This window comes from Ostrinia furnacalis, unplaced genomic scaffold, assembly GCF_004193835.3.
Source record: "Ostrinia furnacalis isolate ACB-3 unplaced genomic scaffold, ASM419383v2 OfSCF4239, whole genome shotgun sequence".
Classification (NCBI taxonomy): domain Eukaryota; kingdom Metazoa; phylum Arthropoda; class Insecta; order Lepidoptera; family Crambidae; genus Ostrinia; species Ostrinia furnacalis.
The window spans coordinates 289,848-361,936 of NW_021134478.1; the positions used below are offsets into that span (position 1 = coordinate 289,848).

The following is a 72,089-nucleotide window of genomic DNA, read 5'->3' on the forward strand; positions in this document are numbered from 1 at the left end:
AACTTAATCCCAAACCGGGACGCGCGCGTTTAAGTTTTTCTGTGACAGACAAAATTTCACGTGAGTGAAGCCGCGGGCAAAGGCTAGTGAATAATAAATAGTCATAGTCAAAAGGGTAATTATCCACGCGGGAACCCTTTGACGAAGGATGCGGCTTTTTGCATCCGTAGGGAGGTGAAAATATTAATATAGGCCGACCAAATCGCGCTTATGTAAACTTTTCATCTTAATTTTCAATATTAATATTTCCCTGACTTGAAATAGACACATATTATTATGTACACGTATGTAGATGTCAACGTGAAATTATTGTGAACTCTGTCAATTTATAAATAACGCGTTAGATTGTAAACTAACAGTGGGTTAGGTTAGGTTAGATTGTAATTTAACTACGTCAGATTGTAATCTGACGGAATTCACAATTTTACGGTGACATAGACACAACGTGCAAATCAATGTGTCTTCTTTTTAAAACTAATTCAAAAACGTTTCAATGTAAACTTGTGTAGGTAATAAAATATACAAACTTTCTAGATTTCATATATTCAGCTGAATGTTGATACGATTTTGTAAGTGAAGGTAAGTCTATTACATAACGAATACTTCATTCTCTGGCATTTTTATTACAATAAACGTCATAGTATTTCACAAAAGATAGTCGCCATTATCTTATAAATAATCTTTTAATAATATACTTATGTTGATAAGTTTATATTTTTAAAGAGCACTTCAGCTAGGCCGTTGAACTATTTTATCTATCTATGCTAGCTTCATGAATGTGTCATTTCACACTGGACGCCCTTCAATGGAGGGTATTTTCACATTTTTTTAGCATCGCCATTGTGATTCGCGTCGCGCGCGTGACGAAGGTATTGCCCGTGTAATAACTAATATAATAAGCTGTATAATATCGTTATATGGCAACTTTACGACACTATTTATGACTAGTTTTGTTATTTTTCGATTTAAAGATTCAACTAAAAAAATATGAAACCTTTTCTCGAGGAATATTTATTTATCACATCCCGAAAATGTGTCTATCATACTTGATATGGGTTCCTTAAAATATTTTAAGCCGTGAGTTGAGCGTTAGTTGTAACTGGCATGTGTCATAGCTAGCCTATAACCTAAGACCCAGACCGTTTACAAACCCTTTTAATTTTACGAAGCTCTTTCAAAAGTATTCAGGTATTATAAATTACTCTGAGCCTTAAATTTTTTATGCTATAAATTACGCAGTCTCACCCCCTCCCAGCTATTATTTCGTCGTAATAAAACCAAAACAGGGCCCATTAAAATTCCTACCGGCGTGACGGAACAGCGCAAACCGCTCAACGATTTGTAGTTATTCCTCGGGCATCGGGCATCGGGCATCGGGCATCGGGCATCAGCCGCTTGTTTCCACCCGTCGCGCGGTCAATATAAATATGAGACGGAGTACAGACGTGCCTGGAATCGAACAGCCCGGGGCTGGCCGGGGTGGCCATCAAGGCAGCGGACAAACACTAGACTTTTAGACTTTCAGTGACCATCAATCAATGCCAGGCCTTGGGTAGGCTCAATGGGTACATGTCAAGACGGGCCTCTATTGCCTCTATGCTAGCCATTGCATTGGGAGCAACGGCCAAAAAAATCATGCCTCTGGTAAATTAGAGAGGCTCGTACTTCAGCAGTGGAGACTAAATGACGTTATGGTGATGTATGGTAGATTCAATTTCACTTCAATCTAAACTATTGCTGGTACTTATCTGTAACAACACATAAATCACTCGTTTGAACCTACGTGTACATATCTACTATTTGTGCTTACTACCTTGAAATAAAAGAACCTTGCTTCCTTCATAATTTCAACTTACGCATGTGACATGCAAAAAGCAAAAACTAAAAAACAACACTTTCACTTTGTTTACGCTACACTAGTAAACTATCATAAACAACGTCATAAGATAAGTCGCTCGTTCTGTGGCCCCACCAAAAGGTCTGTTCCATTAGTCGCAGATTCGTCCACCGGACTTACTTCATTTCTTTAGATTTATGTAGCCTTATTTCTTCAGAGACAAACATAAGACTGTTAACGTTAAAGTCTCTCGTTTGAGGGCTTTAATGCTCTTTGGCAATTTAAGAACATTTCGCGTATTCGCCATTTGTGTGGTCGGAAATGTGTTTAGGTGATGTTTGTCGACTTACAGGAAACCAGAATGAATGTTTACGAAAGCATTTATCGTAAAGAAATTATTTGAAAAAGACTTTTGGGAAGTCTATTCATTGCTTTATATTGGTTTTGTCTTTGATATGAGTTTGGATTTGGGCCAATAAATAGTAAGAATCAAAATCATTTTCATGAAAAGTACCAAATTACGCTACCATAGAACTGTCGCACTCCAACGCCTACAGCAACCTACAGCGTGAGGCTGGGCGCACACGGGTCACACGGGCGTCTCGTCGGCAAAGGGCGATCATCCGTGTCCAATGTCCATGCCTCCTCATTAAAAGCTTGACCAAATGAGTAAAGATACGGAATCTTGACTCATGGTCATGTGTCTTGGCTCTTATGGCACATAGCTAAGTACGTGTGTGTAGGTATTTCAACAAAATTGTTGAGAAAGTAGATGCGTGTGTTTTATGATCATGCGACCGGAACTTTAGAGATTTGTCATAGGATTTTTTAGGTACCTACTGAAAAAACGATGTTTTCGATAACTCACAGAAAGCCCATTTTAAAATATAAAGTTAGTTTATAAATAACGATTCTTGTTAGAAAACGTTGAAAAATATCAAGTATCGAAGGACTCGCTAGCTGAAGAAGCTTACAAGTAAGTTTTTTCATTTCCCCCGCGTCGCGACCAAACGAAGAGATATGGCGCGCGCCCAATTACGGTGACGGACGGCACTCGCGGGACTCGTCGAGGTTCTTTTTACACTTAACGTCTACTACTTAGACTACTAGATGTTTGAAATTGCTGTAGGTAGGTATTTTATTGAATCATTTTTCAGCCACCATGAATATCATCATCATTTCAGCCACAAGACGTCTACTGCAGAACATAGGTGGTCAGGTGAGATACAGGTTAAGAACTTCTTCGTTGTGGATAAAAAAAATAGGCCCTAATGATCTCCACATCGTCTGGTTGGTAGCGGCCTGCATCCACGCCTCCCTGCTACCTTTATGAGGTTGTCGTAGCGTACACCCTTTGTATTTTATGTACAGAGGCAACCATCAATGTTGGTGTCAGACAACCGATTCGAAATCTGAGAGACGATAGTCCGATCACCGCCAACGTTGAACTATTGTAGTGAAGCTGGGTTTAAAGAACTAAAGAAAACTAATAGTAGTACATTAACAGCATTTTATGGGTCTTAGGCTGAGTTGCACCACCTTATTTTAACAGTACCTATAACATTAACCGGTGCTATTTGTATGGAGTTAGACAGATTTTTGACGTTTGTCAAAGTTAAAGTAAGATGGTGACACTCAAGTCAGCCTTACAATCGGTTATTCCCAGTCGTCGCCACTGGTGTGGTTCTCACTTCGGTTGCTTTATTAATTTACCTATTAAAGTAGAACACCGATGCGAGTCCGGATCGAATTTTATAAATTACCCAAATTAATTTATCATTATTTAGCTAACATGTTTTGAAAAGGTTACGACCTTTTCCCAGGCCCATAGATACAGACAGCCCGCATTATTTAGTGGCACTAAATCACTCGGAGCCTGACTGACTAGATGTCACAGTTTGTTTCTAGGAGCCGGTGTTGCCAGCCGTCGGCTTACTTCGCAAACCATTTAATGGCGGTTGGAGTGGACGGCTTTTTGAGAAATTACAATATTGTAGAATAACGTAAATTTTATCTTTTTTTAATTCTCATATGGAAAAAAGCAATATTTAATACTAGTTTTCATGTAAAAAAATATTGTATAAATGATATTTTTTATGATGAACTAAAAAATCTGAGCCATGAGACACGATTCCACAAGCTAGCTGCTGCATAATATAAGTTGTAACCAGCACAATTTCCAACTTAGGTGAATTTTTGCTCTGTTAGAGCTTTTATCTTAAAAAAATTTGTATTTCAATAAAATATTACACGTATGTTTTAAAATACCTAATTAAAAACAAATTTAACTGGTTAGTGCTTTATGTGACAAAGACTGCCGTCCGTCTACAAAGCCAAAGCTCTCCGATTGTATCTTGAATCTTGATAAAGCTCACTAACGTGTATTTTTCTTGTTTTAAAAGTTCAGTCCAGGTTTTTCAGCTCTTTTGTTTTGACATCTCCTTACATTTTACTTTATTACATTACGGGTAGACAGACCAAAGGATTTAAATCCACTCGAGATGAATAAATGTTTGTCCAGCGAATTTCCCTTTGTTTAATAAAACGTTTGAGTTCGTTCATTTTTAAGATCCCGCGGAGATGACAGAGCTTTGGAGTAAGACCCATTTGCAAAAATGTCCGCCGTACTTTAAATGCGGTGATTGTTTTTGCTTATTGAGGAAATACTTCGCGCAGATGAAGCCTTTCAATATATTGCCAAAATATTTTGGACCTCCCTAAAATATCTTTGATATAAATTTTTTTATCTAAATAAATATAATATTTTAAAACTTGTAAGATACGTCGTAGTGCCACCATTATTTTAATGAAATTACAAAAAATCTATTACCTTACTTACTAATATTATAAAGCTGAAAAGTTTGTTTGTTTGTTTACTTGAACGCGCTAATCTCAGGAACTACTGGTCCGATTTTAAATATTCTTTCAGTGTTAGATAGCCCATAACGATGTAGACATAACTATCATCACTAGCCCAAAGCATCACTATGCCGCGGGCCCGCGGACGAAGTCGCGGGCAAAAACTAGTTAGAAAATAATTCCCGTATTCACAACATTACTATGAGGTCTCACAGTGCGCGTGGACGCACAGGGTGACACACGAACCAATCACAGGGCTCTACTCAACGCTGTGCGTTCGATTTGCTACTTCACCTAAGCAAGCATCGTTTGTGAATACGAGCAGGCCTGTTCATCTCCGCGAGTTTACATCGAAAACAAAACACGCACGATGGCCCACCTACAGGATACTATTCGACAAGGCCTCACATACGAGCGAACATTGACTCACGCACGCGTATTCTTGTGTATGATGGAAGAAAATAAAGAAAATGGTGTACTAAATACTGTGCAGTATTTAACTGCCTAAATAATAATAAAAACACAGAATGTACTTTTTTAAGTTGCCTCAAGACACTGAGAGGTAAATAAGTAGTTAATATTATTCATGATAATTCATGCTAAATCATGTATTTCTTCCGCCATTTTCCGCAGTTTGGCACCTCACGTCACATCATTTTACCGAAGTCAGCCCTATAGCTTCGGCGCAGTGCCGATCACTGACGTTTGCCAACAAAATGGTGCTTGACTCTTGAGACAGCCTAAAGTAGGTACACCATATTGTTAATGACATTGAGCATACATTATTTTAAATACCTTCGCGAAGTAAAACTTCTGTACGTAGTAGGTACTTATTATTATTCTGTGATACGAGCGTAAATGTTTTTGCATAGGTAGATACTTTTATCAACATGGCAAGAGTGTTACATACTCTGTGTGTTTATCTCAACTGTGGTTTTGTGGTCGTAGGTCACTCTCTTTAATTACATACAGAGTTCCAATCCGGATTAATGGGATGTGATATGGGATGGCCGGCGAGTAACAATAGTCCATGTCCTGTGTCACGGCGTGATAGATGAAGCCCGTTTTTGCGTTAAAGGCACATTTTGATAAGTGATGGAAGATTAAAAGCGGCTTTTAGCTATGGCTGCCCAGATATTACGTCCTCAACAAAAACTAATCGAAATTCTGTGACTCGGTTGTTAAAATTTCTGAAGAATCAAGGGAATAATGTTCTGTCATACAGGTTTCATTCATCATCATCATCATCATCATCATTTCAGCCATAGGACGTCTACTGCTGAACATAGGCCTCCCCCAATGACTTTCACATCGCACGGTTGGTAGCAGCCTGCATCCAGTGCCTTTCCGCTACCTTTATCAGGACGTCGGTTCACCTTGTGGGTGGACCTTACTTCATTACTTCACCAGGTTTCATTACTTACAGTCATAATCTTGATTCTTTCTCTAGCTTGATTAATCATGGATGAAATGGATGCTTGTTGTGCGCTTTTAAAACAACTTTCTTGCGCAACGCATTTCCCATTTTCTTCCTAATTTTTCCATTTCTTTTGCCATTAATTACAGTGGTATCTTTTAACATACTTTACTACAATAAATATTCAAGATTTAGTTTTAAAATATAATAACCCATTCAGTGTTACACATTAATTTTCGAAGATCAATCCCTCAAGGCCATCCCACCCTATTTGTCAATAAATGTTATCAAACCAAAAGAGGTTCCCATCAAACACTATTTCGACTGACTTGTTTTACGAAGGATCTATAAAGTGGCGGCCATTGCTATTGAAATCTCATGTTAAATTCTTGCCCGTTTATTGGGGGAGCAAACAGTTTGGAGACGCGAATTCTTCGGCACACAATGTATGACAGAGACTTTATTATTACAGGAGTGTGGGGTCAGTTATAGCGATACTTAGTTTCATTTGTTTTTCTTACATAAACTGATATTTTAGATGCCTTTACTGGTAATAATTCGTCCTACAGTCAGTTCTGTGCTCAAAATTTTTACACGCAGACAACAGTTTTTAACAATAGAAAAGTGTATTAATTAGTATAACAAACACATTACTATGACGTCTCACAGTGCGCGTGGACGCACAGGGTGACAAATGAACCAATCACAGAACTCTATTCAACGCTGTGCTGCTTCACTTATGCAAGTATCGTTTGTGAATACGGGCGTTAGTTATATATTTAACATAATACAATAAGAAACCATAAATTAAGGCACATTTGATACTTCAAACTAAACGTCTAGTCTGTAGTCTGCCACACTGAGTGGGATAATTAAATTAATTTTGAAGAATAGCAGAGTTGATTCCTAGAAGAGGGTAAGCTATTATGAGTAGCCTAGAGTCTGTGGTGAAACATCAGAGAATCGCGAACATCACGAGTTTGTAAGGAAATTAATTTTAATACAATGTTTCTTTGTTTCAGGTCTTGTCTTCCAAGATGCTCCAGTCTGGGTGAGTAAAATTTTATTATTGAAATTTGCAGAACGATGTTTACGTTGAAGCACGCATTCCATCGTTCGACACGTTGCTAATTGGAAGATTTTCAGCAAGAACTCAGCGCATATTGATTTTTATGTAAAGAAATGCTAGGAAACGCTTAATTCTGTTTGCTGTTGCCTCTTTTGCTGACTAAAAGAAATGTTTGCTTCACCCTTACGCTACACTGTTTTTTGGACTTCACACCACATTGTGGTGTGGATCTCTGAACCAGCTTAGCTTAGCGCTTGCATCGCTCTCGCTACCACTGCGACCGCGCCTCGCCCAAGCAAAGTGGACGGCAGCACATAACGAGGGTCGTGTCCCCGCGTCCGATAAACCTTTTTTGATTAAACGACCATGTTGCGCCGTAACGCGTTTACGGCGCCATCTCGCGGCTTCTTTACCGCCGCCGGTTGACGAGCTTTCGAACGGTGCTGGGATGAACCCTGCCTGGCGGTCGTGTGTTGAAATATTTTAACAATAAAAAATATTATTTAAATAATTTATAAGGCCGTTTGTCTCTTAAAAACAAAGATCAGTTCACTAAAATAAGAAACATACCGTATTTACCTGGTCTCAGATAACTGGCATCAGTAATCAAATATCACCATTGCCTTATGCTACAATAAATACTTGCTAATTTATTTATTTATATTAGGGAAACAAACAATTTTGATATACAGACAAATAATCACACAAAAAATAGGACAGAAATCATGTAATTTAAAATGAATTGTTGTGCTATCATAAATGTTGTACATGTGTAAATATTGAGTGTATTCCCAAGCTGACTGACATAGAAGGTTGAAGATGAGCGAGTAGCATTGATGACTTTTTTGATGAGTTACCTAGAATTCTCACCAGTACTGAGCACCAGTAATAAAACAGTGCAATCAAAAAGCAGTAGGAATCAGAATAATTATAAGAATTGCCAGAAGAATTGTGCTCTTTTAATTCATTTTAGTGTGACGTATGCATTATAACGATTCGTGCAAAGAAAGAGGTTTCCTTCATTCTTTTCCTCTCCGCTCCGCTTCGCAGAAAAGCCCTTACCTCTTACCACTCACTTTAGATTTTCTCAGCGTGTCTCCGCTTTAATGGAAACGCACCCTAAAGGTAAAACTACCTTTTCCTCGCAAATATACCCGCGTTTGCTTATGTGGAAAGCCGATGCCACGCATCCCTTGGGAATTGTGTATTTTCCTAAATAAACATAATGCTATCCTCTTTGGCCGTCTCCTACATTACTGAAGTGAACTGTGATGTGCCATAAAAGCTGGTGATTGTGGTTTGGCACCCCATAAGAGACACAAAAGGCATGTGTGATAAGGTGATAGATAAGCAATAAGACAATGGAAAACTATCATGATGATTAAATCACAATAGCATTTATTTAATGCTGAACAAGGCAGGTATTTGACCGCAATCGCACCAATGTTGTCTAGGATGTACCTGCCCTGTAAGTGCCTATAATATTCACTTTCGCCTTGATTAGGCCCGGATATTATGTCACGTCAACCAAACATGTCTCTACCATTGGCTATTGAATATGATTCGTTGAACTTGCTCACAATTTACAAGGAACTACTAATCCAGGAATATGAAAATCGATATTGAATTACCTGCCTCATGATAATATCATGAGGCAGGTAATTCATATTATATCGTATTGTGCCTTCGGTATACCGTACCTACCTCAATCGATGTTCGTTGCGTCCCGGCGCGGTTTTAGCGCGCTTCGCCGGGCGCGCTCCATCCGGATCATTGCGGCGAGTGCAGCGAAAGACTTGTGTGGATTTCCAATTTGATTTATTACTTACTAGATTTTCTGAGAGCATTTGCTTTCTAGAAAGCAAAGAATTATAGCAAAGATAAACTATGGATAAGATTTTACTGCTGAAGTACTCGTAAGTTTCTATCACGCACGATGTGAATTGCTATAATATAACATTATGGACGACGGTTCATGGTAAGCATGGTGGCATTTTATGTAGTGTTAATAGATGAAATCATGCGACAAAGTGTATAGGTCTGTTATGCTGCCAAATACACATGCTTGTTTGATAGCGCTTGTAATGCTGCATACTAAATGCGTCGCGTCTCTCTCTCGAGAGAGATTTTTTGAGAAAAATCCCACTTCACAACGCCAGAAACGTTCTAATTGAGTACAATATTCGAGAAATCCACCGGATAATTGCATCTAATATCCGATTTCCAATCCGCAACTTCTACATCTAGCCTCATTACACAGTTACAATGCTATCCGACTGCATTGTTCAAGTTAATTTCCGCGACAGATGCACGCATCCAGCGTCGCCTCAAGTGCATTCGCTCGAGGCAATCTCGATTATCGGCTTCGATATTAACCCTTAACTGGTATCGTGGGGGCCGCGCGGCCCCCACGCATGACGTTTTCTTTGATTTCTAAGAAGCTACGCATCGTGGGGAGCCAAAATTTTTGGTATTCTCATTTCGGCGCTACTCGCGTCTGGTGCAGGCGTTTCAGCACTGTATCATTCACCAGGACGAAGATATGCACGTGTTGGGGTCCGCGCGGCCCCCACAATACCAGTTACGTTAGTTTTTTTTTCATGGAAATTTTTATTTGTTTTTTGTTTTTTTGCAGTATTGATGGCTTATTAGTGATAGAACAATAGAAGATACCTAAAACGAAGTTTTTGATTCCAAATTAGTGATTAGTAGCATGTCAGAAGAAGGATATAGTGATAATAAAATTATAGGTCATTGTGAAGATCCAATAACCAATATTCGGTCGATAATGAGGATATTGATTCTGATTTTCATGTTTTTTCTTCAGAGAGTGAAAATGAAGATGTTGTAGGACCTAGTCAATCCAGCTACTATGAAAAAATAAATACAAGTGGTCTGAAAATCCACCAGCACCTGCTAATGTTTGTCAACATAATATTTATGTTTTTATTTTTATAAAATGCTTATTATTTTTATTAAACATTACATTAAAACTTTATTTATTATTAAGTTCACATTATTATGGATTAATTAAAATAATAATATTTTTGATTATAACTTTCTAAACGTAGGTTTCATAGATATTTGTCACGTTAAAAAAATATTACGAAAAAAGTTGTTACTATTATGTAATGTCTTGAAGTATATAAGTAAGAAGATTAATTACAATAAAAACTAAATGATTACATAGAAAAAGCCTGATATATATCATTTATGAGCATTTATTCAAGTATTATAGGTAAAACATGCTTGCTAGAAGCAAACACAGTATGGGGGCCGCGCGGCCCCCACGATACCAGTTACGTATGTCCAATTTACGATACCAGTTAAGGGTTAACTCAGACAATCGGTGCTAGTGGTTCTATTGTAAGTATTTGCTTGTAACTTTCTGGTCTACCATCTTGATTAGGTAACATCATTTGAGTCTACACATTATTCTTCCGAGACTTCTTCTTCTTTAGAAAAGGCAATCAAACCTTGAGGTTTATTTGAGCCACTGTCAAGTTGAATATTGATGTATAACACGAACAAAAGTTTTATTTCTATTTTTGTCATAGATTCCGTAAAAACAAGTATCCTTGTAAGTTGGTTTCAAGACGCCATTGGGTCGAAAGCGGGTTGTTCACACGACCACTCGCTTGACACTTGATTCGCGCTCAAATTCGAAGTGTTTCAAACTTTCAATGTTTTTATTGTGTCTCTATCTGCTTAGGGCTGATTTTTCAATCGTCAGATGATTTTTAACTGAAGAATAAGTTTGGCACATTGACAGTTTTAGTATGGGAAGTATGTCAAAATGACAAGGTTATTCTTCAGTTAAAAGTTATCTGACGATTGAAAAATCAGCCCTTAAAGCAATAAACAGATTCCTTTTTAAAAGTGACATCTCAAATTGCCAATTTCATCCTCCACTAGTGGACTTGCTGTACAGTCCAGTGATTTCTATTGCAATGGGGACAGTCCTTGCAAAATTCAGAGAATGAAAATAATGCAGATTTTCCTTATAAATATACAGATTTGTATGTTTCTAGTCCCGAGTGCCCTGACTCGAGGCAATCTTATATTGTAGGCGATCCCTTCTCCTGCGTCCGTACCTGAATATTCGAGTGATTTTGTATTTGCTTCAGCTGTTCGTCATATTCGGATTTGCGATATAAAGTTTCCATGACAAAATATGAGTGAATTCAATTTGAGTTCATCGTTCGTTCAGATTATCTTAATATTCTTATATTTTTTTACTTAAAAAATCTAATGTAGGTCACAGGACTCACAGGGTACCACCTACGGCTAAAAAAGTTCTTCAACTCAGAGGATGTACAACACAGTAAGTTTAGATTGTTAACTGTTTCATTGTCATCTGATTAAGCTGTAAAACAAATGATTTTGTATTTTTATTGAATTCCAACAACAGAAAATGTGCACAGACCCTTTATCTGTAAAATTACAGTAACTAATCCAAGACTCCTGTAACTAACTAATCTACGTGACTGCAGCTAATTCGCTTGAAGATGCTAATTGATTCTTGTGAGTGAGATTTGTAACTCAATACGCTCGTATTCCCGCTAATTAGCTGGTGAAACCGCCTTTACAACCGCCACGCTTCGCGCTAAGGCTGCCTCTTCACTAAACCACTAAACTGAGCGATTTAGTTAGCTGCAACCTTTACAGCCGCCTGTCTTCGCGCTAAGGCTGCCTTTCCACTAAGCCACAAACTAAACTAAGCGAGGTAGTTAGCTGGTGAAACCGCCTTTACAACCGCCTGGCTTCGCGCTAAGGCTGCCTTTCCACTAAACCATAAACTAAACTGAGTGCGGTTAGCTGGTGAAACCGCCTTTACAGCCGCTTGGCACACTTGTACTTTTGTCACTTAACATTAGGTGCGATTGCGGTCCAATACCTGCCTTGTTCTGCATAAAAAAGCACAAACTAAACTGAGCGAGGTAGTTAGCTAGTGAAACCGCCTTTATAACCGCCTGGCTTCGCGCTAAGGCTGCCTTTCCACTGAACCACTAAACTGAGCGATTTAGTTAGCTGGTGAAACCTTTACAGCCGCATGACTTCGCGTTAAGCCGCCTTTCCACTAAACCACAAAATGAACTGGGCGAGGTTAGCTGGTGAAACTGCCCTTACAACCGCCTGGCTTCGTGCTAAGGCCGTCTTTCCACTAAACCACTAACTAAACTGAGCGAGGTTAGTTGGTGAAACTGCCTTTACAGCCGCCTGTCTTCGCACTAAGGCCGCCTTTCCACTAAACCACAAAATGAACTGGGCGAGGTAGTTAGCTGGTGAAACCGCCTTTACAACCACCTGGCACACTTGCACTTTTCTCACTTAACATTAGGTGCGATTGCGGTCCAATACCTGCCTTGTTCTGCATAAAAAACACAAACTAAACTGAGTGAGGTAGTTAGCTAGTGAACTCTATTACAAGCGTCTGGCTTTGCGCTAGTAAAGCTGCTTTTCCACTAAAATGAACGAGGTAGCGTATTGGTATGAAGATGAAGATGAAGTGAAAAAAAAAACAGTCGTACCTACACATGACCTCAATAATGTGAAGAATACCACAGATTGCCACAGCGCTTACCATCTTTTAAAACTATGGGTATAGGATATTTTTTGTAACTTTTATAAACTACCCACTTATTGCTTGCTGTGTGCGATCTCTTGTGATAAAAAGCTTCTGTTAAAATCGGGTTATTTTACGTTCTCGGTACAAGATAAAGCTTCGATTTCTTACATTAAGGCTCTATATTTCCATCCCCACATGAAGGCAGGACGACCCTGTTCAACATAAAGCTCGATTCGCACATATCAGTGAAGCCACAGTTCCGTCACAGTGTCCGCTCAGTTCAGTATCAGTGCTACAGTGTTGCGTCAGTGAAATATTTTGAATATTTTAAAATGTCAGAGAGCTGTTTCAATATTCTTGTTCAGAAACTATGAAGTAAGTTATTTTGTTTTTGATGCCGCGGCGGCGTCCGTGATCCGACAAAAAATATCGTCGTCAACGAATACGTCCGTGATTTCCGGTGTCGGCACTGACACTGAGAGCACTGTACGTCACTGACACTGACAAGTGGGGATGCGTTCATAGAAACTGTATGAAAGAATATTTCGCACTGTGCCGGTACTGAGCCTGAACTGTGACTTCACTGATATGTGTGAATTGGCCTTAAAGTTTGCTCCACTGTGACCTGATTCTGCCGCCATTTTCTGTTGCCACGGAGATTGGTTGTTAAAGGTAAAATAATATTTTCCCTAAGGATTCCAAGAAATCGAGGTGATACAAATTACTCAACAATAACGTTGAATGTTTTGTGACAAACCTTATCTTTACTAGGAATAGGTACTTATTGCCTTTCATAGGGCTCGTACGAAGTAACTAATAAATGTAATCTGTGATTATGTACACATAATGTTACAAATTATAATAAAAGAATACAAGGACGACATTTTTTGAAGAGAAATAAATTGGAAGAACACTTGGTTACCCAATCTAGGTCTACTATGCCTTTTACTTCACTAAAAATTCAAAAGTGTCGCAATCGCAGACAAAGTGAGCTAAAAAATAATGTTTAATCGCACAACAGGTTTCGTACTCGTACATTTTTGTTTTACCTTACTGCTTTAAAATGCGGCATTAAAACGCTGAATATTCGCGTGCCTCATTTGTATAGCATTATAAGAGCATTACAATAAATTATGCCTGTACAATTCGTGTAGTCCTTTAAAATTTGTTTAAAAGTTTCCTTTACGCCATTAATTAAATTCTGCCAAAAAGGCTTGTCGTAATCTCTTTGTGTCGCAGTGTACAAAGGTACGCAAATACACTCGTTACGCTTCATTATAAATTAGTGGGACATTTTAGTCCGTTTCCAGGGGCCATATCGATTTTCTGTCTCTTATTAATGCCAGCGATTCCTGGGTGAGTGAGGGAGATAAAGCGAAATTTATGTTTTGTGATGGTAAAAGATTTGTCATTTGAATTTTCAAATAACCAACCAAAGCTGTCACCTTTTTTATTGTCGACTCACAGGACTCCCAAGTACAAAAATAAGTATCATATCTTCCTACAAATAAGTATATAAAACTACAGCCATGCTGATACAACTGCAATATGTATGATGCAAAATTATAGTAATAACGATTACTTACCTAGTTTCTTGAAACTGAATTTGTAAAATTATACCAACCGATTTGAAAACCTCCTTCTTTTGTTGAAGTCGGTTAAAAAACGAGAACTGAACTGACATTTCATTTTGGGATTAGAGTCTCTAAAGCATCTTTAAATCAAATAAAAATCCCTTCAAGGTTCCATTTGATAAATAATGTTTTCCGCAACAAGTTGGTCCAGGACGAACAAACCGACCGCGGAATTCGATTGGGTCGTCCCCGACAATTACAGCCCCTGTTCATTGGAAAACCACGATTCAAAATGTTTGTTTCTCTAATGTTTGTTTTGGGAAACTTCCTCGTGAGATTTTCTACGTCTCGCTCTCACTCAGCCATTTTTGAAGTTGATTTCATTGGCCATTTTGATTCTAAGCTAAGGTTTTACAATGCATACAAAGCTTATCAAGTAGGACTCAAATTGGTTTGGTTAAGACATGCTCAGAACGAGTAACATTTATACATGAAGTCATATAGCCTTCCACGAGCATTCTTTTTGTTAACTGGACCAAAAAACCCCACTAAACTTACTGAAGCAAAATTCGATTTATCCTATCCATTCTACACACTGTATCTCAGCAATAAAGTAAAATCTGCTTCAGAAGCACTGAAGGTAGAAATCTTATTTTTTCTGATTTTAATACTCTCCTTTTGTCAAGACAAAAGTAAAAGGTGCAATATTGCTTTGTACAATTTGGCTTTAAAGTTTTTAATATACTTTTTAAGCCCGAGCTAACAACAGTCGAATACAAGATTTGTCTTATAAAATGTTTTGTACAATATTTAAGCTTCTAACAAACTTCTCAGTATCAGCAGCCTTTTGTGTTTTACCTCCTAAGTAATACTTATAAAGTCTTACTTCAATACAAGTTATTACCTAGGCACCTAGACATTTAATTCGGACGACTTCAAAAAACCAGATTTAATAAAATGAAAGCATATTTTAAGTACCTTATTACTTAGTAACACACTGTTTTTATTTAATGTTAACATCATTTTTCTGGAATGGTTAGTTAAGTATTGTAATTTAAATTATGCTTATCTCAGACTGGCTCTATTAGGGTACTAACCTCACAGACCAAGTAGAACAGTCTAAAATTTCATCTCAAGCATTTGTAGATGCTCCGATGTGCGACTGCGACTGACCACTTGGCATAAATTGGAATCAAACTTGGCAAATGTGATTAAAATAAATTGATCCATCAGAATTTTAGTGTCGAAACTTTTTCTCTATCTATAAAACTGACTGTTCGTAATCTCTGGGCTGTGCTGACAAATTTTTACTAATCCGTTTTAAGTCTCGACGCAAAAACTGTAATTTGAGTGTGCAGGATGTTTTTCATGAGCCCGAGTCAGCTGTGCTCGTAAAGCCAACGCTAATTTGCGCAGGGTAATTCAGTCTTTATCTTGTCTAAACATGCGAACCGTTGCCGGGCTGACGGATTTCATTTGCGACTTACCCTGCGATGCTGGAAGATCCTAGAGGAGTCTAGCAAATGGTTTCATTTCTTGTCTTTATATTAATTGGTAAGACTGTTTAAAAATAAATACAATAAGAGTGTTGCAACACAATGTTGAGGTCTGCATAGTTTATGTGAATTGTTCAACCCATAGTCGGTCTCTCTCTATGAAAGTATGAAATAAAAAGCTTTAAAAGAATTTCGTGATGAAAAGTCGCCGGTTCGACGGTCAAATTTGAAGGGTTAAAGTTATAGTGATAAAAACACTCTTTCAAAATGTAGAATGCACTTGTTTATTAAGAATAAAGTTTATTCTGCCTTGAACAGTTTCTAGTAACTTACAAGGACCTAATGCTATCTACAGTTTTATAATATTCCTAGTTTCCTTTAAAATATGTAGAGTATTTTGTTCGCATTTCTATTTCCTACGAGTGCTACTACACAAATGTCTGTTTATGCGAGCTTGACCTGGTTCAGTTCTAGGTCTGAGTGTGACTTACGACCTAGATACTTATATTTTTTTTAATAAAGGTTGATTTACACGTGTTAAGTAGATAAGTACGTAATTAAAACATTAACTTAATTTTAAGTGATTAATTGCGCGTAAACAGACAGTTCAGTAGCAAGTGGCAAATTAAAATTTAGTTGTCAACTAAATTTTAAGTAGCAAGTACTGTTTACACGCAAATTAATCACTTAAAATTAAGTTAATAAATTTATTTACCTACTTATCTACATAACACGTGTAAATTAGGTCAGGTATGGCGTTAGATGTGACTTGGGAATTAGGTAAATAAGTGATGTCGATGTTTTCGGCAGATTCAACTTCGTATTTTAGAAGCGATTTCAATTTGCGACCGATATCCCATAAACCGAATGTGAATCTTTTTAAAAGTTATTGATGCAAAAACGTAGTAGTATTCGAACTAGAAATTGTGATTATAGAGCAGAACTTTTAGGACTTGTTTTGTGCAAAGATTTAACAAAATATTTGAAGAAAAAAAAAAGAGCGCTATAAAGAAGTAACCAATGTATTTCAATCAAAATGAAGTGGATAAGCATTATTGCATTTTGATTTGATTGTAAGAAATAATAAAGTAAAAACACTTATTTTTATGTGGCTATTCAACATAAACTACTTCTTGTAAGGTAAGTAGTTTCCCCATTCGTTGACTTCAGCTGGTTTTTTCTCTCCATCCAGTTCTTTCTGTATTTCAGCCTTCTTTTCAGCAGCACACTTGTGGTCGGTCCAGTGGCGCAGGTCTATCCCAGGTATGTCCTTACAGTCCACTATCTCGTTTCTAATAATTGAGAGGAAAACACTATTAGCACGAAAATGATTGTTTTGCTATAAATAAGGTATAAATTACAGGTATTACTTCATTCCTTTACCCGGAGATGGAAAACGTTTGTGCCTTTACCCATCGTCCAGTCGACAGTAGTCTTGGGTAACTATGAATTTTTCAGGGTATCTAACGTTAAACAGGAAAAAAATACATTAGTGCATAATTTTTTACCATTCAGTTTTTTTTTTTATGCTAGACAAGGCAGGTATTTGACCGCAATCGCACCTGGTGTTAAGTGAGATGCAGTCTAGGATGTTACTATACAGATCTTTGAATTACTGTAAATTCAAGTAATTTAAAAAAATGCTTTTAGGGTTTAATGCATTAATTTCTTACTAGTTCAAAGTTGCCCTGAAATTCAAGGACCCAAGTACTGTACCTACATTTTTGTTGCTTCAATATCATTTTGACAAGCTAGACTAGTAATCTGGCCACATGTATCATCATCATCATCATCTCAGCCATAGGACGTCCACTGCTGAACATAGGCCTCCCCCAATGCTTTCCATGCTGCCCGGTTGGTAGCGGCCTGCGTCCAGCGCCTTCCTGCTACCTTTATGATGTCGTCGGTCCACCTTGTGGTAGACGTCCCACGCTGCGTTTTCCGCACATAGTACACAGATTATTCAGTACAGTTCTTTCCAGGGCACTTATACACGTTCCAAATATAGCTTGCCCTACCACCACTTCGGGACAACATAATATGGGATGGTGCTGAAAAGAAGTGGCGGAAGAAACGCATCACATCTCCTCTTCTCTCCACTTTGGTGGAAACCGGGCCTCATTCCAATTCTTGGTTTCCAATCGTATTTGTGAGACCTATCTTCATTTAAGTTTAAAAATAAAAGTTATTACGGTTGAGGATATTTGAAGGTGGTCAGGTTGACTGATTGGTTTTCACATACTGGATGAATGTCTAGTGAATGAATTGGAACGTCTGATGAACTTCTGAAAGTCTGAAACTTGTTTCACATGAAACTTACCCGTGACCAGCATTGTGCAGGGCTCGGGGTTGGATCGTGTCCACTCGGTCTCCGTTGTCGCACAGAAGTCTTGCGACACTTGTTCTTCTAACTTCGTTCAGTTGAGCTAAAATATTATTCATCACTTTTATGTTATTCTTTTTTGGGTTCGTCATTACGTCATATCGCATATTATGCTATATTTACACAGAGCTATAAATATATTGAAAACTTAAAATAAAAAAGCACGATAAATACTTAGTTTATCATCATTACTTCAGCCACAGGACGTCCACTGCTGAACATAGGCCTCCCCTAATGACTTCCACATCGCACAGTTGGCAGCGGCCTGCATCCAGCGCCTTCCTGCTACCTTTATCAGGTCGTCGGTCCAGTTAGTTTATGCAGGAATGTAAATACATTATTAATTTAATGTAGATAATTATTATGCTAATCAGTTAATCCCAAAGAGATAATACATTCTAGACAGTGATGAATACTATCAAAATGTTGATTACTGTAAACAAACTAAATATTCTAAGCAAAAACAAGATAATTAGGTTTTGGGTGTTTGTTGAGTAAAAGGAAATTGAACATCACGGACAACCTAAATTAGTTTAAAAACGACGCAAGAACTATCACGCTAGATAACGCCCGTAATCACAAACGATACTTGCTTAAGTGAAGCAGCAAATCGAACGCACAGTGTTGAATAGCGCTCTGTGATTGGTTCGTGTGTGACGCTGTGCGTCCACGCGCACTGTGAGACCTAATAGTAATGTTTGCGAATACGGGCGTGCGGCGTGTGACAAGTTCCTATTCGAATAAGGATGTTTCCTGGGTCAAAAAGCAAGAGTTTTAATTAGTCCGTCTGTTAACTTATCAAAAAATACTCTACACGTATTTTTCACTTTTTCAAACAAATGAAAATTTAAAGAGATAAAGCGCGCCAAAGTTCATAAGAAGAGGCCCGTGACGTCAATGCTTGCATAAAAGAGCCGCACGTTGTGACGTCGTGCGGAACTTCAACGCACCATAACTTAGTAATTATTTGTTAGATTGACAAATAAAAATATATTATGTGTCCAACATTTTTTGATATTAAACATTACGGACTAAAAAAATTTTTTTAGGAAACTAGCCTATTGCGAAGAAGGAAAAGTTCTTCCGTATTTGAACACTACATACATACCTACGTACTTGTGCAGTTTTAATAATCAGCCTAATGTCAGTGGGTGTATTGCTTAACTGAGTCAATGTCTGATGAATGGGAGCGATATAAGAGGGTGTTTTTGTGATGTAAAACGTCAGCGAGATTTCAAATGTGCTTCGGATTTGTATGCTCTGTCACGTCATAATATGTCAAACGTCACCTCTTCAGTGCCGCTCTTATACCTCATGCACTGACTCGGTTAAGTGCTAGACCTTTAAAGCCCGGTCTGTGAGCACGTAGAATTTTGTCCAATGACCCCAAGCTACCCATCCTTATCGCTCGCGCGTAATTATGTTGCTGTTGCGCTCGCACACTCAGTGCGGGTGCCAGTCGCACAGTCGCGACAGCAATATAATTACACCCGAGCGATAAGGATAGGTAGCTAGGGGTCATTGGACGAAATTCTACGTGCTCACGGACCGGGCTTTAGACCTATAGACATAGCGAAGCCCATATTAAAGCAACTTAACGCCGTCAGCAAAGTCCAAAATACAACTTACGTAGCGTGAGAGAAGTTGGCAGGTCCCCATGTTCGAAGAAGTGTCTATCGGACTTTCTCCACTGCACCAGGTTTCGCGCCATGATGCAGAACAGCGTAGGCCCCACGTAGCCGCCTTTAATCAGCTTCTCGCTGTATATCGCGGTCATCAGGTCCACGTCATCAACGTCCTCGTAGATACGGCGCATTTGCTCCACTTTCTGTGGAGGAAAAGATTAACCTCGTTCGTTACTAATAAAAAGTTACACAGTTGTTGAACACTGTTTTAAAATGTCATTTTCATACTAAACGACACTGTTCAACGAGCGTGTAACTTTTATAAGTAAGGGGGTTAGTGTTGTTTTTGAGATTATCGAAACAACTGATGAATATAAGATTTGAAACATTCGCGTTTCATTGCAATTAAAATGGAGTAACACAGGTTTCAATGCGGGTTTCAGTAGTGACCACATCTGTAAAAACACAGCCGTAACGTCATGCTGTAAGAACTAATTAACCTTTCAGAAAAATGTCGCGTTGAGACCCATGTTTCTCTATTATAACTGTTCAATGATAACGAAAAGAATACCCATCCATTTGGTAAAGCAAACAAATTATCCAAGCCTACACGGGCAACTAAATTTATTCATTTCGTCTATAAATGACCCGGACACAGAGGTCGGCCGTGTCGTTTGACGGACACCTTATTTCCTACGCTCTTACGCCGGCTGTTATTCCGTCGATTTCCTCTGAACACTTTGTTTCCGAGAAAACGTTGTGAATAAAACTTTCGGCATTAAAACAACTCGATATCTTTTATTGCGTTCGAATTTTGTTAATTTTGTACAGAGAAGTTGCGTCATAAATACTTTAGCATTCTTTATGGGTACTTAATACACTTTAATATCTCTGAAAGAAACTTTTCAGACTGGAAAAATTTTGAATACGGCAGCCAGTGTTGTTGCTAAAGTTCCTCGAAGGTATTAAATAATGCAATTGTAATGATCTGAAATCCTGAACGTGGTCGTTCAAGATTCATCAGTATTGGTACAGTTTTTAATCATAAAACAATCTAGATCTCCAGTTTACTAATTTGAAACGGTTCGAAACCAATCGTCACTTGGTGGTAAGGATGTGCTGAACTGTATTTACAAGTCCTGACTCCTGGTCTCTTAAGCTCTATAATCCCGTCTGGGTATACCTATACCAACAGATCGTCGGTACAGCGAGTGAGCGGCCTGCACTACATTTTCCGGTATGTGGTCGCCACTTGAGAACTTTTTTGCCAAAGGCCATCAGTCCTACGAGCTATAATGTCGGTTGGTCTATACTCACGTCAGGGTATATGGCGTCGTGAAGGTCCTCGAAGGAGTGCGCCGGCGGCATGCCGCATAGTTTGCGGTTCTCCTTGTAAGGAGGGAGGCCCTGGTCCCTCCCACGCATGATGTCTATGGCCCTCAGGTCGGAACCCTCTGCTGTTGTTACCTGTAGGTACGTCAGGTCCTGATTATACTCACGTCAGGGTATATAGCGTCGTGAAGGTCCTCGAAGGAGTGCGCCGGCGGCATTCCACATAGCTTGCGGTACACGTTGTACGGCGGGAGGCCCTGGTCTCTCCCACGCATGATCTCTATGGTATTTAGATCAGAACCCTCTGCTGTTGTTACCTGTAGGTACGTCAGGCCCTGACTATACTCACGTCAGGGTATATAGCGTCGTGAAGGTCCTCGAAGGAGTGCGCCGGCGGCATTCCACATAGCTTGCGGTACTCGTTGTATGGCGGGAGGCCCTGGTCCCTCCCACGCATGATGTCTATGGCACTCAGGTCGGACGCCGTCTGCAGTTCGCCGAAGATACGCTCTGCTATCTATTTGCATAACAATACATTATTATGATTACTTTTTGTGCCCGCTTAAATGTGTCAGTTTTAATTTGAGAATCGCTTCACGGAGCGAAGTAGCTTCAAACATCATCATCATCATCATTTCAGCCACAGGACGTCCACTGCTGAACATAGGCCTCCCCCAATGACTTCCACATCGCACGGTTGGTTTGGCATATAAAAACGCTGGAGGCGATTTCAGAATTACAACTGTTATGTCCTGTAACTTCTGTAATTTTTAAAATAGGATCAGTAGTTCATGAGATTACCGCGTTCAACTACTTAAATAAACTCTTCAGATTTATAATATTAGTAATTTAGTACAGATTTTCGCACGTATTTTAGGTACAGCGGTAGATAGGCGTACGCCCGCAAAGTGACACATATTTTATTCTGAACAGCTTGTCTAGTTACTTAGAAGTATTTGCGTACAACTCGATTGCTAATAAATATTCCTCGAAAAAACAGTTCCCGTAAGGATTTCTATTTTTAGAACTTGTTGTTATGAAACCGGCCTAGATTTCCCTAATAGAAGAAATTGTTTATGATATGAAATAAATATTCAGCTGTAATAAATATTCTTTGTAAGTATTACTTAAAGTAGTCTAATAATATCTAGTCGTTTAAAAATAATTACTGTCTAATTTACTTGTAAGAATGGATCAATGGACTGTTTAATTCCATTACTTGTAATTATATGAATATGTTTTTTACATATCTCTTTTATAGACTTAAAGGATTGGAACTTGAAAGGAATTTTGTTAAAATAATTAAGCATTTCTTCAACAATCTCGGGTATTGCTGACAATGCTAACATAGCGTAATAATAACTCGAACCCGATTTCCAAGGATTGTGTTCATCACACGAACAATCGAATTTACAATTTACATTGCTCTTCAAATTATGTTGGGTATTGAAAGTACCTTAGTTGCGAACAATATTTGCTCTATTTCGTTTGCAACGTTGTCATCAACTTATCTCGGCAAATAAGCCTTTGAAGTAATTGGTGACTACTTGAAAATTAAGCCTGCGCCTTAAGGGTTCTTTCGGCCGGCAGCAAACTTCTGCTTCCTTAGATAAACATTCGATATTGATTAAATCGTATTTATTCGAGGATGAGGGACGCCGGATCGTCAGTCAAACAAAAACTAATCAAAGTTTTGTTTATTTACATTGCGACTAGTATTGCCAAACAAGATTGCCAGAAGTCGACGACTAAGGAGGTGGGTGACGGTTCCTTGAAATCGAGATATCATAGAGATTGAAAATCAAAATCAAATTCAAAATTTTGATTAGAGATATGAAGTAAGGTAATGACTTGTGTTGATTTATTTACGACGCGGTTTTTCTTATAAAATGCTTTGAATTTGGTGATGACTATGCCTCGATTCATTGTCAAATAATAACTCTTCGCCTGATGCACTAATGACCCATCGAATAAATATTGTTTATTACCTACCTAAAACAAGTCGCTGTATCTGCTAGTCCACGAACGGGAGTTAGCGGGAAAAAACATTTGCATGAAAAAATCTTAACCGCGTAAAATAGATGAAGGGGGTAAAACGGGATCCACGCGTATGAAGTCGCGGGCGGCCGCTAGTTGTACATAAATTTATTTACATACAGACCAGTATTAATGCTAAGGTTGTAGCGACATACGTTATTAAGTGAGAGGGATAGTAATAATATCCTATGTCGCAATCAACTGATTAAACCAGCCATTCAATCAAATGGCTAACCCGTGCATAATGCGCCAGTTGCCATAGAATGCCCAGCCCAGTCGTCAAATTAACTATAAGCTCACTCAACGTCTAATGAACAGGCTGATTGAAAGCTAGCCTTTGGAAATGGGGCGATTCAAAGGGCTATATCAAAAGCAGCCGAATCAAGCAGCATCAGGAAATTATACAGCAGAAACTATTTCTAAGTGCCAATCTCTAGATTAGACATTGTATTGTTTACTAAGTTTGAAATGCTATCAGAAACTAATTTTGATTGTGTGTGAGCAAGAAGAGCACATGTGGAGTGTGCGGCCCATGAGGAAATGTAAGTAGCTCATAATAATGACATGTCCATTTTGTATAATGGAGCAACTGGAAGATTCCCGCGTCGTGACAATTTTTATTAAACTTGTCTATTTAGAGGTTTTTGAGACGCATCTTACGCCTGGCTATAACTTGTCTAGTAGTAGGTATAAGGCTTCTAGCACACTATGCAGCCTGGCTCCATGCAGCCCGCGCACTAGGCAGCCAATAGAATGTGCATTAAAACTCACGCAGTTACTGGCTGTCCGCAGTCAGAATGGGGATCGCGTGACAAGGCAAATGTAGGAGCCAGGCTACGAAAACCAGGCTGCCTAGTGCGCGGCTTCTTACTTAGAGTTTTTGGTGTAAAATCTTACGTCAGGCTCGATGACGTAGTCAAACTTGGCGGCGGGCTGGCGGAAGGCGCCCTGCGTGAGGTCGGCTTCCGTGTTGTTCACCTCCAGGATACCGCTTCGAAACTCGTCGTCTACTGTGGTGCGGGTGCCGAGGTAGTCACCTTTCTTGCTGTACAGGCTGTGGGAAGATATTCATAGGCTGGGTTGCACCATCTTACTTTGACTTTAACAAACGTCAAAAATCTGTCAAACTCCATACAAAATACGCCGGTTATCGTTATACTTACGGTCAAAGTTATGTGGTGCAACTCAGTCTTAGGGTGGGTTGGTGGGTGCAACCAAACCTTATTGTTCTTGTCGTGTCGATTACAAATCTACACACACAGTGTCAGCCCAAAACTCAGCTACAAGAGTGGCTTTGTCAGTATTTCATTAAATCTTCCTGCGGGCAGTTGTTCTTATTGGAAATAGAATAAAGAGATTGTTCCAGGAATGCCAAGACCAACAGTAAATAGAGCTTGTTTTCAGTGAATATAAATAATGGCCACACACAACAATAGCTTAGGAATACTTTCATGAGAGACAAAATTCCGAATCAAATCTCGTCTCGAAGATATTACAAAGAATTGCTTTTGTCCTAATAAGCTATAGGTTTTTGGCTAGTATAGGTATCATGTTCGTTCGTTCGTTCGTTCGTTTCGCCAAATGACGTCCACTGCTGTCATGTAGATTAATAGATAGGTATCATGTAGATTAATAAAAATCCTTGGAATTGTTATACCGGATAAGTAATAAGTTTCGATTTCGATTTCGTGAGATGTTATCAAGCAAATAAATGGATTTTGATTTTGTTACATTATTATTATGCTTAAATGCTTATGCTTCATTTAAATGACAAGAGTGCGTGGATTTTAAAAAAGAGGCTGAAAAAGGTGACCAAGTTTCTTCCGCCACTTCTCAGCACCAGCCCATATGTTGTCTCGAAGTGGTGGTAGGGCAAGCTATATTTTGGACGTGTATGTATAAGTGCCCTGGAAAGGGCCTATGTACTGAATAAACTATTTGAATTTGCTTTACATAATGCAAAAGTGGCTCTCAATGCGCAATATACGATGTTTTCTCCAATAAAACTGGTACTCACTCAGTCCTCCCATCCTGGAAGGTGTGGAACCAGCGGGTCCCGATCACGTACTCGTGGTACACCCCTGGCTTGTAGTGCTCGTCGAAGTCGTTCACGAAACCGTCGGTGTCGAAGATTATTCCAGCATGAAGAGCATTTTGGTATCCTTGAATAAGGACATGGTTATGACTAAAATTTTGTGTTGAAGATTAATATAAGGAGAGCATTCTTGTAACCTTACATAGAGACATGTCTAAATAGTTCAGATAAAGACTCAAAGGCATTTGAGCGTGTTCTCATCTTTATTTATGATGCTTCTTTGTTACCCGTAGAGGTTCAATGGATACTTCAGTGAAATCTAATGAGATATATCGGATATTTCTTACAATACCAGTAACTACACATAACCTTTGACTATTCTTACAAACAACTTAATAATCAGAGAACACATTCCAAGATGTTTGACTCACCAAGAATAGGCCCCATCAGTTCATAATACAGCATGTACTGCCATTGCGCTATGTTGATCTGCCTGGCCGTCTCGTACAGCTGCTGGTCGGACCAGCACGGGTTTAGCTCGGCCAGCTTCCGAGCCAAACGGTTGTGTTCCCGGTAGAACCACATGGCTGTCAAGTAGATACCGGAGAGGACGTTGCCATCGTAGGAATCACCTTGAATACCAAATGAAATAAAAAAGACACTCAAAGGTGAGATGCAGGCTAAGGCCGCTTTCACATTAGGGCGTGAGAAGCGCGACAGCAGCGCGGCATAATAGTATGAAATTATCGGCAGCGCGTCTGTCGCGCGTTTGTCACGCTGCTAAAGTCGCCTAAATGTGAAAGCGCTCTTAGAGCTTCTTCGTTGTGGATAAAAAAAGGTAAAGAAATTTTACCAAACTCATAGCAGGCGTTTTCAACTGGTCTTCTATTAAGCACACAGAAGGGTGCTGTTCCTGGAGGTCTCTCGACTCCGTCTTTTTTCTCGGATCTGAGTAGACCACCTTCATACGCCCTGATCTGTGTTTCTCTCTCCGTAGTGTAACCATACACTATTGACAGGTCTTCTAGCGGAGTTGGTAGAGCATACTGGTAAATGAAACAGACACAAAGATTCTGTCAATGTAGTATCAAGTCTTATTTTTGTAATCAAGCCGTAAGTTTATATTTTTCACAACAACATTTTATTCATAATGGTTTGCCCAACTTTACGTGTATATTTAACTGTGGAAACTTAATTGGTTTATGTGTTTTCTTACTGCACCTAAGTTAAATTATATTGTAACTGTATGTTTCCCAAAAATATATAAATAAATAAATAAGTAACTGTTAAATTAAATCAAAATAAACTTGTGATCAATCATGTTCAATGAGCACGTCACCACAACCACGTCATGCCTTTCTTTTGATAACGTGACGGTTGAAGTTGTTCAAGGGTGTATTTAGCGCAGTTAGATAGAGACAACTTGCTTGATGTCGCTAGAAACTGCGTTTGGACACATATCCTGGTCGGCGGTAAACTGATGAGATGAGATGCGGCTCATATGAATCACGCTTAATATTGTCTATTGTTATTCTGAGACATGCTCACCCTTTCAGCAGGCAGCGTGTCCGGCAGACAGCCCATCTCCTGGTAGGTGGCGAAGCGGGTGAGGTTCATGCATCTGACCCCAGTACGGCGCAGGTAAGGGTCGTCTTGCGGCACCGGGATAGGGATGCATTGCGGATTAGCCCGATTGGGAGTGTTCCCGGCGCAGCAATCGCTGGCCACGGCGTAGCGCACTGGAACAAGGAAAATTTTTGTACCTTTAGAAGCCGTTGCTTGCGATTTGTCCCGCGTGAATTTCGACCTCTCACAGAATGTGAGTGAGCATCGAGCATGCTCCCCTTTTCCAAAACCAGAATCAAATCTATCTTAATTTTTACCTCTATATGCTTTCAGTCTCATTATGTATTTACATTTATTTTTATGTCAAGTAGGTAATTAACACTTACGCAAAACGGTTAAATCCACTGAATCGACGATTGAGAACACGAATATGTGCGTGGCGAGAGTACTGAAGTCGTGGTCCTGGGGGTAGCCATCACTGAGCAGTCTGGTGCGCAGGAGTCTAGCTGAAGGCAGGTCTGAGCCGTCCGACGAGGGGCGCAGGTTGTTGCCTGGTTGACATAATATGTATAGGTTTTAGTAGCTTTCTGGCTAAAACATCAAGCTTTCAATTAATTTTAGAGCTTTATTTAAAAGGAAAGGACTTGCAGTTTTAAAATATTTGAAAAAAAACATTATAGGTAATTGCGTTTTCTTAAAGTCAAAGTCAAAGTCAAAATTTCTTTATTTGTTTAGACTAATAAATAGTTCTTACAAATCGTCATTTTGCTCTTAAGGAGCCTCTACAAGTCTTATAATCTTTTTACCCTACCAGCGCTTCGAGACCAACATTTGGCAAGTGCTGAGAAGAAGCGCCGCAACAAACTCAGTCACCACTGTCTGCCGGTTAATATAAATAAATAGAAATAGCAGTAGTAGGTCCATTCGATTCAGGAGCAGTAAACTGAATTTACCATGCATTCTTAGTTCGATGTTGTCACGTGTAGTGTGCAGAAGCGGAACACAATATGATGAAGGCATGTGTGGTCTTTTGCCGCACTCCTGAAGTTAGTTGTAGAACATGACTAGATACTCTATAAAAGGTGCAAAAAGTGTTATTAACAAAAAAAGTCTTATAAATCCACAGCACTGTTCGCGTTTTCGCTAAATAAATATGCCTGAGATACTTCAAAATATTGTAGTCCTCGCGAAAGAATCTTCGAATCGGAAAATATTTCCAGAGAACCTATTGAAATCACTAACCTATTTACGTCTGCGAGTAACTTGACCTCTTTTCAATATAGTTTTATTTGTGTTTGCGACTTCAATACGCCATTTCAAAGTACTCGTAATAAAAAATGTTCCACATAAAATGATGATTGCGGATGCAATACTGCGGCATGCAACGACCGCGCAAATGGGATTTTAATTATCGCCTAATTACACAGTAATTCATAGTCATGTAGCTCGTAATATTGAATTAGATCGAAAGTACATACATGTATATGCTAATAAAGGATGTTTGATTTGATTATTGCGTGCGACGGCTCTGAAAAATTCCATGATTGGGTACTGTACAAATTTTTTAAAACACGTAATTTAGAATTTTTGGTAAGATTACACTAGGACACTACGGGAAAACGTCCACCCACAAGGTGGACCGACGATATCATAAAGGTAGCAGGAAGGCGCTGGACGCAGGCCGCTACCAACCGGACAACATGGAAAGCATTGGGGGAGGCCTATGTTCAGCAGTGGACGTCCTATGGCTGAGATGATGATGATGATGACTACGGGAAAAATGTCGTCCCATAAGAGATTGCATCGTTCGCACGTGATTCGGAAAATGTCGACTCTGTTGATTCCACGCAGTTGTAGAGTCATAGTATGTCGCATTTGTTCACAGAGAAAATATTTTGGGTTGTGTCCTCCGTAGCTTTGATATGAGTGGGTTCTCTCTCTCTCTCCTCTCGTTTGCTCTTGTCTCTACGTGTTCCTGCTACGTTGACTGAGATATGCAACTGCTGTGTCTCATTGAGGTGTAACAATGTAAAAGTGATGTAGATTGCTCTACCAATTTGTACGTCTCAGTGCTTTTTTTATCTACTTATCAGTTTTCCGCCCGCGAGTTAAAAGGGCTGTTTTTAAGGTTTTCCCGGAAATTATTCGAATTTTTCTCGCCGTAAAAACCATTCTTGGACTTCAACGAACATTTAGAAAAAGAATTGGTAAAATCTGTCCAGGCGTTGTTGAGTAATGCGCTTCCCAACACATTTTACGATTCATTTCTGTATTATAGATTATTTATGGGGTGATTTTGACGAGTAGTTTTCTTGATAAGCTTGTGGTTAGGGTGTCGTGTCTTTTCATCAACTCACCGACGCCAAACTTGGCAGGTAGCATCCTGAGCAGAGGCGTGGGCGAACCTCCCCTGGACGGGTACTTGGGGTTCACGCACGTGCCATCCACCCGGCGCCGCTCGTGATCGTCGCATGGCTGCACGGTGATGGTGCATGGCCTGATGATAAAGGGTATTTCTTCGGAGGCAAAATTTTCGATGTCTTTGGGTATAGTTCTGTAACCAACTAACAAAATGGCATGCAATATTTTTTTTCGTATAGCTTAGCTATAGCCCTATCTGGCGCAAATTACATTTTTGACATAATTGCTGTCTTTATACAAAATAAAAATATTTGAAGTGTGATTCTCTGATTCATATGGTGTGTCCGTTGGCCATTTTCCGGAACAAAATGGTTGATGTAGCATTTTCCTTTTGATATATCAATATAAATTAAAATTATTTCGAAAGCTAATGAGTTGTCCTTCTACAAATAAAATGTGTCATAATTTTAATTAAGTTAGTTTGTTCGCAAAAAAATAAATAAGCAGTGTCCGGCATAAAATACTGATTCATATGGCGTGAGCTGTTCTTGACCATAACTGGTCAGGTTTTAGTCATGAGAGTCTGGTTTCTGGCGTGGAGGCAAGCCCATCTTGCAACGGATGAGCTAGAAGGCAGACGTGGAGCTGGTTGGCTTAGAACCCGGTGTGACGAAGGCAAATACTTGATTCATCTGTGCTTGGTTCAGGTGGCATGCTGATTACAATGCCTACTTTATAAAATTATATTATTGCATTAAAAATCTAATCTGTCTTTCTTGTGATGCTTTTGGGTTATATAATCATGTAGAAAAATGACAACACTGTAGTCTGTATGTATGACGAGTTTTGCTCGATTTTAGGCAAAAAACTGATTTATCTGTGCGTGATTCATATGGTCAGGGCCCTATATGAATCATAAAATAAATTAGTTTTTGGTCTTTCAAGCACCAAAAAAGGGTTTTTTAACTAAGAATGACATCCCAGACTGCATCTCACTTAAGACCAGGTGCGATTGCGGTCTTGTTATGAATAAAAAAAAACCTTATCATTTTTATGTTAATAATAATTTGTGTTTAAACAGTAAATAAGTAGTATATCCGTTAAGCTAGCAACCATAACACAAGCATATTCGTTGCTTATTTTGTAGCTAAATGGCGCTGTATGAAATTGCCCAACGATTTATTTATTTTTATTATTATTTCAGCTACACTTATGGCGTCCATAGCACATAATAATATACTGCTGAGCATAGGCCTCCAATGATTTCGAGATTAACTGATTGCCATTGCTACAACCTCTATAAGCTCATCTCACCTTCTTCACCTTGTAGGTGGACGTCTTAACAACAATAGCTTGGATAAGTGATACAGCTCAGTAGAGTCATCTAAAATACCTTAGTGCCATAAGATAAAGGTCTACATCCAGTGTGTGTTTATCAGTGATGACAAATTGTACTGAAAAGCGGCCTCTCACTGTAGGCTTACGAACCACAAAGTTGCATAGTGTACTATGGAGTGGACTATGCTTGTTTTTTTATGCAATCGAATCTGTAATGAGGAGATCCGTAAACGATCTAAAGTCGCATGGTGGCATAGTCCGATGTTTTAGCAAGCTGAAGTGATAAATGGGCAGGACACATAGTATACAGAAATGATAGCTGATGGGATAGCACGTTTCTGGAGTGGAAGCTACGTGCCGGAAAGCTCAGTGTAGAACCTCCTCCCACAGGAAGGCGCAGGATGCAGGCCGCTACCAACCGGTCATTATGGAAATCATTGGGAGAGTCTTATGTTCAGTTGAAATGATTATGATGATGACAAAATATTATGGATGTATACTAAAGTTTCAAAAAAATGTTTTTTCACGAATTATTGTGGAATCGTTGCATTTTTTCATAACAACAGATCATTGTTTTTGTTATAATAAGATTATTTTCTTAATTTAGAGCCAATTGTACATAAATATCATAAATTTTATTTCTGTTTTTGATTAATATGTAACAAATTCTGATTCATATGGGCACAAAATATTTGAACGTCGATATCTTGAAAACTACTTTACAAAAACGAGTCCCTTATCCAAAAATATGTTATTGGGTGTACCTATTTTCATATGAGTCTATCTTACAAACCTAAAATTGAATTTGAAATTTGTTCATATGAATCAGCCGAAGAATGCGATTTCGAAGAAGTGCCCTAAACAGACATTTTTTTATCTTATTCGGAATGCAAAAGGGTTTCATGATAAAGATAATTACTAAGTTAATTAGTGAAGCCAGCTGTTATTGGTTGCATGTTTGTTAAATAAACACCAATGTCAATTTATTGAAATGTAAAGAAAGTTTTGAGATATTCACTAGAACCTTCTTATATGTATAATTCGAAAGTTATTCAATAGAAAAGTATAGGTAATCCACTAAACTACATTCTGGTGATTCATGACCCCATATGCTTCACCAAAAATCAATCAATCAAACAGTTACTGCAAAAAATGTAACAGTGTGATAGGCAAAAAATCCTAAGACAATCTTTATTCCGTCATTTTTCTTCTTCGTAGGTGGATACTAGACATATATATAGTTTTTCAAGGCATCAGCATACACAGAGATAATCCTAAGAGGAACCTTTGTTCCGACATCCACTGCTTGGTAGACACTTGCTCCACTAAGGGTTTCGATTCATGCTACAATATTAGTTTGTGGGATTTGCAAACATAAAATACGTACCCTGTAGCATTTAGGTTTTCCAGAAAATTCTTCCTCGAGTCTGTGATTGGCTTTCCAAAGTAGGTACGCGTCGTACACAACCTGCGCAAACGCCGCTGGCAGCAACAATACGCACATTAAACGCCACATATTTATCCACCCAGTGCACACTACCCAACTACACTATGCTAATGTTCTGGATCTTCCATTTATATTGCACATATTTACTGCTTTTAATATCCGCTCTATAATAGCTCCTAATTTTATAATTAGCCATTTTTCATTTGGGCAAAAAAGTGTGGCCGTTAATCATGTTCAATCGATAATGAATGTGCAAAATTTATGTATCTATTCCTTCACTTAAATTACAGTCAGTTTATAGACTCTATATAGTTGTTTAAAACATACATAGCCATCGGAAATGGTTAATTTTTGTTCAAAAATAAACATAGGAAATATTGCCATATCTATCTATATCTATATATACATATATAAAAGAAAGTCGTGTTAGTTACTTCGCTTATAACTAGAGATTGCAATCCGGATTATTCGAAATTCGAAAATATCTGAAAAATCCGGATTTTGAGGCTATAAAAAAATCCGGATTTTGACTTTGAAATCCGGTTTTTTCGAATATTTTACCCCATAAATTTTATCATAAAATCATAAACCAAAATATCTATTGAATGCAACATGGATGCAAAACAAGCGAAGTTTTGATTGAACGCACCCGCACTTCGTCGCACAATAACGCGCTATGCCGCATGCGTAAGTGAATTCGCTAGTCGGCCAGTGAGTTTTATACAAGACGCTGATTCTGAAACACCATGACGCTGAGTTTTAAAGAGCAGCTAAATCGGCAAAATATATCCCTTGCAAGTNAATATCATATCATCAATATCATTATCAATAACATACAATGTTTTTGATAATGATAGCATTCAATCGATTTTACAGTATGTAAAACTGAATTAAAAGGACAGTGCCAATCCATGTATGGAAGTTGGACCAAGTGCTGCCCAGAATGAAACTATAGTGCATTATGTTCCTCAGGCCTATACTAATTTGAAAACCGGAGCGCACTGAAATCTATCCCTGGAGTTAAGAGAAAAAAAGAGTTATGTTTGGAATTATTTACATACAAAATATCATCGATGTATACCTACTACGCATAAGATTTCGCGATTGTGGCATTAAATAACACTCGTTATGTTGAAATTAACCATACTGCATCCGTACATCTTACTTTAGTACGACTTCGACATTATTTATAAGCGATCAAGCGCTGTTGCAGTAGTTTGGTTAGTTGACCGAAATTAATTATTTCCAAAATAGAGCAAGAAGTTTTAGCTTACAATAACTTCAATAATCGATTGTAATACACCAATAAATTGATTTTTCGCAAGGATAGAGAACTAAAGCTTTTTGATTCATTTTGGAAATCATGATTTCTGTCAAGTAATCAAACTATTGCAACAGGGCTAGATCGCTTATAAAGAATGTCTAAGTCGCACTTAAGTAAGGTGTACGGATGCAGTATGGTTAAGTTCAACATAGCGAGTGTTATTTAATGCCAAAATCGCGAAATCTTATGCGTAGTACGTATACATCGATGATATTTTGTATGTAAATATTTCAAAACAAAAATCTTTTTTCTCTTAACTCCAGGGATAAATTGCAGTGCGCTTCGGTTTACACATTAGTATTGGTCTGAGGAACAAAATGCACTATGGGTTGATTCTGGGCAGCACTTGGTCCAGACCCTGGCACTATCCTTTATGCTGATTTTATTCCAATTACAAAACATATTAATCACGATAGCAGTCTAAAAATTTTCAATGTTTTATTCATGAATATGATTGTTCTATTTTAATTAAGATCTTAATAAAAGTACTCATCAACTTAACAACTGTTCTGTGAAGGCTACTTAACGTGTTTTATTTACTACTAGAGCGGCCGCCCGCGACTTCGTACGCGTGGATCCCGTTTACCCCCTTAGGGGTGGAGTTTCGTAAAATCCTTTCTTAGCGGATGCCTACGTCGTAACAGCTACCTGCACGCCAAATTTCAGCCCGATCGTCCAGTGGTTTGGGCTGTGCGTTGATAGATCACTATGTCAGTCAGTCAGTCAGTCACCTTTGAATTATATGTATTTAGAAGTTAGGTAGGTACCAAAAGAACGTTTCTTCTATGTAAATCGACGTTGATCTCCGTATAACGCCTGTAGAGTCCCACTTAGCAACAGAGTTATGTTAGCTTAAAAATACATGGAATGGCACTCTATCCCCGAGAGGCTTTCTTTATTTATTCAATCCTTTCGTTTTATACACCTAGTCTGAGACTGCCTTGGTTTTTCAGTTTTGCGCCTCAGTAAAAATAATGACTTTCGCCATTGTGGACATTTGTGTCGTCGCCTAAACGTCTATAATACATACTTCTTACTGAAGTTAACGTTAGTTAACATGTAACGAAAGTAACAAGTCTTGGATTAGCGACTAAAGTAGTTAGCTGCATATTTCCCAGTTTTACATAATTCGCCATGGATGGGATAACGAAGTTGGTACACTTTTTCTAGCGAGTGCACGATGTTGGTGGGGCGGTGGGAAATATCTTCACTGGAATCCTAGACCGAATAGAATAGAATAGAATAGAATAGAATTATTTTTATTCGTCTAATTAATGGTACATGTTCATGAGTGTGTACTTACAAGCTACTTATAAATTATTACAGTTTGCAAGTAATTACACTAGGGGTATAGTTCATATCCGAGTACCGGTCCTTGGGAGAGGGATCATTTGGTTGGTGGAACTGTTTCTGTGATATTTTTCTCGCAGATTGCGCAGTTTTAGTTCCCCTATCAGGGGCAATGAGGACAATGTGTTCGCACATTCCGTAAGTGAGCATTTACGTGTCAGGCGTGGTGGTGTGAATGCAGGACCCTAGTAGGCCTGGGCGGGTGGGAGCCTTTCGCTTGTCAAGTGGTTTGCTGCGCTCGCGCTTGTTCACAAATTCAACCGTGCCAATTCTATCTGCGTAGAGGAGGGGGTTGTATTTGTTGTGTCGAGTGTAGCGCTCGCCAGGGTCTCGAAGATCCGGGATGTCGAGGCGTTTCACGGTGTCTATGAGGTCCTTGTTCANCCTAGACCGAAGTTTACAACAAAGAGGAAGATCGTACAGTGAGATGAAATACTTAATTATTATAATTAAATTCCTCTTTAATAGAAGAATCAAAAGAATCAATCAAGAAAGACGAATTTTAGTTAAGAAAACGATTCCTTGTTAGTTACGTTATCAAGTTTTCTCACTGCGAGCCGAGCGTGTATTGCATGGCGTATCCTATGTCGCAGTGAGCAGGACGAATTTTACTTATTATACAATATCCTTATTAGTGACGTCAGCAGGTACGTCACTGTAAGATCGTGTGTTGCATTGCGTATACCGTCTTGTCGCAGTGAGCAGGACGTCCTTCCGAGCGACAGGTGGCGGCGCTTAATTTCATTTCCACACGAAATTGTCTCGCGCGTATGATAAATTAGCGTACGTATACACCTGTATAATCGAATTTTGCTATACGCTTTTGATCACATTATAGAACAAGGTTGTTACCGCGCGGTTTGGGGGTTACCGAGTGGTTAGATTATTGAGTAAACTAATCTGGATAATTTGTGTAAAGATATTACGATAAATAAGATCATCGGCTTAAAGTTACTAAGTTAGATAACTATTCCTGTAACTTATAAAGAAGGATCTTTTGACTCTATCCCCCTTATTAATAAAAAGTTTTTTTTTTTTTTATGCTAGCCAAGGCAGGTATTTGACCGCAAACGCACCTATAGTTAAAAAGTTAAACCTATGAGAGAGGCTCCTTAAGAGCAAAATATTTGACGATTTGTAAGCACTATTAATATTTATGCAAATAAAGAAATTTTGACTTTGACTGATGAACTCTGGATTAAAGTGACATTTCCATACTAAATGCCAATTTTAGCCAGAGTTCAACTAGGGTGTAACTTACTTTTATTAATAAGGGGGTATGAGACTGTGTTTCACCAAGTCAACTACTTAAGATTCGTTGTAATGATGAATGCATGTATACCTGTATGTGCTGAATATGTTATTGCAAATGAATAAATAAATAAATAAATAAATAATGATAAATCCGATCATAATCTCTTTTTTGCATTAAAAATACCGTCTAAGTGCACCTCTGTCATGACATGACTTTTAACATACATTCTTATGGGGAACACCTTGAACTAAATAAGGAGCGTATAAGATGAAACTATTTCTGTAATTTTATTTCCATCTAAGACTTTTCAATAGCTCAGGGTCCAATGCAGCAAGCTGAATGTAGGACAATGTTAAGTGTTATAAATGTCGGAATATAAAGAACTTGAAAATCGATCTACCTAAGGCGGGACTCGAACCCACGACCTTTCGCTTGCCTGGCGACTTCTCTTCCAACTGAGCTACTGGATGAACCTGTCGAAATTTTCAATTTAATGTTAAGTGTACTTCCACCTGATCGGTTTCTTCGAGGAGACTGAGCAAATCGTCTTAGGCCAATTAGCAGTAAGGCCCTTCTCTTTCAAAGATGTCGATAAAAGGGACCCGTTTGTGTAATCCATACCTTACACATGAGATCGGGAATTCCTTTGAAAATGTGTTTCTGAAATTTTAAATTCTTTTGTAATTAGGCATTTTTTAAATCTTTAAAGCAGAATTTTCTTGGGTTCAGATTCAAGAGGATCGAAAAGATTTTTATATTTATGGAATCCCCAGACTTATAATAATTTTGGGATAGAGATAAAAGGGCTTTGAACACTTGTAGAAATTGTCATTTAGTGTGAAAATATCATTTTAAGCCAATGTTCAACGAGTTTTTACTTTTTTTGCTAACAGTCACTGACAAACTAAATCATTGGAAATCTAGTGAACAGGTTTTGCCACTTAACCAACTTTGATTAGAATTACTGAATTATTTATTCAGACTACGTAGGTAGGTACTATATCAAAAGCGATTAGTTTGTATCGTAATTAGCTATCGGCGACATCAAAGCGGTGTTTGTTTATCGGAGATCAATCACAGCGACTGCACACAGCCTTTTGCCGACTAATGAACTAGTAGTAGATAACCGCACTAACACGGGTTTGAACAGTGGTTCACTTGTTTAATTACTGAATATCTTTTGTAATTTACTGGAATTGCGCGCAGCTTTTGTGCAGTCTATACTTATGAACACCTAGTGGGAGGCCTGCCCACGCTACGTCTTCCGGCTCATGGTCGCCACTCGAGAACTTTTCTGCCCCAGCGGCCATCAGTTCTACGAGCTATGGAGGAGCCTGGAGGTCTTTGTGGAAAATCTTGGGGGAGACCTTCGTCCAGCAGTGGACGTCTTTCGGCTGGAACGAACGAACGAATACTTAGGTAATTATTTTAGTTATTTACTTACGTCTCCATGTTCTAGTGGCCTGTTGTAGTAAGAATAATAATTGAAGTTTTTGGTCTGGAGAATCCAGGATTTTTTCAAATGGAAAAATCATTTTATTCTAGTTATTTAGGATCAACCTGGTTGTCCGAGACAGATATAACTTTTCTTCTTTTCTTTTAACATTTTCTGCCATTTCAGATGCCATGTTCGTAAAGGACAACAATTGTGACTAACGGAAATAAAATATAAAGCTTTCATTATTGAGACCACTCAGTCAGAACACCACGATTTGGGTTATTGTCGACTCGTCACGGAATCGAGATAACGGGACTATTCCCACCTCTCGTTCCCACCACTGCAACTCCTGTGTAGCCAGGATCTACAGCTTGACCGCCACAAAAACCCAACCAATGAAGGTCCCCAAGTAACATTTTACTCCATTTAAGAGTTCAATAGTCGTTCACATGTACTCCACAAGCTGTGTATGTCAGCTGTATACGAGCTGTATAGCTTGCTATAATGCTTTTATAGAACCAGTTTGGGCACAAATTAGATAGCTTTAAGTTCACTATGGCTGTACATTAGCAGTATAATAGCATTATAATAGCAGTTTAAGTAGTAACATCGTACTTAAGGCTGACTTACGGCACTATATGGGACGCAGTGTGAACCATACAACGTACGTGAGGACAATAAAGAGTAACAAGTGGCTAAATGCACAGCTTTCAAAGTTATAAAGTCCGACAAAAGTACTCCAATGCTACCTAAAGTTCACGTGTGTCTTAAATTATTTCCACATTTTAATATTAGTTTGGTATTTGTACGTGAGTGCCAAGAGGGAAACAACTCGGGCGGATAATCATTTATGCAAATAATAACACGGGTTTTAAATACTTAATAATGTTAATGCCATTGGGAATGCAACTTTATCGTGAAATGTATACATATTTACAGCTAAAATATTTACGCGCCTCTGTAAAAACGCGATATTCATTTTAAAATATTTAAAACTGGCTGAGAGGAAATCTACAATTTTCAGTTTTTGATATTGGATTGGCATTATAATTATATTACGGTAATTAATTATAACATGAAACCAAAACTCAATCGCTCTATCTGCGAATTTTGTGATAAATCTGCATTAATTTTGGAGATTTATTTGGTAAATATTTTAGGTTATGTAGAACAAAATGGTGGAAATGAAATACGGCTATGTGAACTGTTATAACTCCAATTTAATGCGGTGAGCGTATATTAGGTTCACATGTGTTCTGTTAGAATGCTGTTATCTATATGAAGTTCCACATTTGTACCACTACAGCGCTAATGTCTATAAATTTATTCTAATGTGAACTTATGTACAGCTTTAAGATGTACCTAGTTCAGGTCAATTGTGTATCTTTAATTCTTTCAAATACTGAAATTTTAGAGATCCGCAATAAAAATTATTAATGTCCGTTAAATCGCCTAGCCCAGGTACTAATAGTCAAGTATGAATACCTAAAGCATCAGACGGTAGTGTTCCCGGTTTAAATTCGTTTATTATGCTTGACAATTTATTCAAAGCGGAATGAGGAATACGATTTTCAATAGCCCATGTTCTTTTTTTTTTTTGCGAAAGGTTAAATAATTGTCCAAATCAAAATGGTATTCACTATCACAAGAACTGCAATCATCACACTCTGATATCTGGTATATTTTGAAGGGAAATTTCAGGTTCAGGCATAATATTTTCCTCTGCATCATGTACAGAACCACCATGAACAACTAAAAACAGGCTTGGGGAAATGTGTAATAGAATATCACATTCACATTCGTGTTCAGCTTAAAGCAAATAAGAGTAGTACTTGTGGACAAATAAACTGCTATTGATGTTAATGGACAACACATATAGTCCTTTTAACAGCCTACAGTGTACATGCGAACCATTGAAACACTTTTGTACAGATAGTAAAAAAAGGTTATTTTAATTATCACAAACAAGTCCTACTACAGCTACTAGCTGTATAACAGTCTAAAACAAGTAAACATAACAGCCTTTGGCTTTATAAATGACCACGTGTGTTCTATTAAAATGCTAGCTCTATAACATCGTACAAGTAGGCCGTTAAACAGCGGTTGCCGTATCTCTACCCTCCTATAATGCTCTTAGTCAGATGGCTGACTAAAGGATAGTTGTTAGAGTATTATAACACCAACAATCGTATAAAAGTATAACTCTACACTAGTCTACACTCCTATAAGTCCCTTAGACAGGTATAGGTGTAATTAATTGCAATAATACAGCTTATACATCACGAGTGAACTGTACTAATGCTTTAAGTACACATTGGAACTAAATGTGAACTCTTAAATGGAGTAAAATGTTACTTGGGTCAAGTTTGTCCCGGGGGAAAGTTAAACTGTCATTGGACCCGCAACGAAATTAATCAGAAGAACATACGGAAATCGATATATGGGTAGGTAAATTCGTCTTCATTAGATACTTTTAAGGTATTTTGTAAAGTGTGACGAATCGACTTCATGGCAAATCAGCAGTAACCCTACGATTTAAATACTCAATTCCTCAGTTGCAATTTCGTAAATAGTGTAATCCAGCACTTAACCCACAGAGCGCGTTTATCCCTATCCTGCCCAGACGGCATTGACAGGCGATCCGCTAAGCGCCGGTTGGTTAATTGTCCGTCTGTCCGCCGTGACGAGGGCTGGCCGACTACTCACTTCGGATTACTCAAGAATAATAGTTTGACTTCTGTTACTATTAAAACGACGTAAAGATAATGGTTTTCTAAGTATAAATGTATTAACAATAAAAGTACTTATATCAAGTTACGTAATGTACGACGTACGTTTATATAAGTGCTTATGATCCGCATAGTGTAAACTTTCCTTTGTTTTCACTAGATCTTTTGCGTTTCTCAAGAAGCACTAACTAACGAGCATGATTTCAAGCTTCTTTATCCAGCCTGCCTCTGTCTCTTTGTTGGTTTGTTAATTAAGTATTAAAGGTTGTGGGTCTGTTAATTAAGTATTAAATCAAAGGTTTTAGTAGGTTCTTAAGTAATTGAAAATGTTTCAAAACTAATTAATTTTTGGTAAAAAAACCTTTTCATTAGTTTCATACCTAACTACTTATAACATTACTGGACTAAGTTTTAAAAGCCATTAATTCTTTAGCGTGTGTTAAAAACCAGTAGCCAACAAATAAAGTCTCGAGAATTACTCTACGTAAGCGTAACTCTGATGAAATATTTCATTACGCCCGACACTTGGCCAATAAAAATATTATGGTGCACCTTTCCCGACCGGATTGGGCCAGAGTTATTGGACGCGCAGGAATTTTACAAACTTCTTTAATTAAACCCACCCCCACTTCAGTCATATTCCAATCTTGCAGACGTCAGAGTAATTAGAAAAAAGTTGACAGACGAAATGGAAAATCAAGAATCACCAGTGGCTGTGAGGGTATTGAATGCGTCATTGAAATTATGAATTGATAGATAATAGTTATAAAAAAAAACAAGTAACGTCTTTGTGGAAGTCTTGGATCTGTGAGAGCCAGTTTTGTATGAAATTTAATTTTAAATTCATGATAATGTTTTGCCCGTCTGTGTATTTGGCATTTTAATTCTATTTTTATTATCTACTTGCTTCTGCCTCATCTGCCTGTGCCTTCACCGGTTTGAATTAGGTTGGTAGTAAAAAGTATTTGACCGCGTGTAACCTTAACTATTGATGCACTTTTCATTTAAAACTCTTGCTCTATTATTACCATCTCTACCAATCCCAACTAATATTATAAATGCGAAAGTAACTCTGTCTGTCTGTCTGTCTGTCTGTCTGTTACGCTTTCCCGCTTAAACCTCGCAACCGATTTTGATGAAATTTGGCATAGAGATAGTTTGAGTCCCGGGAAAGAACATAGGATAGTTTTTATCCCGGTTTTTGAAACAGGGACGCGCGCGATAAAGTTTTTCTGTGACAGACAAAATTCCACGCGGGCGAAGCCGCGGGCGGAAAGCTAGTAAGTTTATATAGCGTTATTTTGATAGCACAGTGTTTTTTTATTTTATTTTATTTTTCTTTATTCAGAAAACCACATTTTTATATTATATTTACTATTGAAATAATAATACAGTTCAGTCGCGGGAAGAGCCTGGATGCGGGCAGCGCAGGACCGTGCATTGTGGAAAACCTTGGAGGAGGCCTTTGTCCAGCAGTGGAAGTCATTTGGCTGAAACGAACGAACGAACGAACAGTTCACCAGGTTCAGAAAACCATTAGTTTTACCCCTTAACTGCACACGTCTCAACGCCCGTAACAAGAAGACGTCCCTGCAGCTCGGCAAGAGGACGCTCCATTTAAATTCAAGACGCACACCACTCAATGCCACCCTCAAGGGCGGCAACAGGAAACCGTTACAAATTGGCCCACGGGTTGTGGCCCAATGGTGGGACACAGCGACTTTGAGATAAGACAGTATGCATCAAAAACTGCGCTTCACTTGTGACAGAAATGTACCAAATTGTCAATTTACGGGTTTCGCTCTCTTATTTTTATTTGCTTTCTTAAAGCTAATCATCGGGAATACTTTATTTAGTCGCTTATATCATGCTCACCTCGATATTTTGTGCCTACTGAGAAATGTTAAGGCATTTTAAGAGTCTCTGATTTTTCGTAGTTATCTACTATTTATCTACTATCACTTAAAGATAGAAGCTGGAATGAGCTATTTAGGTACGAATAAACCCGAAAATCTTAGTTCTATGTGGTAGATCCGTAGTTTCATTTATCGAGTCCACGACTTACTCGTATGTGCACTTGTAAAATTTTGTTAGGTCATTGTCGCCTCACCCTATAACTTGGGCAGCAAAAACGTGGAAAACTCATGTCCTTGACCGGGTGGACACCGTGTGCGGCCGCGGAGAGCTACCTATGCTTAGATCCGTATTGCTTGCTGGTTGGTATATGGCTTCAGCACATCAGGCTATCCATTTTTGTTGCAAATTAGCCCCTATTACAACTGCACAAGAACCCACAGTGGTCACCTTGACGAGCCGTCGTCTGTACTTCATTTTGAACAAAGTAAACTTTGAACATACACGTGAAATCTCTATCAGACCACAAACAATGAGCTTGTGTTTGAGTAGTTAATTGAGTTCAAAGGTTAATGACACTCTCTTTAGATACAATATGAGGGTAGCTCATCACGCAAACCTCTAAGTATCTTATTCATCCGATTACAGTTTACGCAAACGTTAGGTTCTACGTTTGTAACGTAACGTATGTTTCCATGTCACTTAAACATAAGTTTATTTTCACATTCCCAAACTAAACTCTTTAATAATGGCACAATACATAACACGCCTAATAAGTTTTTAGAATTTATATCCTTATGAGGTGTAATATTTACCTACACAATTTCAAGTGTAAATTCGTTTTAGGCACCATTACTACCAGCGCGGCGGCGGGGTACAGTCAACATAAAATAAAATCGGCTACAGAATACCAGTAAAATTAGGTAGTCTGTAGCCGGTCTTATTTTATTTTGACTTTACCAAAGTAACTAAAAAGCTTTTAAGTGTATGGGCTCTGGCTGTGGGCGACGATGCCTGTCAAATCGTATGAACCGTCGCGACAAGAATCTCACGCCCTGTCGCAAGGGTTTCAGTAAGCACCTCCATGTGTTTCACTCGGTTAATAATATGAACTTTTAGTAAAAGTAATGTTTTTGCGACTCGCGACGTAAGTCTCTCGTTTAGGTAAGGCTGGTTGCATACTATAAGCTAAAGCTTGTGCCTTATTTTGTTCTCCTTATGGGGTTACTCTACTTTGATTGACATTCAAGTTACAATTATAACCGGATCGGCTAATATAGGTTATTATTTCAGATTTATTTTTACATATCTAAAGCGCTGTTTCTGTCTTAAAGAAAATTACACCATAAGATGAACTACCATTATCAGTTATGACCGCGCGTATCTTTAGTTCGCTTATACTTAACCAGCTGCAGTCACGAGTTTGAATCCCGATAGTGGCAAATGTTATTTTGATTAGAAGGAACATGAAATTTAGGTCCGAAGTAATCGTATTAAAGTCAAAGTCAACATTTCTTTATTTGTTTAGACTAATAAATAGTTCTTACAAATTGTCATTTTGCTCTTAAGGAGCATCTACATGTCTCATAATCTTTTTACCCTACCAGCGCTTCGAGACTATTGTTTATACAAATCATACTTTATGTATTAGTTCTTTATTATTAGCAACAAATTGTTTCCAGATAAAAATGTATAATAAATACGTAGGCTTGTCTGTCGAATCACCGGTCATTGTGCACAGCGCCCAAGCAGCGGCCGCTTAAACACTCGTCAGGCCTAATGGAGAGCATCCATCAAACGCGTAATAAGCCGCCGACATAATGGCCGAATCGACTCGCCTTAGTTTATTATTTTTGCCCTTATGTAAGCAGTTTCTGAACAAAATACCTCTTTTAATGGAACTTTGGTTATTTGGCTGTATAGGTTACAGTGCCCTTCAGGGTCTGTCTGTATTGACCTCTTAATTATGTTAAATTTTGTAAAACATCTGTTTAGAAGCTAGAAAATTGTCAAGTGACTTTTATGCTGTGATACAGCATGCGGTTCCATTGATGAAGAGTATTTAATTGCTTATTTATACGTTATTGTTTTTATCTCCTGTTTGTATCAGTTTCTTGAAAGTTAAAAGTTATGCTTGACTTTATATCTCAAAGAAGACAAGCTACACTATAAATAAAAGTAAGATGCAAGACACGGCTAAAACTAAAAGTAGAAGAACTCAGATGATTTGTTCAGCCTCAACTTCATTAATAACGACTTATATTATGGCTGACAAAATTCAAAGGAATTGACAGTATCAATTAATTAAATAAAGACCCCATGACCAACAGATACCAAAATACTGAGTTTTCACAATCACAATTAAGGTAATTTAATGAACAGATTACATTTAAAGAACAAATGGATTTAATGTTTCCTTCGGGGAGGATTTAAAATTTCGCCGAAGCATTCGATAAGGGTTTCGCTGATGAGGGATCTATCTAGTAATTAAATTTCAGTCTAGACAAGTTAACTGTTCAGACATAATAAGATTTTCCAACGTTTAATGGGTAGCTCAAAACATTTTCTTGTTTAAGTATTTTGTTATTTTGTCGATTGCGTGTTAAGTAGTATCTGCTGGAGCCAGAATTATAATATTTGTTACCAAATGTAAATAAGTTACTACTTAACTTTAGTTCTAGAAAAATCAAGATTTGCCCTTACGTCGTACGTCACATTTGTGGTGGGCGCTACCAACCGTATTTGGTAATTAATTGAGGGAGGCCTATGTGCAACAGTGGACTCCCTGTAGCTAAAATGATGATAAAGTCTGATGTAAACCTCAATATCAATCATTGCTAAACTTTCAGTAAATGGGCAATCAGAACCATTGATTTTTCTTTATTTAATTCAATACCATGTCCCGCATGTCATAAATCACGAATATCACAGTGTCACGTTAAATTATACATGAAAAACATTGCTGGGAGTTTTCCTTTCACACCGCGAGTACGAATGTCATTATGAGGTCCCACAGTTTTGTGCTTTATGGAATTCCTGAGCTCGGTCAAAGCTTTGCTGAATTTCCACCACTAAATACACAAAGTACTTACTTTTTGGTAAATACTTTATTATTTTTACCACCTGTGCTCGCGACTTCATACACGTGAAAATAGTTTGAATAATATTACCCGCTTTTGCAACATTTTTCTTTACTGCTCCGCTTCTATTGGCTGTAGGGTGATGTTGTATAGCCTAAAGCCTTTCGCGATAAATGAGCTATGAGCTAACACAAAAATAAATTTTCAAACCGGACTGGGTAGTTCCTGAGTTTGGTGCGTTCAAACAAACAAACTTCAGCTTTATAATATTAGTATAGATTTCTTATTTTGGCTACTTAAGATGAAGTTATTTACCCATTTGGTATTCCAAGTCTGATCATAATAGGCAGTATTTTTATGTTGATTATAATTCAAGTCGAATACAATCTCTAAGGGACTGAAAAGCCTCATTTTTCCATTATCAAAGCCTGAATTCCTGATTAAGACGATACTCGTGTTTGTTCGAAAATCGTTACTTGTTCCCAGAATATAATCATTATTTTTTCAGATTATACGGATTATTTATTAATAAGGACTGAACCAAAAGTCTTCAATTCTAATAGGCTACGAAACCGGACAGTCTTTACATGGATTTTGTCGATTCAAATGTTTTTTTTTCTACTTTGTTTATACATATTATACCATACCATGTCATATTGTTCAGTGAGTACTATTTTTAATCCTACACTCTACAACTTTCTATCCTATACTACTTTTGGTACTTTCCGTTTGTAATTTATTTATTAATAGTTACAGTACATAGAATACTACTTTTTTAGTAAAAATACACCTTCAAATCACTTAAAAATCTATGGACCAGTTGCAACTGCACACAACTATGCCTGCCTAATAACTTAAGTGTAATTAATTTAATAATGTGTGTTCCTGTTATGCAAATAAATAATTTATCTACGTCAACGTGTTAGTAAAGCATAATCTAGCAGGTACTTATTCATGTGCGGTTATGTGGGATTGACAGAAATAAATATTTGTGTCTGTTCAAATGGGAAAGTAGTGATGAACTTTATGTTTGTCTACTGCGTGGGAAGTGTATAATTAAGTTCTTAATTCTGGATTAATTTCTATATTGGCCGTAACACAAATATCCGAAATTAATACTTTTATTAACCGATTTCAAAAAATGAGGAGATTCTTTGTTCGGCTGTATGTATTATTTTTTTCTTTGTTTACTATTAAACTTATAGATCTATCTAATATTCATAAATTCAAATTATAGCGCTAGGTATTATAAATTAAAAAATAGTACTGAGAAAAGTTTCAACTGCCTTACTCGCTTCATTATAGTTGATACTTTTACTTGTGTGGTCATGACATGACAAGGACATTTAGGTATAGCATGATGGTGAATATTCAACCAAGAGAGTGAGAACTGACCTCTGCACTATTGTCCCATACTAATGGGCAGGGCTTAATTTACGTGTAAAATGTCTTGTTAAAGTCTCATTAAATTAAACTGGATTATCATTTTATCAAAGGTGGACAAATGCCGGAGCAATTTGCTCCGTCCTGTCTACCGTTAGAATCGGGTCCTCTGTGATATTTACTTAAGTAAATCTTCAGAAACGTCCGCAGACGGTGTTCCTTAGACTAACAGGGTTATCCTGTAACATTGTTTGAGAGGGGTCCACAGCGCTCCGCAAACTGCTACACTGAGAGCTTTGCAAGCGGTTGCTTTCAAAAGAAGCTTTGAAATGGAAGTTTTAGTCTTTATGTAAGTACTGGTAAGACTGGTCGATCTAGGTTCTTAAATATTGTCTTAAATACTTTATGCTCAACTGCCAATTATTTTAAATGGAAATGCTCATAATATTTTTTCTTTTATCAAATTAATGCGCGTGTCATTCATAAGATTATAGCTAATTATGGATGGTCATCAGTCACATGAGAACACATCATTATTTAGATTATTGAAACTGTTAGCACCTAAAAAGTATCTTATCAAATCATAAATAAGAAACTGAACACTGCCACTGTCCCAAATACGATTTTTTTTTTCGGTAATGAAAGCATTTTTTTCGTTTAATTGTTCTTTAGTCTGTAGTCATCACCATTTAATAAAGCATGACCATAAACATAGTAATAATCAAGACAATGTAGACGTTTCGATCAAATTACCAAAGAAGATTTTAATGTATGATGAAATTAATTGCACTGTTAGGTTTAAGGCATTTAGTTCGTCAAACAATCAACTGCTCGAGTTGTCTCAAGCTTGCGGGCATGGCAAAATTGATCCTCTCTAGACACGAGGCTGAGTGTACAAGCACTGAGAGCTGTGTCAAGACCGAGTGTACAGTCGACAGCACGGACATTTAATTTTATCATGGACATTCATGTTGCAAAATAGAACTTAATTACCACTACCAAAGGTGTAGAGTTTAGTTCGAAGCAGGGATGTTATGGATATCCGTAACCGTAACCTTCGGATATCCGAAATAAAACCGGTTCAAAAGTTTCGGATAGTTTCGGATGTAGGCAGTTTAAGTTGTTTTTTGTATAGCATTGTATGTAAAGGCATAATAGCCTGATTTACCTTTATAATGCCATGTAGTATAGTTTTTTTTTTTTACTTTTTACTTTTTATTCGATGTAGTGTGTGGCCATGAATGAACCGGGTTGGACAACTATTGCAATTTGCATTATAAAGCACAGATAACCGTAACCGTAACCGAAACTTTCGGATATCCGAAATAAAGAATTATCCGTAACCGTAACCGAAACCGGTATAATATTATTCCTATATCCGAAACTACATATCCATAACATCCCTAGCGAAGTGCGGTCACCCGTACAGGCGCCGAAAGCCCTGCAATTATCGGACCTGTGCGCTCGCTGAGGTTGACCACTTCAATAATGAGTTCGTGCTTGAGACTTGAGATTTGTCTTCTAACTCCGAAGCAAACTTGCAGTTAAACTGTGTTTAAGACTCTTAAATACATACTTACTAGAGGTAAATCAAGTTTGGAAACGGTTTTTTTGTAATAACGATCGAAACAATTTTTGAGAAACATTATTCTGGAACTCTCAAGGAGGTTTCCTATACAGGGTGTTAGGTAAATGAGTATATGAGCCGACACTAGACCATGTTAACATGGTCATATAAATGGTATGGTCAATGGTGAAGTCAGAAAATTGATATCTTCATTTTAATTATTTTATTTTTCATACAAATGGGATTTTATAAAATTTACTTTATATGAAAATTTAATAAATTAAAATGATGATATCAAATTTCTGACTTCACCATACCATTTATATGCCCATGTTAACATGGGCTAGTGTCGGCTCATATACCCATTTACCTAACACCCTGTATAAAACGAGACAAAACCATTGCATCCTTCTGGGAGTTACGATAACTGTATCTTTCTGTAGCTTCTACCCCTCAAATTTAACCTTCACTGATTGGATTTTTATTGGCGGTCAAGCTGTAGATCCTGGCTACACAGGAGTTGCAGCGGTGGGAACGAGAGGTGGGAATAGTCCCGTTTTTTTTCATATTATAAAAATTAACTTCATATTGTAATTGTACCGGCTCTTTTGTATACCTAGTTATTTCTTTTTTCCTTGCATTTTGTGTTGTTGCCAGTTGTACAATAATTATTTATCTGTCTATACCTCTTTGGGGTTAAAAGTTGACTTTTGTGAAGATAAGCGTGTGTGAACAATGTACCCTACATATTTACCCGACTGCCAGAAGGAGGGTTATTTGTAGTGCTTTTGTGGTGGAGCCAACAAGAATTGGGCCCTGCAATTATGGACCCCTCAACTGCCACTTAACAATAATGAGAGCTTCAAGCTGGAGCGACCGCACGGTTGAAGTGGCGTTTTCCAGTTGGTCAGGAGTGAAGGGAGGTTGTGCGATCCTTAAAAATTGGTTGTTTAACAGAAATTACTGCTTATTGTTCAGTGCATATACCTAACATCCGTATTCACAAACATTACTATGAGGTCTCACAGTGCGCGTGGACGCACAGGGTGACACATAAACCTATCACAAAGCTCTATTCAACGCTGTACGTTCGATTTGCTGCTTCACATAAGCAAGCATCGTTTGTGTTAAGCTTAATTGAGCAATTTCCTCGTTTTTACCACATGTTTGCGATTTTTCTTTCGTAGTATTCAATTCAATATACATTAAAAGGTTGACCTTACACTTTACGTTGTTTTCCATATAATCGCTTTTTGATCCGCTCATTTTATTACGCGCATACGTCTGAAGAGCGTATCAAATACGTTTGGGTGAAGTAGGCGTAAGAAGATATCACATACACGTGCAAGACATACTCGTGTATTCCTATTAAATCTGTTTGATAAAAACGTTGGCTCAATACTTATTTATTTCCTAGAAAATTTGATATAATTCCCTTACAGCCAATATTTCGGGAACTAAGTGGGTCGGATTGGCAGTTATGTATCTGTGTAGGAAAGCCACAACTTTCCTTTCCCTGGAAGAATTTATTAGATTAATAATTTATTTTCTAACTAGTAAGTCTTTGTCGATAAACAAAATGATTATGTTTCTCCGAAGAATATCTAACAGCGTTGGAAAAATTTAACATTCTTGATTTTGGGTTTCCTATGTAAAACAATGTCTTATCTTAGATATATTAATCATTTCAATTATGTGAATTCTTATAACTATTTATTTATTATTTATATTTATTTTAATATGTAAACGTATACCTATCTATTAAATTAATCACTCCTCATCATTCGATAAACCTACTTTTTTCTTAACCATTAGTTTTCTTATAGTTTTAGGAAATTGGGAAGTTTTTCCAACAGTTTTCTATTGTGTAAAAGCCTGTTGTGTTAAGTCTAGGCTTCCAACTTGCTTGTGTGTTGTTGAAACGCGTTTTTCTTTGTCAATTAGAATAAACTTCGTAGACGTAGAAACTTGGACATAGCGGCCATTGTTGGATTCAATGGGACGGCCTTTTTGTTATTTAGATCTATTGAATAGTTCGCGGAGTCCGGAATCAACGGTCGTTCCGATAATGCAGTTACGGGACGCTTTTACGGGACGACGGGGGGACGATCCGACTGACCATTATTGAAGGAAATCTTTTCCATTTTACAAGAATTTTATCAATCTGTGTCACAGTTATGGCTATGCCGTTATGTGAGCCACGTTGCAAAAATATTTTTATAGTAACGCGACTGAATGTAAAGCGACGATAGCCGAACGGTGAAGGGGTCGGACTAGCCGTCTCGTGATCCGGGGAACGCGGGTTCGGTCCCCGCCACCGCTCGACTATTGTGGTGAACTCACTCGTGACACAATAATATTTACTTAGCTTAGTACGAAGGGGTAAAAATCTTTATTAAAAAAATACGACTGAATCGTTATATGTAGAATTGATTAACAATGTTTTATAGACTGGTGCAAACTGCACTTACTTGCAATCAAAAATGGTTTTAACCAAATTAGTTGGTCGGTCTGATAGATTTGTCAATCAATAATTTGGTAGCCTAAAGCCAGTTTCAGTTATTAATTTGACGCAATAGATAATGCTGTCTAACAAAAACAGCTCTATCTAATGCAGCGGAAAAAAGTTGTAGTTTACATCCTAATAGACTAACAAGAGACGTTATTAACAAGTGATAAGTAGGAAGAATAATCAAGGAGGTTATTAGCAAGTGGTACACCACTTGAAAAATAGAAAATCGTGTGATATAAAAGGGTTAATTTCCATTTGTCGCGTGTATCGGCGGGCGGCGGATTAAGTTTTAATCGCTCCGGAGCGGAATCGGCAATCGAGCGCGCCGGGCTGCGGCGTAAAGCGGAGGCCACACAGCGATGTATTTATTTAAATAGACAAGAATAAACGGGAGTATTCCCACCTCTCTTTCCCACCACTGCATCTCCTGTGTAACCAGGATCTACAGCTTGACCGCCAATAAAAACCCAACCAGTGAAGGTCAAGTTTGTCACGGGGGAAGTTAAACTGTCATTGGACCCGCAACGAAATTATTCAGAAGAACATAGGAGGAGTTCAAACAAGAAAAAAGACTAGTACTATCACATTATACTGATGACTAGCCTCAAGCCTCGTTGTTCATTGTTGTTGTCTTCTTTTCTGCCAAGATGTCCACTGCTAGACAAAGGCCTCCCCCAAAAAGCGCGACCTTAAATACTTAAATCATCAGATTTACAAGTGTAGGGTGTTTTAACTGAAATTAATTAGGCATTCATCATCATCATCATCAACAACCGTTTACAGTCCACTGCTGGACTATGAGCCTCCTCCACTATAGTGTAGGGTTTTGCCATAATCCCCACGCTTGGCAGGCGGGTTGGATTGAATTAGGCATTGCATTCTCGTATTGCTACAGTATGAATAACGTTTTTGAAAAATTGTGAGCATAAAATTTCTCCAGTTCGTTGACGAGATACTGAGTGTACGTATAATAATAAAGTAGTCGAGATTTATTAAATTATATATATATATATATATAAATCGAATTTAGTAAATTAGCAATCCTACAGCTTCGCTCCTGGAATATTACAGTAGTAAATATTATTCAGAATTTGTCGCGCACGGCGGAGTTTACTTTGGTACAGACGGTACATCAAATTGTACACTGTGATACTTTATGTTGTCGTTTATGTGCGACTTATTTGATAACAAAAATGAAGAGTCTGATGTGTTTTAACTGTACATTTTCTGTAACGTGCAGTCGTCGCCACTTAAAAATTAAGTTAATTACTTAATAGTAGAGGGAAATAATAACTAGCTTTTATGCATCATCTAAGTATCCATTGGACGTTTATCGTTTAATCTTATGACTCGAGCCACGTGAGCAGTGATGAGAAAGAAGCGATTTCGAACAAAAACTGTGACTACTGTTACTTTTTTCAAACTCTAGAGCTGCAATCAGTCAAATAATTTTAGGTGAAAAATCATGATTCAAGAATAATTAGTTAATTAGAGATCATCATCACCATCATCAGTGTGCCTACCACGAGTTTACGTTAGGTGTGCTCGCTAGCGACTGCGTAAAAAAATGACATTTAAATGTATGACATATTGTGCAGCGCCCCTAGCGGCTACTTTCAAGAAATAAAATCTTCATAGAATTTTTTGACGTATTCGCTAGCGAGCTCACCTAACGTAAACTCATGGTAGGCACACGGATTCATTTAGTCTCCAATGCAGGTCGTCAACTCTCTAATTTACCAAAAGGAAAAGGGATGTTTTGGCTCACACACCCCACGCTGGCCAGTCTGATATCTTTTAGCGATATAAATTCAAAAAGTCAATAATCCAAGGAATATGACGTGTTAATAAACTGCAGAAGTTTTATCAACCTGTCCTATAGCAGTAAGGTAAACGACCCAATACTCGACACTTTTCGCACTTTGGCTGACTTTGCAACGCTGATACGTGAAAACTATTTGACTTAGAAAAAATCGAATTACATGGACAGATAGGTAATTTATTCCTCTTTTATGTAAATTTTTACTGATTATCGTAGGTATTAAGAATTAATTTAAAAAAATACTTAACTGAAAAAAGACCCATTTGTACCAGTACTCGACACTTTAGACCCAATTATCGTCAAACGGACCCAGAACTCGACAGCTTTCGCGAATTTGAACTTTATCTCAAAGCAATAAAGACTATAATAGATTTGCCAATGTATGTCGAAATGGTTATATATATAATAAATGCGCTGATAAACTTCAAATCAATATATATTTTCTGTTGTTTCTTCATGTGCGGTATACAACAAAGATTAGGTAATTAAACTTATAACATAAATGATCAACAATTTTTATATAGTGAAACAAAATCTTTGATAAATGTTTAACAAATGATATTCATAGTTAAATAACTGTCATTCGATAATTAATCAATAACATTGGTACTTATTTGAAATAAACTAAATATTAGACTTAATTTTTAGCAGTAATTTACTTAGTTACTTTATTAATTTGTACTCAGTCATAATCAGTCTTTAAAATTATTCATATAAATGCAAAATGCAGCAATATTCTTTGTTTTCTTAAGCCCCTATTGTAATAGGTCGATCAACAATATACATAGAAAATAAACATAAAGCTAAACAAAACTTTCTTGAGTTACAATAAAGTAGACAAACCAAAATATTTTTTCAATTAAATAAAAATGAAAATGGGTACTTCTCATTTACACTCAAATTTTATGGTCACACAATAATAGTTCATAAACGGTATAAGTTAGAACAATAACTTTGAAATCAGATGATAAAATATCTATTTAGCTACATACAAAATAAATTTTATCGTAATAGAAGCAAAAATAATACGAAAAAATCACATGAAACGATAAAAAACGGGGTCATTTTTCGCGTTCTCATCGTGTCACACCTTCGGTTGCAATGAAACATTTGGTTACTGCATTTACAATTTTCATTCAATTTGTGTGTATCATATACTAAAATCATCACCGTAATTAAATATACTTTCCACACAATAGTCAAAAAAATATCTTCTTATAATTATTTCGAATTGAGAAAGCGAAATACGTTGGTCACACGATTTTAGGTACCTAAAATTTTGAGTAATAATACAAGATTGCCGTTAAACCGAACACCAGCAACCAATTACAGAGTTCTATTCGGTTAACGTCAGTCGCGCTTCGACCATTGGGGATGTGAGATAGGTCGATCGTCGCTCCGCGAAAAAAATACGTAACTTTTTGTGATTATCCATAAACATACCGTCGCTTGCTTGAACAATATTTTCTACCTCGAAAATTTAAACAATTTAAATGAAACTTAGGCCATTGAAAACTTAACATGTTAGACTTATTTGTGTAGTATTCGACTTGATCCGTTAAATTCAAATTTAAGGATAATTGATAAAAACTAAAATTTTCGTCACCTTCGTGGCATCACCTTCGTGGTGTTTTATACACGAAGGTGATTTTAGGCCACGAAAGTGATTTCTTGCTTTGGTTTATTTTAAAATATTATAGTGACTGGTGTTTATGTTTTTACAATATTTTAATAACTAATAAATTATACGTGGTAAGTACAGTTCAGTACATCAATAAAAAAATAAGGGGCCTCGTATTTTTGTTGTCTGTCTGTCTGTATGACTGTATGTATGTCTGTATATGTGACTGTGTATCTGTTTGTAAGATAAATTTAATCTGAAGTTTGAGTTAAAAGTTGTACAACAATAATACGAGGCCCTCTGGCCTCAATAAAAAATATATTTTTGTTGAGGGACTGATAGTCAGTTAGAGTTATTTTTTATTGAGGTACTGATATATCTGTATCCTTTTTTGCTTCTTTAGCATTTCAGAATGCCACCAGTGTCACCCTTAAAACCAATTGCGTAGAATCTTATAACTTAGTAGGTGAAGTTATCGGTAAAATTTTATCTTGTATTTAAGTAGGTACCTATTTATATTATGTTATTGCTATTTATCTATGAAAATAAGACAAAACATATGTTTTATAAACACTTAAGAGTCATTTACAGTAGTAAAGTTTGAAAAAATTATTGCTGTGAAGTACAGAATCACTTTCGTGGCATCAAAAAATTCAAAACGTTAAAGCTTCCAAACGAGACTCACTATTTGACTGATTAACTGAGAATACAATCTTCACATCAAGCGCTACAATTTTTGTTTACAAAAAGTTGAAATAAGTTAGAAATAAAATTTGCCACGAAGGTGACGATGAGAACCGTGGCGATGAGAAATACCCAAATACTTTTATTAAATTTTCATTTTCATGAAAATGAAAAATGAAAATACTTTTATTAAATTTTCATTTTCATTTCATTTTTCATTTTCAATTATATAAAACAATATCCTTCTCTTCATAAAAATAATCAAAATCTTATACAAAATGTACATAATACCTAATTAATATCTTTGGGACGACCAGTAAAATAACTCAAATCTACTAATTTGTAGATAAGTAACATAACAATTAAGAAAGATTTTTTAGGATATAACAACATAAACAATTCAAAATATTTTAATATAAATAATTTTATTTTGCTGTGTGACCTAATCCCCAATCTTTCGGTGTTTGTTTTGATATTTTTGAGGGTATATTTTTAAGCCTAAAAAGCACCAACGGTGGTGCCAGTTGACCCGCTCCGTTTGCTGTTATGAGAACTGTGACACACTCCTTGTCTCCACTTGGGATGACACTGTACACATTTTTGGATCCACGTTTGGCTAAAACTCTTTCAGAAGTTGGGGATAAAACAAATGCACTTTCATCGCAGTTAAAAATTCTGCGTGGATCTCGAGAAGCTTCTTCTAGATGGGCAGTTACAAAATATTCCACAACTTCCTTAAACCATGTGCGAATATCTTTTTCCGTGACTTGAGCACGAGTTTGAGTTAAATTTTGCGCAACTCGTTCGCCAACTTTTGGATGACGTTTTACAAATGCTTTAAACCAGTTGCGACCTGGTTTATTATCAACGAAGGGGTTTTTTCGACCTAGTTTTTTTATGAGTATACAAACACTATCTCGCAACTGCTCTCTTGTGACAGGAAACCCACTATCAGCCATAAAAATTATCCAGTTTTCTAGGTGTTCCTCTTCTAGTGGTGTCAATACAGNACCTATTAATTGATAGATCCTTCAAGACATGGAATCTAAACTGGCGAGGCAGGCTTGAAATTCAGTGCCTGAATTAACGGAAAATGAGTATTTGCTGAGCACTACTGTTTCACCAATTTATTTTCGGACGCCATTGCAGTTTTTTAATAAGTGTTGCCATTTAAAATGTGTAAGAAAATATCATTAAAATTTTGCCATAAAAATCGTTTAGTTTGATGTTAGTAGAAATTTTTAATAAGCTTAAATCTAAAAAGTGTCGAGTACTGGGCCCCTGTCGGTATTACCTGCGCTTACCTTATATTATCTGCAATAACAAACTCTGTAACTTTAAACTCGCACGATAACTTAGTTGCGGCCCCACGTGTCGTGCGCACCGTAACTTAACCCCTCGGGCGCTGCAATTTACAAGCGTTGTTTTACTTTGTTCTGTTTTTGTTTCAAGCAAACCGGCACTGAATTGATGGCAGTTAGAAAATCAAATAAACCGGCAATGATTTGATATTTAGTCAGAAAGTGTAATACACACTTTATCTATTTATTTAAAAAAGAATGTTGCATAAGATGGTGAACAAACTTGGTGGACATAATGCTAAAAGCATTTTCCAACGATCGACCTTATACAGATTACGACTCATTAGTTTGCACAATCAATCGTTCTAAGAACTGTGGTTTGCAGTGGATTTTCATTTAGCTGAAGTTTAACCACTACTAAGGCTAGAATTTACCAATAATACAACTAGTTCAAACGCTATTTCACTGGAAACAGCAGGTTTCATGAATGTTCTGTAAATGTTTAGCTATTTGCATTGTACCAAAGAACAAATCAATTGTATTTAATAAATCCTTGGACTTTTTACACTGCGCTTCTAGTCCCAAACTAATCAAAGCTTGTACTATGGGTACTAGACAACGGATATAAACATTACTTAAATACTTTTTTTTTTGTAAAAACATACTTATTATACATAGAAAACACCCAGTTCAATACAAACAAATATGTTCATGCACACAAATGTTTGTACTGTGCGGGAATCGAACCCGCTACCTCAGGAATAGTAGTCCGTTTCGAACCACTACACCAAACGGCCGATAGTTAAATTAATTAGGTAGGTATCTGTATGATATTCAACTGAAATGAAATAATATGGAACGTTTTATAACAAAGGATATTTAATTGTTCGTTCCCTATCTACTTGTATGTGGATATGTTTTTATTTTATCACCCAAATATCATTTTTATATAATCTCATCGCAAGAAGACATCACAATCCAACAGGTACGATACTGAATCCACACAATATCCTCAGGGATAAAGATAAATCTCCCAGACTTTGCAAAACTTCTAACGACCCCGCTTGAGCAAAGTCAACTCTATCTCAACGCTGTAACATCTTTATAAGCGCACATTTATCTTTGTAGCTTTCCTCCGTCTGCCAAAGGAAATTCAGCTGTGTAATCTTTGTGTAAAGTTGAAATTTGTTTGTGTTTTTGGCCCACGTGCGGTATTGTTCATGAAATTTATTACACGCTCGTGGTTTCCAAATAAAAGGCTATGGACATACGTCGGGCGGATAAGCGGCGATGAAAGTGGCCTTGTGCGCACGATGCCGCTGATTTGTGGAGCGGGAATCAATCAGTTATGGACTTAAGGGTTTTTGACCCTGGATTGAGTTTTAAGTGTTTTAGCTGCAGATTTTTTAATTAAACTTTTTTTGGTGACTGTCCCCGGCAAGCTGCACCACAGGAACGCTACGACTTACGTACGATGTACCTACATAGTTTTACTAGTCAACGACATGATTTCCTGTCTGTTTATCCATTTTGTACACCGATAAAATTAATTTGGCGTCATTAATTTATTGAGTTTGAATCAACAAAAACATTTTTTTTTTACAATTGATTGACACTAATTGAGTTTTTTGGACCAAATGAAGTGAACTTGAAAAACTGCCCAATGCGTTAGCCCAACTTCCAAAGGTCAGGTCAGGTCTTTAGTTCGTTTGGCCAGGTGACCTTGGCCTATTTAAGGCAAGTGTGACTAGGAAACTAAATATGTTATATTCTTGACCATTGATTCTGTTTATGTTACACGTGATTCTGTAAAAAGGTTATTGTCAACAGAAATAATTTATTATTATTGGCATCAACATATTATTATGTACTAAAATCTAACTTTGAGACCATAAATATCACAAAATAAATAGTAACGGAGCACAATCACCAGTATGTACTTCATTTTGCATACACGCACATAGACGTGTCTCAAGCGGGCGGCGTTCGCGCTCGCACTGGTTTAGACTGGTTTGCGATTATTGGCGATAAGTATCGTGTCCGTGAGCCTTGTCTAGTGTGCGTTGCCCGAGCCCACTTTGTATTTAAATTGTCTTCTGTTCCTATCTAGTTTGTGACCATATCGGAACATAAAATTGAAACTGAACATTAGATAACCTGCAATAAAAAAGAAAGATCGTTATAGATTACACTACGAGTAGGTATACGTTGTTTATACAAACCTAACTTTTTGCGCAAACGGACTCTTGTAAAAACGTTGGAAAAGGGTTTTCTTTCTCAAATAAGTGAAAATTAGAAAATTCCAGGCAAAGGAATGAAAATGTGAAGTTTATTTTGTACCATGTCGTGTCATGTTCGGGCGGGCCGGAAGGGCCCTGATAGCGGCCGACGAACCACAATATTCTGGACGTATTTACAGTCCACATGAAAAATATCTTTTTCGTCATAAAAATACATCAAATCAAATCAATTTTATTTCCAGAAAGTACACTTTATAACAGTTTTACAAAGGTCCTTCCTTTGTAAAACTGTGATCGTGGATCGTGTTATAAACGAAGACGCGCCCCACCATTCTTTCGTTAATGTTTGAGTGTTGTCGGTACACGCTAAATTATCCATGAGTACACACTACAATAATGACACTCGGATTGCTCGGATCAAACTCCCCGCACCCCGCGTTTCACTCGACCAAAAATTGGTGGGGCACGTCTTCGTGGGTGATACGATCTATATGCTAAAAGGATTTCAAATGACTTACTAGTAGTCCACAAACTAGATTGGGGACTTGATCTTGGTACAAAAATGATTGTGATAACAGATCGATGATGGAATGCTATTGAAATTGATCAGTTTTAATCGTGTTCAAAATATGATTATGTTAGCGGACGGCAACTATCTATTGGATAACTTGCCATCGACTACTCAGAAGGTGTATCAAGATCATTATTTCTTTCAGATAGGTTTTGAGCTTAAGAATTTACTGGCACCAATGAAGGATTTCAACTGGATGTCATTTATGATCGGGTTTTATTATGCCTAGAGATTGAAAAAGAGGCTGATAAACACAGAGTTTCTTCAGCCCATAGGCTGGTGCTGAGAAGAAGTGTCATATGTTGTCCTCAAGTGTTGGTAGGGCAAAATATATTTGGGATGTGCATAAGCGCCCTGGAAAGGGCCTATGTACTGACGACATCATAAAGGTAGCAGAAAAGAGCTGGACGTAGGCAGCTACCAACCGGGTAACATGGAAAGCATTGGGGGAGGCCTATGTTCAGCAGTGGACGTCCTTTTTTATGTGACAGGAGGCAAACGAGCAGACGGATCACCTGATGGTAAGTAATTACCGTCGCCCATAGACACCCGCAGACCCAGGGGCGTTGCCGGCCTTTAAGGTGAAGATACGCTTTCTTCTTGAAAGCTTGCAGGTCGTATCCGTCCAGAAACACCGCAGACGACAGTCCTATGGCTGAGATGATAATGATGATGATGATGACTGAATAAACTATTTGATTTGATTTGAGTCAAATTCCAATATTACCCGTTATTTTTCAAGTTTATATTGCGGACTGTACCTAACTATCATGAGGCTGTACAATATGACACGTGTCAAGTTCGATAACATTCACCGGGTCGTACCTAATTCTAAGAAATATAGAATAGACATAATGGGCTAGTTGCCATGTATTTAGTTTAAAGCCTATAGGCCTTGTCTTTACCGCTAATTAACAGTTTACTACTTACATAACGAAGATTACCGTGAGTAATCAAAGTTAGTTATCGAACCAAAGGAAGCCCAATTACTTGTAATTCTTAGCTGAAAGTAAAGCTAAAATCCAAAACTAAAAGAAATAGAGCAATTCCACAAGACCGATAAGTTCGTTCGTTCGTTTCAGCCAAATGACGTCCACTGCTGGACAAAAGCCTCCCCCAATGATTTCCACAACGACCCATACTACGCTTCCCGCATCCAGGTGCTTCCCGGGACCTTCATCAGATAGCCGGTCCACTTACGTGCGTACTTACTTCAGCTTTCGGCCCATGGTCGTCACTTAAAATCTTTTTTTGTACAGCTTACAAACTTGACCTCCACTGGTTGGGTTTTTTATTGGCGGTCAAGCTGTTAATCCTGGCTATACAGGAGTTGCAGCGGTGGGAACGAGAGGTGGGAATAGTCTCGTGCCCCAACGGCCATCAGCTCTTGGTTGTGCTGAGCTAAGACCAATAAGTAAATGTTAGCAATTTAGTCTGTGCGGCTAGCTTAGACTTATAGCACTGAATACAACTTATAGAAAAATGTCTGCTGCTTATAAACACAATTCGCTCAAAAAAGTTTTATGCATACTGGATTCAAAAGTATTGAGCCTTACACTCTTAAAAATATTTAGTTACTTTATAAAATCTTCTGGTTGGTGGGTCTTGAATCCACGATCTATTGATTCCCAGTAGACTACTCTGACCACAGAGGTACTGCTATGAAGACTATTAGTCAAAATTTTCAGCTTTTAATTAAGTTGTAATTAGTTTCGCTAAGCCGTGCAGGCTGCAGCACTAGTTGCTGCAAATCTTACAATTTTAATTACGGGGAATCAAGAAACTGTGTGGTTGAAATTTTAAAGTAAACAGTGAGCCAAGACTTTTTCACGCTCGAGACTCGAGGAAGTTAATCTATGATTTATTTCCTCTTGCAGAAACTTTTACTGCGGCGAAACTTGTTTTAAAACCAATTATAATTTTAGAGGACGATTCAGTTTTCGTGTTATATCAACAGAGGTTACAGACTTGGTGTCGGATTTTATTCCTTGGACGTCAGACATGATTCTATGAAACTTAGCGTGTCATCGACCCAAACTACGGGAATTACGTAACTTAATGGTTCTTTTAGTACAATACAAATTATTGCCTGTGTGTGCGAGTAACATAGCAACGCATAGGAACTGATATAAAGCTTTTTTTTTTTTTTTTTTTTATCCACAACGAGGAAGCTCTTGGCCTGTATCTCACCTGATGGTAAGTGACGATCAGGCCGAAGGTGGAAGCGAGCTTCACCCGGAATCCTCAACCACGGAGGAACTGGCTATCTTACCTCTAACTGCCGGAACACAACAATGCTGTTAACATTGTTGTTATGGCGACAGACTTAGGTAAGATGGTGGTAGCTAGCCAGGCGGACTTAGAACAAGCCCTACCACCAACCAAACCGAACAGAAAAATCTGCCCCCACTGGGAATCGAACCCGGGACCTCTGCGTCCGAAGCAGGTGGTCTTACCACTAGACCACAGAGGCGGTTAAGGCGGCGGCTTTCTCTAATTCCTAGACTACCTACTCATCATCATCATCATCATCATCATCTCAGCCATAGGACGTCCACTGCTGATCATAGGCTGCTCCCCCCAATTCTTTCCATGTTGCCCGGTTGGTAGCGGCCTGCGTCCAGCGCCTTCCTGCTACTTTTTTGATGTCGTCGGTCCACCTTGTGGGTGGACGTGCGTCCCACGCTGCGTTTTCCGGTACGCGGCCTCCACTCCAGAACCTTGCTGCACCAGTTCTGCGTGCTATGTACCCTGCCCATTGCCACTTCAATTGACTTTAGTTTGTTTACGGATCTACTCATTTCTGATACGATCTCGTAAAGAGACACAGAGCCTAGCCCTCTCCATAGCAAGCTACTAACAGGTAATATGCAGGCATTAATATTATAACACAATTTATGTGTGTTTCTTCATCTCTCCTTGTTACCAAACAATATTTAACTCTATTCTTAACCAACAAAATAATCGCATTGCTTCTACAAAATAAACGCATTGCATCTACAAAATAATGTCTTCAATCCAACAATCGAGTCCCGACCGAGCATTGAATCCGCGAAGCACAAAGGCGCGGCGGGGCGCGCGCCCAATCCATTAGGTTAGTATACCGCGCTGCCGTGGTAATGGACTGGCAGGGATGCCAACATTGATGCGTAAAATTTACATATCTATCCATTTAGTAGGGGAATTTTAGTTTTTATTTATTTCAATTATTTGAAGAAAAAAACCGTTTAAAACTGAACGTTTACGACCTATAATAGTAATTAATTTATATTTTTAACAAGTAAGCTAAAGCTAAAGATTACAAGCTGATAGTATTTGATACTTAAATGGTGTCAGCATCACAAATAATATGTACTAGTATGTAATGCCTTTTATAGCTCTTATGAACTCTAACATAGTCATTTATTTATTCAACTAAATACACGGATACAAAATAAAAAATATACGGGTAATTTCGATGGAAATACTTTTGTCTAATATTTTCCATATTTGGAGGTCGATTAAATTTTGAAAACTGCAGGAAATTAATTAAAATCCATACGACAATGAGTTTAATACGATTCCATGCGGGGCTCTATCGCGATCCCATCTTAATGAACTAGTCGTCCAGGGGTCGCTCACTAGTTTGTGGAAATTCTAATACTTATAGCTCGATAGTCAAGTAATTTAGTTTTTAAATAATCTGCCCTGAAGGCAGTTTGTGCGTTTAACCCACTGGGATAATGCTGAGATATAATACTTTTCTTTTGTTTATATCGAGTGTCTAATTCACAGGGTTAATTGAACCGAAATGATATTTTTTTACTTTATCATAATAATTAATTACTCGTGTCGTTATGTAATTAAAAAAAAAAGACAAATTCAGCCGTGGGTGGATTAATCGAAACACACACAAAATATGTTTTTAAGTTGGTATTTTTCTTCGCATTAAGAAAATAAAGTTTTGTGGTGCAATTGTAAATTGTATGCTAAAAAAGAATAAAAAAATCTGCGAAACCCATACAATAAAAAGGTTATCTATCCATGGCCTGCCGGCCGTGTCCTGGCTGATGACGTTCCGTTTTAACGTTCGTCAAATCCGAGAGTTGCGCTATCCGATCCCGTCTCGATTAGGCTTTATCGATTTGCCTGGCTGATTGAATGTTTCGATTTTATAACAGAGTTCCAACGTTAATCGACTATGGACGGCGGTAAATGTTCAGATAAGCAGATAGCGGCTATAATGGAAGACAGACTGTGGATTGTTTTGGTAACATTATTGTGGCAATATTTGTTGTGTGTGTAACTCAATAATCTGTTATTAATCTAATTTTGGTTAATTTCTTAACAAACTTTGCATCGTTTATAATCAAACTAAAACGAAACACGGAATAGCGGAACTCAAACGTGACATTTATTACAGACATGTACGAGTAACTTCTACTCGTACATGTACATATACGATATTATATGTATGTAATAGGTACTCATGTACTGATGACAGCACATGAAGGTAAACACCACAGTGGTTTATAATGTACTTACTCGTAGTTGTATTAAGAGCTATTTTACAAAAATGTATGGTCTGATTCTACAAGCTCAAGTTTCAGTTATGTTTTTAAGATCAGGTTTCCAACTGATTTCTCAATGACACCTTTACTAACCTCCCCGAACGTGCTCTAGTATTCATAGTCCATCTATTCCCAGTAAAACAGCACGTTGGTATAATACACTCAACATCAAATAAATCGCACCTTCCGCGACGTGAACTTCAAAGATTTTCTTCTGGCACAATCATGGTGCCCCAACAATATTGGTGTAATTTGAAAGCCCAATAAATATCGTTAAAGAAAAACAAATTTAATTTCTTAGTAAATGATTAACATATACCATAAAAATGTGACTTGAAAAAAGACATCACTTTGGGCTTAATACCTCTGGGATCAATTAGACCAATTTTTATGGTTATAAATCCAAATAATGATCTCACGTGTCCTCTTTAATAGATGGATAGCGATTAATCCCAACTTAACAGTTTTATATCCATAAAAATTGGTTCAAGCGTAACTACCTCTTTTTGAAGAAGTGACTGTGGATCCTTCTAAAGACACATTTTTGGGGTAAAAACCTTTCCTTTAATGAAATGAAGTTTAGAACTAGGCTTTTAAATGGTGTCAATATTGGTGGGAAGTGGTGATGCATACGTTTGAAAGTGCTTGTCGCGGGAGGTGCGATTTATTTGATGTCGAGTGTGTTTCCCCATGCCCCCGTCGCTCAGGCCCGGTATTCCGCTCAGGTGCGCCAGTCACCGACCGCTCATAACGAAAGGTGCCCCGTTCAGCTTGCTCGTCACGTAGCCGACCGTACTACTGTGATTGGCTACTGACAGTTTATTTTTATGTTACGATCAAGGTCACACTGCACGGCGGCGATTGAATAGAGGATGTTTGGAGCCCTGAAATAATAATGCCTTTTCGTAAGAGCTCTCTATCGCTGAATTTGGGACGTGTATTAACGCAAAATTCAGCGATACAACGAAAAAGGGTCTACATACTAATAAAGAGCTCGAATTCAATAACGAAGAGTACAAATACTTGCTGCCTAACGTTCATTATAAAGGCTAGTTACCACCATAATCCAAGTCTGTCGCCATAACAACAACGTTTCCCGAGTGAAGTTCGATTCCACTTTCGAACTGCTCATCACTTACCATCAGGTGAGACACAGGCCAAGAGCTTCCACGTTTTGTGGATAAAAAATAACAAAATTGTATTACTTGCGTTAAAATTATGTCAAAAGTCCACTTTTGTATGCTGTGGCAGTCTGTACTTAAGATAGCACCGACTTCTAAGACAAAACATGTATGTAAACCCCTTTGCTAGTAGATACTTGTGTCTGTCTTGTTGTTTGTCCTAAATAAATTCCTTCCATTCTTTTCAAGGTTTAACATGACATGTACTATTTTAGTGTCGCGTAATATTTTTTAAAGATTTTAATATAAATGCAAACAAATGATTTGATTTGATTAATCCTACGTTTATGGTATTGGCGAAATAATCTAAAATCATATAAATAGTCTTAACGAGATTTACATTAGCTGTCTCATGTCAATGTTACATTTGAACCAAAACCGTGCAAGTGCAGTAAGACCTTTACACTCAATTCGTTCCCGAAAGCTGTAAGTATTCATCGCTCGGGACGTGAAACTTCCAGCCTCGTGTTGTTACGGTAAACTTTACGCAAATTCCTTTCACTTCTCGACCCTACGTGGTAAATGGGAAGTGGGAGACAGATTGAGTGGTATCAGGGAAGTGGCACCCAGATGACACACCAGCTGGCAGATAAAATCATTGATCCCCCTTCAGGGCTATAGAAGTGCCATTTTTAGTCGAGATGAGAAACTGAAACCGGTTTTTTATTGATGTAATGTAAGACTAGCGGCCGCCCGCAACTTCGTACACGTGGATCCCGTTTTACTCCTTAGGGGTAGAGTTTCGTAAAATCCTTTCTTAGCGGATGCCCACGTCATAACATCTACCTGCATGCCAAATTTCAGCCCGATCCGTCCAGTGGTTTGGGCTGTGCGTTGATAGATCACCATGTCAGTCAGTCACCTTTCAGCTATTAGATTGTAAAAATATTTAGGACGGAATAGAAGCCATCACACCCCTTCTGCTGATTTATTTTATTTTATTTTTTTATTTATTTAATAGGACAACCAACAAGACATACACTGGAAGACAATCAATATTTACAACGTATTTAACTTAATCTAAGTGCTGCCTTAATTATAGGTTGCCACGGCATGCAAAAGTGGACTTATACATAAACAGTGAAGAGTTTCTTCAGCGAGTATTATTTAGCTGGAATAACATTTCGCCAGCGACTCGATGCGAAGCTGTTTAGGATTTTGCGCTTAAATGAAGGTAGCTTGTCCCGAAAGACATCTAGATCAAGATCGAGGTTCCTTGATGGTTGAAGCAGAAGTGCCATTTTTGGTAGAGGCGAAAAACTGAAATCGCTTTACTAAATTATTACTTATTACGATAACTGTATACTCGTAATAAGTTTGAAGCGACAATGGCACAGAATAAAATATTAGTCCAATGGCGTCGATGTCTTATTGACCGAATCAAATCCGAGAAACGCGGATTCGCTGGAATATTGTGGTGAACGTACTCACAACACATGTATTGGGGTTAACGGGACTATCAGTAAATTTGAAAATACAAAATTATTTCTAGAAAAAAATACACAAACGCGTCTAAAACGACAAACAGATGAATGCCATTATTTTACGTGCTTACAGTCGGAGCTGTTATAGCCATGATCTCTTAGGCTGAGTTGCACCATCTTATTTTAACAGTAACTATTTTTTTTTAATATTTGTGGCAAACAAACCTCTCTGGGAGGTTTATTTCTGCCAATGTCGAGTGAAAAATATTGACATAGTTATCAATAGAACGTGGGTGTTTCAGTTCTATTGATTTTTCATGGATTCCGTGGAGTTAAGTATGCCCGTAAGCAGGTTTCGAGACGCCACCGGGTCCAAAGCGGGTTGTTCATACGACAACCCACTCGGCACTCGATGCGCGCTCAAATTCGAAGTATTTCAATGTTTTTTTATAATTTATCACTTCACTGCACTTTAGAACACAAAATAACACCGAATTTGTACACCAAAGTCCATTAAATAATAAATTGAAACCATTAAAACAGATCGACCATGCTTCCCGTTCAACTACCCTCCACGGAATCCAACAGTAACTATAACTATAACCGATGTTTTTTGTATGAAGTTTAACTGCATTTTGACGTTTGTTAAAGTTAAAGTAAGATGGTGCAATCCAGCCTTAATCTCTTAGTACCAAGGTGCCCTTGTGAGCTCACAGAAATCTTGTTTAAATGGAAATTCTTTTATTCAAATGAAGCCTCCAGTAATGTCCAATGTATCAAAAGCATTACGAAATTCGACCCTATTCATCATATCCATCTTCAAAGCTGTCTCCTTATCTAAACATTTATATAGATTACTTTTTACACAGTTATTCTTTGCACGAAAGTGAAATACAATTTTAATTTGTAAAAATACGCAATCACTTATCTGTAACTCGCTATCTATTTAAGTGTATTTCGAGGAATATAGTATTTGTTGGGCGGCCATAATATAGAAAAAGTCATTAAAAACAGAATCGTGTCAAAAAAATGTTGAATTGATTTGATTAAAATTTAAATGTCCAAATAACATCAAAGAATGTTACCTAAACAATCCCAAAATATAATTTTACATGCAATTGTGAAAATAAAAATCCGTAAGTATTTATTACAATAGATTAACATGTTGAAATTAGATTCGTATCAGTATACTATAACAGACACTACAACAAAACTTTATAATGAAAATTCCTACATTTATGTTAAATTCCCAATACTTTCGCGATGTTATTGACCAAACTTTTTAGTTCAAGGTTGAGTTGTCTATGTCCAATAATAGACTGAAGTTGAAAATGTTTTACTACCCTCATTGTACTGTGCCCGTGGGATTTGGATTAGCCGGAGCCTCCCCGCCCCTGCCACGAGCTACGAGCGCCGCGTGGTGCGTGGGCGAGCTACGTTACTACGAGCTACGGCACTACGGCGAAACAGCTGATTTTCGATGTAATGTTATTGACATGAAGTGACCTGGTTTGCTTGTTTACAAACTTCGTGAACATGTTTATTCGGAATAAATCCTTTTTGGGGTTCTCTTAGGCAGCCATATACATACATACATGTATAGTAGGCATCCAAGTTTATGTGAGCAGTGTATGTTACCAAGTAAAGATTTTTTCATCCTGTTTAAAGTGTAATTAGAATAGAATACGAGAATTAATTTATTGACACAGAAAACATTTATAAAATTAGGGACATGACAAAAAAAGGTATATAAACTGTGCCAAAAGGCCCTTGCTCACGATTTATCCTGACATGCTCGAAAAGGCATGTCAAGGAAGGAGCTGGTCTTCCGCGAACGCCCTTACTGTTAGTAGGTAGGTAATTAAAGTAGACATTTTATTCACTACATAACCTTTAAAAGTGGTTTGTAAAAAGTAAAAGATTAGCAAGATATCTTTTGAGCTCATTTCACATTCTCATCAAGTCTGTTCAAAGTTAACTTTTAAAAGTTAATTTTGAATTCAGGTACGTATAAATAGCAGGTTCAAACGTCCGTTTGATTGGCAATAACAACGGGTGAACGGCCCCGGCCCGGGACAAACATGCAGGTCCGGGACCCCTGTTTGTATTGCGGACTTTGTCCCTATTTAGTACCGCACGAGTTAACTGTCTAATTATTAATTAAGAGATGGACCATTATCATTATTTTAATCTTCTTCTTGTACAGTGTAACTTATAAGTACAGTGTCAGCCCAAAACGCTAAAAATCATTACTATTTATAAAAATCATAATTTTAATGAAGTCTTAATTTAGTAACAACTACTTACGACCTCTGGATACGACCCTCTTTCGTTTTCCAGAAGTAAATTCATTTGGGTTGACGACCGACGGTCACAAAATGATAGATGGGTCATTATAAGAGCTAAATTTACCTCTCATACCCATCACTACAACTATTTTACAGCCAGAATCTACAGTTTGGCTGCCAATGAAATATGGTGAACCAAAAAAGTGGAATAGGAGTCGCCAAATTACTAAAATTTATAAAATAGTCTTAGTTCCAATAAAATTTTTGATCTCAAACTTACCTACTATTATACATTTCTCTGTTATCAACAATAACTTAATATTCAAGCCACAAAGTATGAAGTAATCTTTTACACTGGAGCTTTTAATAAACTCCAAAGTGAAGCTTAATGGTGGATAGTTTTTAAGCCATTTCAATAATTGTTCTCTGAGTTTAAAAGCTTGGCTTTACTCAATTTAACCAAAGTGAACCTTTTATTGCGTGCAGTATTGTTTTTTACATTTATATTTTCACTAGCTTTCCGCCCGCGGCTTCGCCCGCGTGGAATTTTGTCTGTCACAGAAAAACTTTATCGCGCACGTCCCTGTTTCAAAATCCGGGATAAAAACTATCCTATGTCCTTTCCCGGGACTCAAACTATCTCTATGCCAAATTTCATTAAAATCGGTTTAGTGGTTAAGGCGTGAAAGAGAGACAGACAGACAGACATAGTTACTTTCGCATTTATAATATTAGTGTAGATAGTATAGATTTATTAATTCAAAGTAAAAGTAGGTATCATGGGTTCTTCAAGATAAGGGAACACTTACTTAGTTTATACAGTTAAATATTTACTAGTTATTCTACGAAAAAAAAACTTATTCATCTAAAAGATGTTTTTCATAACTAAAACTTAAAATTTCTCCGAAAGCAGAAATCTTGAAAATACCTGAAACTTTTTTTTTTATTTAAACAAAACATTTTTAAGGTTTTTATGGTAACAATTGAATTCTTCTTTCTTAAAGGTAACATTAAAATAATGTAGAATAAATTCATTGCTTTCAGAGTAAAGATTTGTTTTTCAGAAAGTTCATACATTTCAAAATATATTTTCACATCAGAAATGAAAAATCAACTGTGCCTTGACAACCATAAAACATTTTTTTCTACAAATTAACGACAATTTTACTTAAGCTGTACTTATAAAACGAAACGAACATCTTTGTCAGTCAAATAATTACTTAAATTAATTTGTAATTTCTTTACGAGACTTGAAACAAATCCATTAACTTAGAAAACAAACTTGAAGAAACCCAACATTCAGTTTAAATTATTAAAAGAACGTCAGCTTATTACAACGTAGATTGTACAGTCGCGGAATGAACCTGCCAACATAACAGTGCAAGAAACAGTGCTGCTAACATTGAAATAAATATATGTCGTTTGCTAACGAATAAGGTTTTGCTTGTTTATTTTTATATCCCATCAGTGCAATGCAATGATGACATTGACCAATTGACAATAGTGTTTTTTATTTAATAGAAATAATAATGGCAGTTTGAACCAACAAGAAGGTTTTAGTTTATCAATCATAATAATCTACTTGACAAGATAAATCGTCAAACAACTTTGATCTGAATAATTTTGAACTTTACTGACGAACAGTTAAAGATTATTTTCTCTAACTCAAGATTATTCTGTAACATAGTTTCAAAAGGTAATAATGTGCTCGCGATACGTTGAAGGAATCAATTTAAAAACTGACGAACCTTTTCATTCCGTGACTGTACAATACAAATTAAGCATGACGCAAAATTTTGTTTAAAAAAAAAAGAAGTATTTTATTTCAGCCTCAATAATAAATAATACCCGACGAAAATTAAAAAAATACATAAATCGCCAAAATCGCCCGAACAGCAATGTTGTCTAAACTACCAAATCCCGATCATTATGTTTACGCGCGCGCTCATTTATGAAAATCCTTTGGAGTTTTTCTAAGGTGTGCGCGGGGTGCGGGGAGGGACGGCCGCGCTCGGGCCAGACGACCGCCTACGCGCGAGGCCGGGGGACGTCGCGCAGTGTCCACAGTGCCGTGCCCCGCTGGGCCGCGCGCCCGCCTCAGGCGAGGCCCCGCGACTGCTCACGGCTCATGCGAATTACTGGTGAGTGACGTGTTCCAAATTCAAATTTTTGAATTATTTGTTGTGATTTTTTTCTTTTTGTCTTCGGTCTTGGGGGTATGCCGTTTTCTTTTTCGTGTGTAATATTTTATGCCAGATCTTTTAAGTTTTTCAAAAGTGCATGGAACTTGCTTCGAAGTTTATTATTTTCCGCATTTCTCGTAACTTGTTTTTGGTAAAATTATTATTTTACAAGTAGGGTACCTACAGCAAGTTTTAAGTAACCCCAAAGCACTTTTAACAGTGTACGAGTAAAAAATGGTATGTTATATTTTATTTTTGCTTTCTAAGCTTTATTTAATTGCAATTAATTTCATCTTATATTATTTTGCTTTTTTGGAAATATCGTAATACTTCTTTGCAAATTTTTTGGTAAAATGTTTATTAGATTTTTCGCTTTCACTACATTTTTCAGTGACTACTTATATGAAAATCACTTGTGAATAATTGAAATTTAATTTCTTCATTAAAAATTATTGCCGTAATTATAAGAGATATAAAATATTTGCATCAATTATAAAATATAATCCATCATACACAAGAAATAAAAATATTTACAATATTTATTTATCCAATACCAACGTTGATATTATTGTAGGCACCAAAATACTATATATATATATATAAGTATATATATATACTTATTACATTAAAATGTATAGTAAGGTATGTGAACAATTTTCAAATTAACTGTTAATAGTATTTTTAATGCCAATTTACAATTTAACTTATATCCATGATTATTGATTAATGATGAATTTGAAGGTACCTACTTAATATTATTTTTGTTAAATTTTTACAATAATTAATAAGGCGTAAAACCTATGTAATGAAACTAATGAAAAAAATCAACATGAAAATACAGCGCATTAAAATTTGCTGTTCTTTATGATTGAGGAAGCGTTTATTAACTGCTAGCAGGCCTAATTGACAAGAAAATAAAAACTGATCTTTTATAAATTACTTAATTAAAAAACTAACTTTTCATAATGTATTTGAATTTTAAGACCTTTTTTGTGAAACTAACGATTAGCGACATACTTCGTTGATTTCAGTCCGTGGATTTCATGACTTTGTTGAGTTTGAGGCTTATTTTTTAATTTATTTTAATCGCGAGACTTTACTCTTAAAAATAATCTTTTTTTTAATCGTATGAAAGCTAAAAGTCTGGGAAGACTAAAAGATATTTTTAACATCCCAAAATATTTTTTTTAGCACTGAACATAGAAAATCTTTAAACCTAAGATTCTGGCGTGCAATGCACTCCCGATGGTTTAATCTTGGATTTATCAAATTGAAACTATCTGGCAAATCCACTAAGCGATCGGAAATGATATTTCGATTAGCCGATACCGGTCCAGACGATATTATCAATTGTACCACAAGACAATGGCTTGATTGGGTCCTCCGTGCAGCAGGCACATTGCAAATAGGCTTTTAAAAAGTACTTTTAGGTACATGTCCCAGTATTAAACCCTACCACTGCCTCGGGACAATAAATGGGCCAGTGCTGAGAAGAAGCAGCGCAAGAAACTCGGGCACTATACGGATAAGGGAAAGTATCTATGACACGTTTATATTCTTGAGCAAAGAAATATTGACAATGTTTCACTTATTTTTTTATGGGATGGGAGGCAAACGAGCTGACGGGTCACCTGATGGTTACTTAGTTATGTTTTATACAATAATACAAAAATACAAGGCAGTTATTTTATTCCAAATCGGATACTAAGTTAAATGCTGACAATAAATAGGTACTTTGTCTTCATATTTGAAGATGGATGGTAATTATTATAAGTTTAAAATTGATC

At 37.4% G+C, this 72,089-nt stretch overlaps 1 protein-coding gene and 1 non-coding gene across 2 annotated transcripts; both read right to left on the minus strand.

The window, feature by feature from the left end:
- Positions 1–16,877: 16,877 nt before the first annotated feature.
- Positions 16,878–37,326, minus strand: LOC114359142 (peroxidase-like). The gene is made up of 13 exons (XM_028313406.1): positions 37,319–37,326; positions 34,774–35,004; positions 29,157–29,296; positions 27,186–27,350; positions 26,782–26,972; positions 26,087–26,279; positions 25,665–25,865; positions 25,216–25,360; positions 24,096–24,252; positions 21,511–21,678; positions 19,834–20,032; positions 18,142–18,247; positions 16,878–17,113 (listed from the first exon to the last, which is right to left on the minus strand). The coding sequence occupies exons 1-13, from the start codon at positions 37,324–37,326 to the stop codon at positions 16,948–16,950; spliced, it is 2,070 nt and encodes a 689-aa protein (XP_028169207.1). The 3' UTR covers positions 16,878–16,947.
- A 23,751-nt stretch (positions 37,327–61,077) lies between these two features.
- TRNAP-CGG (transfer RNA proline (anticodon CGG)) lies at positions 61,078–61,149 on the minus strand. The gene has a single exon. It is a non-coding gene; the product is annotated as a tRNA-Pro (tRNA).
- Positions 61,150–72,089: the final 10,940 nt, after the last annotated feature.